The 72,089-nt window shown below is 26.9% G+C and overlaps 3 protein-coding genes and 3 long non-coding RNA genes across 11 annotated transcripts; 3 read left to right on the plus strand and 3 right to left on the minus strand.

Annotated features, from left to right (window-relative positions):
- Positions 1-1,350: 1,350 nt before the first annotated feature.
- On the minus strand, positions 1,351-4,740 carry LOC114926005 (uncharacterized). The gene is made up of 2 exons (XR_003816087.2): positions 3,596-4,740; positions 1,351-1,935 (listed from the first exon to the last, which is right to left on the minus strand). It is a non-coding gene; the product is annotated as an uncharacterized lncRNA (long non-coding RNA).
- A 3,570-nt stretch (positions 4,741-8,310) lies between these two features.
- On the plus strand, positions 8,311-10,369 carry LOC112775551 (uncharacterized). Its single transcript, XR_003189582.3, has 2 exons — positions 8,311-8,477; positions 8,571-10,369. It is a non-coding gene; the product is annotated as an uncharacterized lncRNA (long non-coding RNA).
- A 461-nt stretch (positions 10,370-10,830) lies between these two features.
- Positions 10,831-13,062, minus strand: LOC112775550 (uncharacterized). Its single transcript, XM_029295856.2, has 3 exons — positions 12,344-13,062; positions 12,082-12,195; positions 10,831-11,149 (listed from the first exon to the last, which is right to left on the minus strand). The coding sequence occupies exons 1-3, from the start codon at positions 12,845-12,847 to the stop codon at positions 11,072-11,074; spliced, it is 696 nt and encodes a 231-aa protein (XP_029151689.1). The 5' UTR covers positions 12,848-13,062; the 3' UTR covers positions 10,831-11,071.
- A 16,322-nt stretch (positions 13,063-29,384) lies between these two features.
- Positions 29,385-30,684, minus strand: LOC112777013 (uncharacterized). Of its 2 annotated transcripts, XR_003190262.2 has the most exons (4): positions 30,286-30,684; positions 30,054-30,146; positions 29,893-29,963; positions 29,385-29,537 (listed from the first exon to the last, which is right to left on the minus strand). It is a non-coding gene; the product is annotated as an uncharacterized lncRNA (long non-coding RNA). The 2 variants fall into 2 exon arrangements; XR_011877590.1 differs by lacking the exon at positions 30,286-30,684 and having other exon boundaries at positions 30,054-30,242.
- A 26,780-nt stretch (positions 30,685-57,464) lies between these two features.
- Positions 57,465-68,322, plus strand: LOC112779541 (receptor-like protein EIX2). 5 transcript variants are annotated; one of them, XM_072227656.1, is made up of 5 exons: positions 57,480-57,838; positions 59,734-60,132; positions 60,234-60,689; positions 60,792-67,870; positions 67,984-68,322. In XM_072227656.1, the coding sequence occupies exons 4-5, from the start codon at positions 65,170-65,172 to the stop codon at positions 68,013-68,015; spliced, it is 2,733 nt and encodes a 910-aa protein (XP_072083757.1). In that variant the 5' UTR covers positions 57,480-57,838; positions 59,734-60,132; positions 60,234-60,689; positions 60,792-65,169; the 3' UTR covers positions 68,016-68,322. The 5 variants fall into 5 exon arrangements, with proteins under 5 accessions (XP_025679623.2, XP_072083757.1, XP_072083758.1 ...); XM_072227657.1 differs by having other exon boundaries at positions 60,887-67,870; XM_025823841.3 differs by having other exon boundaries at positions 60,234-60,296; positions 60,887-67,870.
- On the plus strand, positions 57,601-62,543 carry LOC140173158 (uncharacterized). Its single transcript, XM_072227584.1, has 6 exons — positions 57,601-59,460; positions 59,625-59,969; positions 60,234-60,296; positions 60,887-60,988; positions 61,932-62,221; positions 62,336-62,543. The coding sequence occupies exons 1-6, from the start codon at positions 57,601-57,603 to the stop codon at positions 62,541-62,543; spliced, it is 2,868 nt and encodes a 955-aa protein (XP_072083685.1).
- Positions 68,323-72,089: the final 3,767 nt, after the last annotated feature.

Below are 72,089 nucleotides of genomic sequence, written 5' to 3' on the forward strand. Positions count from 1 at the left end.
GTGAATTGATAAGGATGAACAATTTTAATAAGTTTTTGCAATATTAAAACAAGACAAATGAAATAAATCAAATATGACACAATTAAATAAGAGATAAAAATAGAAGGAGTTGAAATAAATTAAATATGACACAAATAAGTTAAAAAAAGTTATCAAACTTATGAGTTTGTGAACAATAAAAAATATTAATTTAGCTTTTAAAGCACATAAATTTCCACTAACGAAATAATCCTCATTTAAAAAATGTTAGATGATAATTACTGATGATTAGTAAACAATTTTAAATCACAATTATCTTTATAATTACTTTCATTCAAACGGCTAAATGGGCTCATAAATTGTCTTTTTGGTAATTATTTATATGATTTAATGATTTTAAAAAGGAGCACAAATTGTCAAAATATTTTTTATTTTAAAAATATTTATATACAATTTATTACTCAATCAAAAATAAAAATATTTTTTTTTTAAAATTAGTGACACAATCATTTTATATATATATATATATATATATATTATAATTAATTAAATAGACTAACTTATTATTTTGATTTTAGTCCATATTTATTATAAATTTATTACATATTTATATGTAATATATTATTATTATTATTATTAGTTCTTTTTTTTGTTTTAGTTGACATCATATATATTATCGTGACCACTCTTATTATTTGCTTATTATTTGAGTTAAATGTTTCTGAAGGTTTGAAGGATCATTGATATCATTTATGAAGGTGGAAGTATTGGTCTAATGGGTATTGATGATGGTCAAGAGTGGGTTTGGAATTTTTCTTAAAATAGAAGTGGTATTGTAAGTATAATTTCAAACCAATAATCAACCAACATCAAAGTTTAAATCAAGAATTGTCACGATTCAAAACAAATTTAACTAGGAAAGGAAATTTAAGTGCTAAAAAACCTCTTGGCAAGGAGTGAGAGTCAAGGTTACCTATCCTAGTCATTGACCACAATCATATGATGATTATGAAGAGTTAATCCTACTTGGTCAATCCTAACATTGAGGATAAGTCAAATAGACATAATTGATCTCAATCCACAAGTCCTAGTCTACTCACTAATTAGCTTAGTGAAAGACTAGAGTTAGTGGAAACCAAATCAATTAACTACCCTAATATATCAATCAAGAATGGATATCAATGACTCAAGGTCACCAAAGTCCTCAATTTCAAGCCAAGAGTGGGAGAAAAACTACATTAAAACTAAGCCAAAAATTTTATCAAACATTTAGTGTGCATGAATATAAAATCATATTAAATTGCAATAAAAATAAATTCTAAAGCTACCAAATACAAAAAATTAATAACCAACAATTAAAGAGAGCAATAATAACATGAAAACATAAAGTGCATTAAATGAAATAGAAATTAACAAGGGTTCATCAACATGAAAAGTAACCAAAATTAAAAATTAACAAAATAAACTAAGAAGATTGAGACAATAGAACAAAGAAATATAAAAAAAAAATAGATGAAAATAAGAATTAAATAGAAAAATTAAACTAATAACACTAATTTCTAGAGAGAAGGGGGAACTTCTCTCTCTAGAAAATGACCTGCAACATGATACCAAACTACCCTAATTACTCTCCCCTTCATCCTTCTTCACTTTGTCTTAAAATAACTTCAGAAATGAGTTGGACTGGGTTTTGGAGGCCCAGAATTCGTCCCTAGCGAATTGCAATTAATGAGCTCACGTGACAAGGGTCACGGGTACGCGTCATCTGGCAAAATTCACCCTCACGCGTACGCTTGGGTCACGCGTACGCGTCGCCATGAGCTCACACTTGTGCGTATGTACGCATTACTGTGCGCACACACGGATGCTGAAACTTCCAAACTCCATTTCTTCATGGTTTTCTTCTCTTTTACATGCTCTTTTCTCACTTCTTCAATCCATACTTGTCTTGGAAACCTGAAATCACTTAGCAAACACATCAAAGCATCAAATGGGATTAAAGTGAATAAAATTTAGCAATTAAAAGACCTAAAAAGTATGTTTTTACTTTCAAGCACAATTTAGAAAGAAATCATGAAACTATGCTATTTCAATAGATAAATACAAGAAAAGTTAATGAAATTCACCCAAATAGAGCAAATAAATATCATGAAATGTGGATTCATCACATCCCCACACTTAAACAATAGCATGTTCTCATGCTATGTTAAAGAAAGATAAGAAGGGGAACTACATTTATTCAAAACAAGGAAACTACCTATATGCAATCTATCTAAATGAATGCAACTACTCAGTCAAAATAAATCAATTTCCAAGAAAGCATATATGAACATATTGGCTAAAAGCAATCTTAACCAAGTCAAATTCATAATTGATTAGAGTTATTGAAAAGAATTTACAAACTTGCTAAATAAGCAGTAATAATAAGTGGAAACATAGAATTTGAGCAATCGAACCCCTCACCGGATGTGTATATGCACTCTAATCGCTCAAGTGTTTAAGGTTGATTCACTCAATTCTCCTCTAATCATGCTTTCCAAGATTTGTTTTTCATCTAACAATCAACAATAATTCAATGTATGTATACAAATATCATGAGGACTTTTCATGGTTGTAATGGGGCTACGGTCAAGGTAAGGATGCATATGGTCAAGTGAGCTTGAAATTTGAATCTTTGACTAACTTAAGCTCTCTCACCTACCCATTATTCACTTTTTCACATACTCATGCATTCTCTTTTTAATCACAACTCACATGCATTGTTATTATTACTTTACTTCGGGATATTTTGTCCCCCTTTTTATTACTTACTTTTTTTTCTCTTTTTTTTTCTTTTTCTTTTCTTCTTTTTTTTGTTACTTTTTTTTTTCAAACTAGAGTATATACAAAAGTATCAATGCATATGGTTTAAACATTTAATGCATGAGTATATATCCAATTCCCAAAATTTTTAACAAAAGTATAAAAATTCGCTTTTACCTCAACCAAAGTTCTCAACTTTTTCACACTTAGATGATAAACACTCTCACTAGCCTAAGCTAATCAAAGATCCAAATAAGGGACATTTATTATTTTTCGCTTTAAGACTAGTAATGTGCTAAAATTAAGAACAAAAGAGGATTAAAATAGGCTCAAAGTTGGTTAACAAAGGAAGATAAAAGGGTAGGCTATTTGGAACAAGTGGGCTAAATGAAATTATGGCCTCAATCATACAAATGCATATATACATCAAACAATGGAAATAAAGAATCAAACAAATCAAAGATTACAATCATAAAAAGAGAATAACACACAAAAGAATAAAAATAGTGGTTAATATGATGTAACCACATAATTAGGCTCAAAACTCACATGCTTATGTGTTCTTAGTTCAAAAATATGTTCCACAATATATTTCAAGCAAATTTCAATGCAACAAATATCAACTCAAATCAATTAAGATATCAATGCCTTATTAAGAATATTTTTCTTGAAAAATTTCATTATTTTAACTAAGCTTATTATATATGTGGAAAGAAATACAATAAATTAAAAAAAATGCAATTACATCTCTAAAATATATACAGACTAAGAAAAAAAATAAAATGTGCAAGTGTTTGGGATTAGAATTTGTCACCCAAGATTGCCGATCGGTGGTGACCTCCCTACACTTAAAGGTTTGCACCATCCTCGGTGCATCCAAAGATGAGCAAGGGAGTATGGCGACTATTTGGATTGCCATCTTCAGCTGGTAGATCAACCGGCTGCTGCGTCTTTCTCCCGCTTCCCTTTTTTCTTATGGTGACTCATCCATGAAAGATGGAAAATAAGATAGTAAGATGAGTAAATGCAAAAACAAGGAAGTATAAATTGTTAGAATGAGGTAAGAATTACTAAAATAAAGTGAGTGAATTAGTTTGTGACATGAAAAAAACAAGTGTGTAAATTCTAAGTTGCGGGCAGTTTAGAACACACAATAGCATAGAAAGCTATGTCACAATTACACAAAGAAACATGCACTTCACTCATTTTAGTGTGCTTGAAATACTTTTAAAAAAGAAACTTGTAGATTAAGATAAATAAATAAGTAATAAAGGAGCATAAAAGTATTCAAACAAAAATCAAGAAATTGTGAAATGGATGATAGAGGAAAGTTTGTTTGCAACACCTAAATGACATGAAGTGAAAAACATGGCAAGATTAGACCACAAAACTTAAAAATCTCAAAAAATGTCACTAAATAGGCTTACGATCCAATTTCACAATTTCTTAATGTCAATGCATCAACTAGATGACTCAAATAAAAATAGATCATAGGAAGCATCACCTAACAAAAAAAAAAAATACATCAACTACATACAATTGCCAAGTAACAAATAGTGAATTCAAATTATATAGTGGCTAGCTACCATGCAATTTAGAAATCCAACAAAATTCATGAAGACAATGTCATAAGTATTTGGTATATACAAATTAAATATCCAACATTCAAAATTCAACCAAGTAGTTAAGTATGATCTCAATGAAGATATCTAACAATATTTAGCAACAACAATATCAATAATCCAACACTTATCACTAAAAAATCTAACCTATGTTAATAACCTAATCTATTAAAATAGAAAATTAAACTAATTAACTTACTAGCTAAACACTAACTAACTAACTAACTAACTAAAAGGAGGTATAGTGAATGGTGAATGATAGTGATAGATGATAATTAAAGAAAAAGAAGAGAAGAAAAAAGAAAAGAAGCGAAGAAATGGAGAAAAAAAAAAAAAAGTAAAGTAGTGTGGTAACAGAGTCGTGCCTACACATTTTATCCATGTGTATGCACAAAAAATATAAAATGAGAGTTGTGCCCACGCACCAACATGTTATTTGAATATCACCAGGGAACCATGCACATGAAGAAATCAAGAGTTTGCCTCATCTTCATTGATTTGTCCATGCCTAGAATGTGGATATTTCATGTTTATTGATTTAATCCATGACTAACCTAATAAGGAACACAGTCACACTATAGCCATCCATTTTACAAGTTCAAAGTTTTAGTAAAACATATGTAAAAGACGTTTATATTATTATTATTATTATTATTATTATTATTATTATTATTATTATTATTATTATTTTTTAGTGAATATTTTATGAATTTAAAATGAGATTTATTTATTTTAATCGATTTATAATTTTATTTTTATTATTATATTATTGTTGATTTTTAAAAATATTATTAAAACTTGTTATGTCATTGTTGGTTATTTAAAATTTGATGTCGAGACTTGTTATGCATATTTTTTAATTTATAAAACCATAAATTTAATCTTGTCTAAACCGCTTAATATTAGATTGAATTGAATCAGATTGTCTATAAAAAAGTATTTAATCCAAATTGCACTGCAAGTAAAATTAGTGTTTAAATCAGATGAATTTTTGACACAAAACTGATCTAAATCGCATCGCAAATAACCCTAAATATAATATAATACTATTAGTTTACTCTAATTATGCTTTATTAGAACTGATATTGAACTTGTAAAATAGATAATAAAAGGGTAAATCACACAAACAAACTAAATGGAGATCAATATTATACCAATGTCTTAAAATGAAATGAGTTACATGTATGTCCTAAAATAACTCTATGTAAATCGAATCAACTAAATTTGATTTATGATTTTTCAATATAAATCGAATCAATTGGATTCGATTTACTATATGTGCTATATGAATAGTAAATCGAATATAGTTTATTCGATTTACTACTTCTGTAGCATATACATATAAATCGAATTAATTTAGCTGATTTGATTTAGTACTAATATAAATTATTGACATTTACTACTTTTAAGTTAATTTATAGAATAAAACACATAGATAAAATAAATGTAGTCCAATATTACACAATTATCCTAAATGAAGAATGGTACATGCATGTCCGAATTCAGATTCAATATATGTAAATTAAATCTATCTAATTCGATTTACACTTATACTATGTAAATCGAATTAACTGGATTCGATTTATTACATGGAACAATAATAAATCAAATTAACTTGATTCAATTTATTACTTTTGTAATATATAATCGAATTTTAAAAATTCTATTTATACAGATTACTTACTGACATTATTACTTTTAAGTTAATTATTTATTAACTATATCCTTGTAAATATTAAAAGAGGAGAGTATTAAGATTATACCTAAGATGGGCCTTTGCCCCTACTATCAGCAAAAAAAAAAAAACTAAGAAGCTCATCCTTTTAAATTTGAATGCTATTAGTATGAGGGGATATGTGTTAAAGGGAGTTGAGCTTTCCTTATACCCATCTCGTGTAATATTGAACTGCATTTATTTTATCTATGTGTTTTACCCAAAAATTATATGTATATTAGTTTATTTGCTTAAAAATTTTTGTTCATTTTTATTTCTTTTCATAAAAAAAAATTTGCAAATAACTCTAATATTGTTGAATAATTCAAAATACATTTGAACATCTCTATTTTACAATTTAAATTGTTAAGAATCAGAATAGATTATTTATGATATAGAATGCTTTTATCAATAAAATGTCTAATGTTTCAATACTAGCTACAATAAGATTGAACAGTTTATAGTGCATCTTGTTATGAACACAGTTCACCATATATATATATATTTTAAGCAGCCACTAAGGGATGGCAAAACGAGTTCAAAATAATGGGTTGGACACTTGGACTCGATTATCTAACTTAGCTTATTAAACGTTATTTCATCTATTTAATTGACTAGTCATTGATCACTTGATTATCTGTTTTGGTATAAAGCCTCATAGTTTTGTTTTTAATAGTAGAGATAATAACAAAATTCTTATATTTTCTCATTAAAATGCGTTTAGAATAGAAAGATATTCACACCCTTATAAAAAATATGTTTCATTTTTTTTTAACTCATATAGAATTTTATATATATTTATAATGAAATAATAAATAGTTAAAAATGACACTTAAAATATTATAAGTACATCAATTTAGTTTAAGAAAAAGGAATATATATGTAAAGGTATAAAGATTCCATAAAAAAGTTAAAAAGTATATTGAATTACAAAATAATATTTTGTTTCTATTTCTTTTTCCTAAAATTATAATTCACAAACAACTCCAAAAAAAAAATTAAAAAAAAAAAAACCTTCAAGATAATATAGATTAGACTAAAGTCTTCTTGGTTGAAATTATGTTTTTTTTTATTGTGAGTTTCTTATATAGCTTGTCCAAAAAGTTCTTTATATTTTTTAGTAATTGTTAAATAATTTTAAAATATATTTTGCATTTCTATTTTATAATTGAATTCTTTAGAAATTAGAATAAATTATTTGTTATGCAATTAATGCTTTTATATATAAACAAAATGTTTAAAGTTTCATTACTAGATGTGATAAGATTGAATAGTTGTATTTTTTTATGAAACAAGTTCACACAATAAATCTGTAATATCAAGAAACAGAACAATTTCATTATAACATAAATCTCACAAAAAAAACGACACAGGGTGCAATTGGCTAAACGCCTTGAACATAAAAAACTTAAACTTATATATATATAAATTCAAGTTTTTCGTATTTGAAGTAATTAGTATATAATATATATATATATATTTCATTTTTTTGGTGACATTTATATCATGATGAAATTGCTCTGTTTATTGATGTTACAGATTTATTGTGTGAACTTGTTTCATAAAAAAATGTAACTATTCAATCTTATCACATCTAGCAATGAAACTTTAAACATTTTGTTTATATATAAAAGCATTAATTCTATAACAAATAATTTATTCTAATTCCTAAAGAATTAAATTATAAAATAGAAATGCAAAATATTTTTTAAAATTATTTAATAATTACTAAAAAATATATTATATTTTATTTAGGGTTATTTGCGATGCGATTTAGATCAGTTTTGTGTCAAAAATTCATCTGATTTAAACATTAATTTTACTTACAGTGCAATTTGGATTAAATACTTTTTTATAGACAATCTGATTCAATTCAATCTAATATCAAGCGGTATAGACAAGATTAAATTTGTGGTTTTATAAATTAAAAAAATATACATAACAAGTGTAAACCCTAGAAAATTAGCGAATAATTAGTCAATAAATTAATTTTTAATAAAAAAATTAAAAATATGAATATTATATTAAATTATAATAGAGTTCATTAAAACGAGAATTTTGACACCAATTTCAAAAAATTTGACTCCAAGATTGGATCGAACAAGCCGAACCAATTGAACCGGGCCCAAAATGGACCCAAGGCCCAACTAGTCAGCCCAAGTAATTAAAGAAGGGCACTCTTCTTCCCTTCACTCAGCAAACACGCTGAAGCAGCACCCATGGTGAAAGGGAAGAAGACATAAACCTAACACCACCTTCTATCCACTATAACTTCTTCATCCGAACTCCAATCGCCGCATCGTTTGCGGCTACACGTTCACCGCGTCGAGCTCTACAATTCTATCAGAACAATTTCTTTTGTAAGTTACTCTAACACTCCAGCCTCTCCTTCCTTTCAATTTTCGAAAATTATGTGTGCACAAGTTGATAATTTGTTAACTTTGATTCTTTAGGTTCAAATTAGCTTGTGGAGCTTGTTGGTTTTGGCTCTCTTGGTCCGGCGTACGGTGAAATTTCTTGCCTTGGCCAAATTCTTGGTTTTGAGTATGTGAATTCTGAATTTTGAATCATATATGCATAATAGGTGTAAACTAGGTGTGTGTATACAAGTTTTGGGATTGAATTGTGGACATTTGAAGGCTTGGTGAAGGATTGGCGTCAAGGTCTTGGTGGTTTTGTGAATTGTGGAGTTGTGTGTATGACTTAAGGGTTGTCTTGGACCAATGCCGGAATCAGCCAAAGTATGATTTAGGTTTCGCGCATTTAATATGTAATGCTCTAGGAAAACTTAGGCTAGAGAACTATAGGATAATAAGTTGAAGTGGTTGAATATGTTGAATGATTAATCTTTATAATGTTGATTGATAACTTGATGTTAAGCATGTGTTGAGGAATATGGTCATGGTGAATTTATGATGTTTTCTTGGTGCTTGGTTGTAGTTGAGCAATTGATAATGTGGGTTAAATATGTACATATGTATGCTAGTATAATGATGATGTTAATGTTGATGGAGGTGAGAACTTAGTATGTGATTTGATGAAAAATAAAGTTTGAAGAGTTTGTGATTTGTTGAATAGGTGGTGGACTTGTATTGAGATGCTATGTATGTGTATTGGTGCTGATTAATTGGGACAAGAAGTAGGTATGGTGAGTTGAATTTTATAGAAAAGGAAGGTTTGAGGTTTTGAACGAAACTTGATTTTTATGAACTTTGACTGTGTGTGGCTAAAATGGTCGATATGGCAAGTTGAGGACGGAAGTTCCCTCTCTTGTCGTGATGTAGATGTGGGGAAGGTGGAAAGGCACTCTCCTTTGTATTGTTTCTCCCACATTCTTCTCTGGTTGTAAGGTGGAAAGGCACACTCCTTCGATGTGGAAAGGCACTCTTCTTCGTGAAACCTCCAGGAGAAGGTGGAAAGGCGCTCTCCTTCGTTTATGATCCTCTTGGAGATGCGCAACCTAGAGACTAATGTCTGGGTTAGCTACCAGATGTGTCGGGTTCTAGTAAAGTAACCGACACGTGAGCTCATGACCAGTAGGATAGACATTCATCATATGCATTTTGTTTATTTTGTCTGCTATGCATCACTTGGAATTGCCTAACTGAATATATATCATGCTAACTGTTATATTTCTACTTGCACTATCTGTTTTCTACTTGTGCGTGAAATTGTTTGATTGTTTGTCTCTGCTAAACCAATGGTGATGGAGGAGCGGAGGAATGGTGGACCGGTTTGGTGTTAATGTTAGGTTTAGAGTAAGTAAGTTTAGAACTCTTTAGGTTACCTACCCCTATTTATGCCTTCTGCTTAGAGTTTAAGTTTTATAACTGTATGATGGCATTATAGGATTGCCCCTGGCATTCTCAAGACCTTATATATTATATGCGTGGCACCTTTACCATGGTGAGAACCTCCGGTTCTCACCCCATACTATGTTGTTGTTTCAAATGCAGGTCGAGAGGCACCTCACTAGGTGTCTGGATCCCTGAAGCGGAGTAGTCCATGGGTTCTTTTGATTATCAGTTTGTGTATATATGTACTTAACTTTCTCTCTAAGAAACTTGATTATTTTGTCCCTCATAGAGGTTAAAGGAGAGTTAAGGTTTTATTTCTGTATTTTGGGTATTTTGGGATACTTGTATATGTATGTAAATATTCTTCGGACAGCCTTGGCTTCGCAGACTGAGTCAGGGGCTAGTTATGCTGTATTCTTGGCTATTTATCCACTCTTTCGCTTATTCATATCTAAGATATTTAGGTTCTTAGCCCGCAAGTAATTCCGTTTTCTGAGTGTTGCGTTTTTTATTTTGCGATTTTGCTTTATCCGTTTTTCAAAGTTCAGTATATTATACTTTTCCACTATTATACGTATGTATTTTCTGATTAGAGGTCCGTAACATCGCACTACCTCTATTCTACGACTTAAGCGTAAAGCTCTATGTAGTATGGTGTTACAACAAGTCTTGATATCAAATTTTAAATAACCAACCATGACATAACAAGTTTTAATAATATTTTAAAAAATCAACAATAATATAATAATAAAAATAAAATTATAGATTGGTTAAAATAAATAAACCTCATTTTAAATTTATAAAATATTTACTAAATAATAATAATAATAATAATAATAATAATAATAATAATAATAATATAAACGTTTTCTACATATGTTTTACTAGAACTTTGAACTTGTAAGATGGATGGCTATAGTGTGACTATATTCTTTATTAGGTTAATCATGAATTAAATCAATAAAGATGAAACATGTACATTCTAAACATGGACAAATCAATAAAGATGAGGCAAACTCTTGATTTCTTCCGGTGCATGGTTCCGTAGTGATATTCAAATAACTTAATAATTAATAATAACTCAAGCCATTAGCCTATATCAATATTTGCACATAAAAGTAAGATGAATCCATCGTACCTTTCAGTTTTGTCTTTACTCACTCCAGTTTAGCTTCATTCCTTGCAGAGATGATTAGCTTGACCCCCCAAACTTGCAAGTTTAGCCCAAACCTCACCTACATACACACCATCAATAAATAAAACCAATAAAAAAAAAAAGAATGAGGCAATTATAAAATGGTACCTTAAACAACTGCACGATATATAAGACCATCCCCAAAACTCTAAAACAAGACAACATAATATCTTATTGTTCAATCAATATGGCCGTTTCCTTTTCTTATCAATACCACATTCAAATCCTTTTACTTTGTTTATTACTATGTACAACCATGTGCAATTCCAAGATTCTTTGCTGTGATGAGAAGGACAAGAGTACTTTGTTCAAATTCAAGCGTGGAGTCACATATTCTTTTGGCATACTTTCTTCATGATCCATTGGAAAAAAAAAATTGTTGCCGATAGAAGGGAGTTCCCTGTGAAATTTATCCCATTTAAAGTAATGATCTTGACAAGTCGTATTACTTAACAGGTGAATTCAACCTCCCTTCTTTATTTGATCTTTAATTTTTAAGTTATTTAAAAATTGGACAACAATAACTTTAACAACATCCAATATTATGGTGAGCGTAAAAACTCTTCCAACAACATTCCACAATGATGTTATTACATTGAACTCTCTTCTATTCTATTGGTAACAATCTTTTTTCCTTAATAAATCATGAAAAAAATATGCTAAAAAGATATGTGACTCTATGATTGATATAAATTTTAATTCTAAATTCTTTAAAAATAAAAATTAAAAAGATTAATATTAATTATTTAATAGTTGATTCTTTATATTTTTTTTAGGTTTGTATTCATTTTTATATTCATAATAATATATAAAATTAATCTATTGTATTACTATTTATGAAAGAAAATATTTTTACACTTTATAATATGAAAAATACATTTATATACACTTCAAATAAACTTTATCAATAAACTAAAAAATTCAGATAAAATTTTAATAATAACAACAGTAATAATAATAATACGTACGCACCTGGTTCTTGACTGGACTAACAGCTTCAACCCAAGGTAATGCCTCTTGAACTCCTCCGGCGTGAAATCGGAGAACTTTCTGACACCGTGCTCCGCCGATGAATCCAGCTTCGCCCTACATCACACCGATCAAACAAAGTCAGTTACAGTTACAACTCTCAACTAACAATATCAAAAACTAGGAAAATAGCTCCTCCTCCTCCTCCTTTTGTTTGATCTCGGAGATGGCGCAAGAGTGGTTATGCTGCCGCCGTTACTCTCACCGTCAAGTCCTCAGCGAAGATGAAGCGTCTTGGGACAACAGACTGGAAGTCTTCGACTTCATTGTAACTCTTGGCAATCGGCGTTGAGCCTTCGAGGAAACTATTGCCGGAGAAGTTGAAGTGTCTGAGGTTCCGAAACGAGCGAATGGAAACCGGGACACGACCAACAAAGTGGTTGTCGGCGACGTTTAGCTTTTCCAGGTTCGGAAAATACTTGAGGAAGTTGAGGTTGCCGGAGAGTTTGTTGGAGGAGACATCGAGGAGTCGGAGCCTTGCAAGCGAAAAAAGGTGAGGCGGGACTTCGCCGGAGAAGCCGTTGCCACGGAGATCGAGGATTTCGAGCTTCTTGAGGTTGACTATGGAGTTTGGGATGCGGTCAACGAGGTGGTTATGAGATAAAGAGAGTTCTTTAAGCTGAGTGAGGTGTAAAATGGCGGAAGAGAGGGTTCGATTGAGATTCTTGGAGGACGTAGGTGGCTGTGGCGGTGTCGCAGAACACAGCATCGATGGAAGCCTTACCGTTGACTAAAAGTGCATTGAGACCAAGGTCTCTTTGGAGAGTTCTAAAGGCGTTGAGGTCTCAAGGGTGGAGATCAAGCTTGGCTTTCATGATTGAAGAGAAGAAGAACAACAAGAAAGAGGGGAAAAAAGAATAAGTGGAAGAGGAGGAGAAAGAAGATTGAAGAGGCATGAGAAGAAAGAAGAGTGTTGGGAGTGTTGAGTGTTGAGTTTCAGAAAGTAATCTATTTATAAACAAGAGGGCCCCATATTTAATTAGTAGTTAGTGCTAGCTTTCAATTTCATGCATAAAATATAATAGGAGAGTGTTAGGAACAATGAAAATTTTGAACAATATAAATAATTACTAATAAAATAAAAATATTCTACATTTTAATTTAATATTATTAATTAAATTTATTCTTTTAACTCTATTAATTCACATTGTTTACACATTATTCAAAAATCTTATTTGTTACCTATATTTTTCTAATATAATATAAGATAATAAATCAAAATAAAATCCTTAGTGGCCCTACCATTGCTGCCCTCATCACGCCCTTAAAGTGTAGCCACCCTCTAATATGATCGGGAATAATTGGCCTAAATGGACAAAATTATGGATTTTCTTTTTTGTGAGTTTTTAGAAAAAAAAAATTCAGTGATTTTTTTTAAAAGGTAAAAAATTTCATGTTTAAATAGTTTGTGCAAAAATATTTTATTATCTAATAATTATGTTTGATACGATAATATAAATTTTTTTATTTATTTATAATATTAAAGTTAAAATATCATTTTTAAGTAATTTTTAAAAATTATAAGTTATAATTAAAAAATATTTTTATTTTTATTGTTAAAATTTTATTAAATATATTTAAAAAATTATTAAACAATATATTTTTTTAACAATTTAATTACATCCAAATAAATGTTATATCACCGACCAAGTCAACAAAAGTAACTTTTATTCTTGGAATAAAATACTCGGCTAGTCTCAATCATAAGGGCCAAACATTTGATAAAAGGTCCATCAACGTCAGACTTGGCTCACCATTTCATTGTAAGCCAAGTTTGCCAACTACAAGACACATGACATAAGCCGGTCTACATTATGGACTTCTTCCATACTTACGAACTTCACAATGGAAAAACAGGTTAGGTGAATGTTATGGTGCCTAAAACATGATGTTTAAGTTACTAAAAAAGGTAAAAAATAATATTTAATAAATTTTAAAGATTTAATTTTTATTTTATATATTTAATTTTTTATTTATAAAAACAAGTTAAGTAATTTAAACACACAATCAAAAGCACTATAAAATTTACCAACAGATTAATGGTCCACATCTTCAAAATATTCCTCTGATCTCTTTCATATTTTCATCCTTTCATATATTTTATTTGAGACATTCTACTATATAGATTGAGGTTATATAGAGAGAATATAAATTTTTTTATAGTTATTTTTTATTATTTTATTAATATTCAAAATATAGGTCCTAATAATATTTTTAATTTCTCTTTTATTATATAAAAAAAAATCTATAAACTTATATCTTTACCATATAATTTACCATTTTATATTATATCTGAAGACATACTGAACTTTTAACATAGTACAATACCTCACCTGAAACTGAAACGCTTCCTAAATTGTATATTGTTAAAACCTGTGTATTATTGTACAAATTTCATGGCAAAACCAAAATAAAAAAAGGGGTAAACAATAACCGAAAAAAAATTATGTAAAAAATGTCAATTGCTAATTAAAATAAAAAAATCACAGAATTGTATTTTTTTTAATTTTATTCCAATCTAATATGGAATCTATGGCAATCCAACACTTAATTAATATAGTTGAAAGCATATATCATTTCTTTCACATATGCAATTTTTGTCTTTTATTGTTGACGATTAAAATCACATGGCGAACATTGTATACAATAACTTTAAACAAATTATACTACGTTTCGTTCGCATTTTAAAAAATAAAAATAATTTTTTTTATTATTTTTAATTTTTTTATAAAATTTAAAAAATAAAAAATACTAAAAATAAAAACAAAATATAAAAATGTAAACTAAATGTATTCTTAGTTGTCGATTTTTATTCTATTAATATGCAATTAAATTTTTATTTTAGATAAAATAGTCTCTAACAACAATAATAATAATAAATTAATTTTTAATCTTTCAGAATACTATATAAATTAAAACTTTTTATTTAAATAAAAATGTTAATTTCTAATTTGTGTTAGAAACAACTAATTCACTTTTAGGTGTATTATTTGTTAACTTTGTTAATAGTATTATTTTCGCAAATAGCCTTAAATATATACTACAAAATAAAAAATATATTTTATAAACACTAACTACAAAATTAAGAAATCAACTTCTTTTTTATTGGCTATGCATGTAACATTAGTATAAAAAAGTTTTTAATCATATTGACATTTGTTAGTTTAAATTATTTATTTATTTTATTTTCATAACCTTTAAAATATAAATATCAATAAAAAGATATTTAAATTTAAATAAAATATAAAAAATAAATTAATAAGAATAAGAATCTAGATTTTGTTCTTTAATTTTGAAATTTAATAAAAATGGTATTTTATCAAATTTATGAATTTAAAACAAAATAATTAGCAATCTTAAAAAATTTATTAAATTTTATTAGTTAATTTATCACTATATTTAAGAACCATTATTGAGTCTTTTGACTTTGGGAAGATGCACTTAAGATATAATCACTCTCCATATGATATAAAAGACAATAAGAATGTTATGGGTTCAATTTAGTTTGATTTTAGACCAAATTAAAAACCAATCAAACCAATCTGTTCGATTTTCTCATAACATCAATCAATCGATTTATTATTTTTGTAATAATCGAATCGAACCGAATCAAACTAAAAACAATTTTGATTCTATCAGTTTTTTCAATTTTTAAATTCTAATTAACAAAATATTAATCATAGTAAAATGGAATTTAAAATAATTAACAAACTGAAATAATAAGAGTAAATCACACCTACATTAAAAAATTTTAAAATTTGAATTAACAGATAATCATATCAAAACATTTGTTTCATAGTTATTTTAAAAATTAATTAATAATAATAATTTAACTAATGTTATTTCCTAATATATATCTCCAAATCACATTTTATAAATCTAATTAGTATTTTTAAATTGTTTTGTTATGATTATTTATTATTTTAAACTCTAAAATCTATAAAGTTTAACCTAATGTACCGTCTTAAAGAGTTATATATTAAGTCTATTTTTTCAAATCAAAATTCATAATTTAAATTTATAAGTTTTTTAAAACGCAATATTCTTGAATTTGAATTAAACACATAATTTGAATTTCAATTTTTAAGTTTTAAGTTTTTTGATATTTTATTTGAATATAAATAAAAATATTTTTATTGATAGTTATTATTAAATATCTTTTATTATAACTTTGTATACAAAGTTTGTGAAAATAAAAGTGATTCTTTTTGTTTTATTATTTCTACATACATAGTTTGTGAATATTCTTTTTTTTTTCTTAATTTTACGGCCTGTGTAGTAACATTAATAAATAATATGCATAAATATAAAGATTTTTTAAAGCAAAATAAAAATAAAATTTTTATTCAGACCCAATTTTATCCCAAAACTTTTTAATGAAATTTATGTTGTATTCCTTACAACTTAGCACTTTAATTAGATGACTCACAATTCCACACTGCCTTTTTAATTTCCTCGACAATGCTTCCAAAGTCACATAATATTTTTCATCTATCCTACCCATCATACCATCTCTGAATTCCACCTTAAGAGAATATCATTTTGATAATATAAATCTTTATAAAATTTAATTTTATAATAGCAATTTTTATTCTAATTTAATTCTTGATCAATCTACCATTAATTATCAGTATATCAATTCTATTATTTTTTTTTCTTGCTGAAATTATATTGCAAAAACATCTTATATTTTTGTCCATATCGATCCTTCGCTTATCAAAATCAAAACATCTGTTTTCAGTGTACTTTTTTTTTTTCATATACTATCTCTGATAGTAAGTAATTAAAGCTTTTCTTCTAACCTCCATCATTCTATCATACATTCTATTGTTTATCATATCATCAATCTTCTATTTCTCTTAATTATTTTCTAAAACTTTATAATTTTTTTATGAGTAAAGTATTGTTTTTGTCTCCAACATTTGGAATAAGTTCTATTTGTGTCCTTAACGTTTAAATCATCCTATTTGTATCCTTAACGTTTATAAAAGTGATTCAATGTTATCCTACTATAAATTATACTAACAAATCAGATTATATTTTTTAATTATTCTCACTTGAATGTATTCATTCTCAATTAGGTCTCACTTGGATGTGTTCGATTTTAATATTATACCAACTATTTGTGTTTAGATTTAATTATGTCCCAGAAAAGTGAATTATGTAAATGTTGTAGGAATTAGTTTCAATATTATTAGATGAGCTATTTTTCGGAGTAGATCATCGATTCTATCACAGACATTTGTATTCTAACTTTAATAAGAGATTTTTAAAACTCAAACTAAAATACTCATGATGTGTAATTGACGGCAGGATAACATTGAATCACTTTTACAAACGTTAGGAATACAAATAGAACGATTTAAACGTTAAAGACACAAATAGAATTTACTCCAAATGTTAGAGACAAAAACAATACTCACATCTCATTAAAATTAATCTTATGCCATTTCTTCATTAGAATCGTCATGTATAATACTTTTTAAAAAGAACCATCCGTCCTTATCCCTTCGTTGGCAAAGCCAGGGCCAGGGATCGACCTGCCTGGCAGACCTTTAGTCGTATAATAATAATAATAATAATAATAATAATAATAATAATAATAATAATAATGTAAAATATATAGTCGTATAATAATAATAATAATAATAATAATAATAATAATAATAATAATAATAATAATAGTGTAAAATATATTGTACTTAGGTGATGGTGGTTATATAACTTTAACAATATTTAAAAATATTCATTAAACAAATTTCTTACGGGTAAATAGTCTTCTATTCATCATGAAAAAAAAAAAAAAAACATTATTACACACACTTATTACAGATCACCTTATACTTACTACACCAAATGCTCGTTAAATGTCTAACAATATGTTGAATCAAATTAATCTTTTTCTGAAATTACTTTCAATTAATTCCAAATTCAAGAATCTTCCGGAAATAATTGCACTTGAACTACTCATAGCTGCAGATTCAAACGAATTTGACACCTTCAAAAGCCATTTTTATTTTTTATTTTTTAAACAGTAACATCAAAGAAACTTAACGTAGAAGAGTTTAAAATTTAGATTTTATTAAGATGTGTAAAAGCAGTAGATTTTAAAATTATCATTTATGAAGTTTGTATAAAATAATATAAAGTTTAAATTATTTATTTATTTATTATTGCTTATTTATTAAAATAAAAAATTTAAAAATTCCTACTAACAATAATTTAATATGCGTTTTTAGAGCACAAATTAACTAAATTATTAAAATTTGTGTTAAAAAAAAAATTTTTGTTGGGCACTAACACACAAATTACACTTGACTCGTTGCATAGATTTTTCATTTTTGGTGTTATTGCATCAGACTTAAGTCGTCGTTGACTCGCCCTAATATCCCAAAAGAAACAAAGACATTCGCTCATAGAATTATTCATGTATTAAAACTACTGTCGAAGAAAGCATAGGAAAAGTAATTTTTAATTATTTAATGTAAATCAATTTTTTTAGAATTTAGAGTTAAAAATTTATAATTTAAAATAAATAAAATAATTTTTTAAAAATTAGTTGACACTGACTAAAAAAATAATTATGTAAAAAATATGTATTAAAAATAAATTAAATAATATATACTAAAAATAAATTAGATAATATATATTTATATTCATATATATAATGATGGTTGATTTGGTCGTTATTTTTAATGTATGCAAAATATTTTTAGAATTCTAATCATTTATTTTAGTTTAAATATTATATAACATTTATTAAATTTTATCTTTTGTCTCTAAGATTTTATTATTTTATTGTGCGTCATTTTTAAAACCGTATATATTAATTATATAGTGAAAACTCATGTGTAATCAACTTCACGTGAAGTTGATAGCTAAAAGCGGTTAAATAATTTAATTAATTTGACTAAATTTTTATTTAATAATTTTTAATTACTAACTTTACGTAAAGTTAACTACACGTAAATTTTTATTTAATTATATATTGAATTGATTCAGTTATTTTTTTTTTTTAATATTGGATAAGAATTATGATCGATTCGAGTCTAGCTAACTCGAGTCTAATAAGACTTCTAATACCGGAAGTTTCTTTCTCCTTGTTGATAATTATGTAAGCTTATTTGTTTATCCACAAAAATAATTAAAAAAGTAGAGCGTAGAACTTTTGTTATTAGGAATATTTTTGTAATATTAAAATATTTAACTAAATTTTTTTAAAAAATATTTGATTTGAGGTATTACTCTTTTTTTATTGATGAATTTAAAATTGTATGTATAAAAGAAATTAATACTAAATATAGTTATTAATTTGTTGATTTACTATCAGTAAAAGAAAAAAATATATATATTTTAGTAACCGTAAAAATTTAGTCAGTTAAATTGTATTTAAAAAAAAAGATTGAGACTAAAAAATAAAAATTAATTAAACTGCGTTTCTATTTACGTTAATAAGTAATTGGCTAAATAAATCAACGAATTAAATTAACACATTTATATGAATTCAAAGTGCATACAAAATACTAATGCCAAATATAGCTAATAAAAAAAAAAAAAGAAAGACCATTGTTATATTTTAACAATTGTGAAAAGTATTGAATGCACTTTACTTCTTTAAAAAAAAAATGCATGCACAGACAAACGAAAGAAATTTATTATTCTTGTGTTGTTATTTTAATTTTTCTTAAATTAATAATTTTCACAGTATGTTGATATCTTTTTCTGTTTTTTTGAGAGGTCCTCTATAGCCACACATACATTACTTTGTAATACTGTTGGAAATTTCTGGCGAAGCAAAGTAATTTAAGATAATATGAATTTTTTTTTTCTTTTATTGATCTGTTTTGTTAAAAACTACAGTAAATTTTAGATTTTTTTTACAGCATAAGTTTGTTGGTCACTAACTAAAATAATTGGCTTGTAATGCAAAGAAAATGTAGTCAATATTAAAAGAAAATTCTAAGAAAAATTAGTGCACCATCTTTTCTATCATTTATTTAATATGAGATCATTCATTTCACAATGCTTGCTTTTAATAATTGTTCTTGTGTTCAGTCAAAAGAAAAAAATGATTATGTTTATTGTGCTTGTCTTATTGGGTTAATTTAATCTGAATGCCTTTGGAAGTTGGACCCACCAAATGAAGAAGCTTCTAGGAAAATTCCAATGTCCCGTGATTCATGAACCTTCACTTTTGTGAAGTAAATAATCAAACCTTATTTTCTTTGGCTATCAATTACTCAATGACCATATTTCCATATTTGTGGAGAAAGAAAAAAAAGAAAAAATACAATCAGTTATACTGTGTTTGACTCTGCAGGGTATAAAAATTATTAAAGCTAAAGCGCAAATGAAAGTGATATTGGTGGTGCGTGTCGTTAGAATACATGTTAGATTATTAGCAAATGTCCTTAAAATTTAAGTAATTATTAGAGTTGTGCATGTAGAACACCAAGAAAACGTAGTCAGTGTTAAAAGAAAACTCCAAGAAAGATTAGTGCACCATCTTTTCTACCATTTATTCAATATGAGATCATTCATTTTACAATGCTTGCTTTCAATAATTGTCCTGGTGCTCAGTCAAAAGAAGGAAATGATTATGTTTATTGTGCTTGTCTTATTGGGTTAATTTAATCTGAATGCCTTTGGAAATTGAGACCCGCCAAATGAAGAAACTGCTAGAAAAATTTCAACGTCCCGTGATTCACTTTTGTGAAGTCAATAATCAAACCTTATTTTCTTTGGCTATCAATTACTCAATGACCATATTTCAATATTTGTGGAGAAAGAAAAAAAGAAAAAATACAATCAATTATATTGTGTTTGACTTTTCAGGGTATAAAAATTATTAAAGCTAAAGCGCAAATGAAAGTGATATTGGTGGTGGGCCTCGTTAGAATACATGTTAGATTATTAGCAAATGTCTTTAAAATTTAAGTAATTATTGAAGCTGCGCGTGTAGAACTCCAAGAAAATGTAGTCAGTGTTAAAAGAAAACTCCAAAAAAAATTAGTGCACCATCTTTTCTACCATTTATTCAATATGAGATCATTCATTTCACAATGCTTGCTTTCAATAAACGTCCTGGTGCTCAGTAAAAAAAAATGATTATGTTTATTGTGCTTGTCTTATTGGGTTAATTTAATATAAATGTCTTTGGGAATTGGGACCCACTAAATGAAGAAACTGTTAGAAAAATTTTAACGTCCCATGATTCATGAACTTTCACTTTTGTGAAGTCAATAATCAAACCTTATTTTCTTTGGCTATCAATTACTTAATGACCATATTTTCATATTTGTGGAGAAAGAAAAAAAGAAAAAAGACAATCAGTTATACTGTGTTTGACTCTGTAGGGTATAAAAATTATTAAAGCTAAAGTGTAAATGAAAGTGATATTGGTGGTGGGTCTCGTTAGAATACATGTTAGATCATTAGCAAATGTCCTTAAAATTTAAGTAATTATTAAAGTTGTGCGTGTAGAACTCCAAGAAAATGTAGTCAGTGTTAAAAGAAAACTCCAAGAAAAATTAGTGCACTATCTTTTCTACCATTTATTCAATATCAGATCATTCATTTCACAATGCTTGCTTTCAATAATTGTCCTGGTGCTCAGTCAAAAGAAATAAATGATTATGTTTATTGTGCTTGTCTTATTGGGTTAATTTAATCTAAATGCCTTTGGGAATTGGGACCCACCAAATGAAGAAATTGCTAAGAAATTTTCAACGTCCCGTGATTCATGAACCTTCACTTTTGTGAAGTCAATAATCAAACCTTATTTTCTTTGGCTATCAATTACTCAATGACCATATTTTCATATTTGTGGAGAAAGAAAAAAAGAAAACTACAATCAGTTATATTGTGTTTGACTCTGCAGGGTATAAAAATTATTAAAGCTAAAGTGCAAATAAAAGTGATATTGGTGGAGGGTCTCGTTAGAATACATGTTAGATTATTAGCAAATGTCCTTAAAATTTAAGTAATTATTAAAGTTGTGCGTGTAGAACTCCAAGAAAATGTAGTCAGTGTTAAAGCCCCTTTTTGGAATGGGATTTTTCGCTTGTTCCGTTCAAACCAACTTGTGGAACAAGAATTCCAGGAATTAGACCACCTTATTGGGAGGAATCATTCTCTCCAAGGAATTGATTCCACTCCTTTAAAGAGATAGAGTCTCCTTTCCTAAGGACTATTCTTAGGGGAAAGGATGCAGCCGCAGCGGTGGACAGCGCCAAAGAGAAAAGACGTAACAAGGTATTCAGACCACACTTCACACAAACCAACTGAACGTTTTCCAAGAGCTAGTGCTCTGATACCATGAAAGAGTTGAAAATACTTTGAGCAGATTGGGTGAACATTGAACAAGGCAAAGTAATGGTTTATTCATCCCCCAGCAGTTCCTTTCTCAGTTCCCATTCAACATTCATAATATTAACCCGCTTCAACCAGCTGCTTTGCGGACTGCTCTTGCTCTTACTGCTGCTTCCTGCTTCTGACTACTTGCCTTTTCCTCACCGTCACTGCCTTCCCGCTTGATATTCCTCCTTATTTATATCGTGCAATTAAAGGGAACGAGACTGGAAAGCCCAAACTGAGCCCGGCGGGCAAATGCTTACCAATACCGAAGCCGTTCCGCTCGTCCCTCTTTCGAGGGCTTCACTCTCCTTGAAGAAAGCAAGTTTGCGGTTACGTAGATGATAACCGGCCTATACGAACGTTTGTTTCTACCATTTATTCAATATCAGATCATTCATTTCACAATGCTTGCTTTCAATAATTGTCCTGGTGCTCAGTCAAAAGAAATAAATGATTATGTTTATTGTGCTTATCTTATTGGGTTAATTTAATCTGAATGCCTTTGAAAATTGGGACCCACCAAATGAAGAAACTGCTAAAAAATTTTCAACGTCTTGTGATTCATGAACCTTCACTTTTGTGAAGTCAATAATCAAACCTCATTTTTTTTTGGCTATCAATTGTTCAATGACCATATTTCCATATTTGTGGAGAAAGAAAAAAAGAAAAAATATAATTGGTTATATGGTGTCTGACTCTTCTGCAGGGTATAAAAATTATTAAAGCTAAAGCGCAAATGAAAGTGATATTGGTGGTGGGCCTCCTTAGAATACATATTAGATTATTAGCAAATGAAAAAACTGCTAGAAAAATTCTAACGTCCCGTGATTCATGAACCTTCACTTTTGTGAAGTCAATAATCAAACCTTATTTTCTTAGGCTATCAATTACTCAATGACCATATTTCCATATTTATGGAAAAAGAAAAAAAGGAAAAATACAATCGGTTATATTGTGTTTGACTTTGCAGGGTATAAAAATTATTAAAGCTAAAGTGCAAATGAAAGTGATATTAGTGGTGGGTCTCGTTAGAATACATATTAGATTATTAGCAAATGTCTTTAAAATTTAAGTAATTATTGAAGTTGTGCGTGTAGAACTCCAAGAAAATATAGTCAGTGTTAAAAGAAAATTCCAAAAAAAATTAGTGCACCATCTTTTCTATCATTTATTTAATATGAGATCATTCATTTCACAATGCTTGCTTTCAATAATGATCCTGGTGCTCAGTCAAAAGAAAGAAATGATTATGTTTATTGTGCTTGTCTTATTGGGTTAATTTAATCTGAATGTCTTTGGAAATTGGAACCCACCAAATGAAGAAACTGCTAAAAAAATTTCAACGTCCCATAATTCATCAACTTTCACTTTTGTGAAGTCAATAATCAAATCTTATTTTCTTTGGCTATCAATTACTCAATGACCATATTTTCATATTTGTGGAGAAAGAAAAAAAGAAAAAATACAATTGATTATATTGTGTCTGACTCTGTAGGGTATAAAAATTATTAAAACTAAAACGCAAATAAAAGTGATATTGATGGTGGCCTCATTAAAATACATGTTAAATTATTGGCATATATCCTTAAAATTGAAGTAATTATTGAAGTTGTGCGTGTAGAACAAAAAAATTTCAGTACCATATAGGATACCCTATCATTATTTGATCTATGATTAGTCTTTAGTCTCATACGGCACATTATTGTAATAGCCTTAATTACAAGCTAAAATTAATTCACACAAAAATTTGCAAGATCATATATTATTTTGAATCAATTACAATATATTTGTTCTTGAGATTGAGAAATTCTTAATAAAAAAATACTTTTTTAATTTATTTGTAAGTTATATGTTATTTTATTAAAATTTAAGTTATATATAATATTATTAGTTTATTTATAAATATGATATTAACATCTTTTTCAGAAATCTGTGCATATACATAATGATTTTTTTGTATTTATTTAAAAAAAAACACTGTGCAAGATATATCATGTGATCAACATGGTGATAGATAATGATTGTAATTTATCCAAAATAATATTTGTTACATAATTATGCATATTTATTTAATTCTATAAATGGCTCCATCTAATAAGAGAGAAGAGCAATAATAATTTTCTTTGGCTATCAATTATTCAATGACCATATTTCAATATTTGTGGAGAAAGAAAAAAAGAAAAAATACAATCGATTATATTGTGTTTGACTTTTCAAGGTATAAAAATTATTAAAGCTAAAGCACAAATGAAAGTGATATTGGTGGTGGGCCTCGTTAGAATACATGTTAGATTATTAGCAAATGTCTTTAAAATTTAAGTAATTATTAAAGTTGCGCGTGTAAAACTCCGAGAAAATGTAGTCAGTGTTAAAAGAAAACTCCAAGAAAAATTAGTGCACCATCTTTTCTACCATTTATTCAATATGAGATCATTCATTTCACAATGCTTGCTTTCAATAATTGTCCTAGTGCTCAGTCAAAAGAAAGAAATGATTATGTTTATTGTGCTTGTCTTATTGGGTTAATTTAATATGAATGCCTTTGAAAATTAGGACCCACCAAATGAAGAAACTGCTAGAAAAATTCCAACGTCCCATGATTCATGAACCTTCACTTTTGTGAAGTCAATAATCAAACCTTATTTTCTTTGGCTATCAATTACTCAATGACCATATTTCCATATTTGTGGAGAAAAAAAAAGAAAAAATACAATCAGTTATATTGTGTTTGCTCTGCAGGGTATAAAAATTATTAAAGCTAAAGTGCAATTGAAAGTGATATTGGTGGTGGACCTCGTTAGAATACATGTTAGATTATTAGCAAATGTCCTTAAAATTTAAGTAATTATTAAAGTTGTGCGTGTAGAACTCCAAGAAAATGTAGTCAGTGTTAAAAGAAAACTCCTAGAAAAATTAGTGCACTATCTTTTCTACCATTTATTCAATATCAGATCATTCTTTTCAAAATGCTTGCTTTCAATAATTGTCCTGGTGCTCAGTCAAAAGAAATAAATAATTATGTTTATTGTGCATTTGTGCTTGTCTTATTGGGTTAATTTAATCTAAATGCCTTTGGGAATTGGGACCCAACAAATGAAGAAACTGCTAAGAAATTTTCAACGTCCCGTGATTCATGAACCTTCACTTTTGTGAAGTCAATAATCAAACCTTATTTTCTTTGGCTATCAATTACTCAATGACCATATTTCCATATTTGTGGAGAAAGAAAAAAGAAAAAATACAATCAGTTATATTATGTTTGACTCTGCAGAATATAAAAATTACTAAAGCTAAAGTGCAAATGAAAGTGATATTGATGGTGGGTCTCGTTAGAATACATGTTAAATTATTAGCAAATGTCTTTAAGATTTAAGTAATTATTAAAGTTGTGCGTGTAGAACTCCAAGAAAATGTAGTCAGTGTTAAAAGAAAACTCTAAGAAAAATTAGTGCACCGTCTTTTCTACCATTTATTCAATATCAGATCATTCATTTCACAATGCTTGCTTTCAATAATTGTCCTAGTGCTCAGTCAAAAGAAATAAATGATTATGTTTATTGGGCTTGTCTTATTAGGTTAATTTAATCTGAATGCCTTTGAAAATTAGGACCCACCAAATAAAGAAACTGCGAAGAAATTTTCAAAGTCTCGTGATTCATGAACCTTCACTTTTGTGAAGTCAGTAATCAAACCTTATTTTCTTTGGCTATCAATTGTTCAATGACCATATTTCCATATTTGTGGAGAAAGGAAAAAAAAATACAATCGGTTATATGATGTCTGACTCTTCTGCAGGGTATAAAAATTATTAAAGCTAAAGCGCAAATGAAAGTGATATTGGTGGTGGGCCTCCTTAGAATACATGTTAGATTATTAGCAAATGAAAAAACTGCTAGAAAAATTCCAACGTCCTGTGATTCATGAACCTTCACTTTTGTGAAGTCAATAATCAAACCTTATTTTCTTAGGCTATCAATTACTCATTGACCATATTTCCATATTTGTGGAGAAAGAAAAAAAAAGAAAAAATACAATCGGTTATATTGTGTTTGACTTTGCAGGGTATAAAAATTATTAAAGCTAAAGTGCAAATGAAAGTGATATTGGTGGTGGGCCTCGTTAGAATACATGTTAGATTATTAGCAAATGTCCTTAAAATTTAAGTAATTAGTGCACCATCTTTTCTATCATTTATTCAATATGAGATCATTCATTTTACAATGCTTGCTTTCAATATTTGTCCTGGTGCTCAGTCAAAAGAAAGAAATGATTATGTTTATTGTGCTTGTCTTATTGGGTTAATTTAATTTGAATGCCTTTGAAAATTGGGACCCACCAATTGAAGAAACTGCTAAGAAAATTTCAACGTCCTATGATTCATGAACCTTCACTTTTGTGAAGTCAATAATCAAATCTTATTTTCTTTGGCTATCAATTACTCAATGACCATATTTTCATATTTGTGGAGAAAGAAAAAAAGAAAAAATATAATCGATTATATTGTGTCTGACTCTGCAGGGTATAAAAATTATTAAAGCTAAAATGCAAATAAAAATGATATTGATGGTGGCCTCGTTAGAATACATATTAAATTATTAGCATATGTCCTTAAAATTGAAGTAATTATTGAAGTTGTGCGTGTAGAACAAAAAAATTTCAGTACCATATAAGATACCCTATCATTATTTGATCTATGATTAGTCTTTAGTCTCATACGGCACATTATTATAATAGCCTTAATTACAAGCTAAAATTAATTCACACAAAAATTTGCAAGATCATATATTATTTTGAATCAATTACAATATATTTGTTCTTGAGATTGAGAAATCCTTAATAAGAATATACTTTTTTAATTTATTTGTAAGTTATATGTTATTTTATTAAAATTTAAGTTATATATAATATTATTAGTTTATTTATAAATATGATATTAACATCCTTTTCAGAAATCTGTGCATATACATAATGATTTTTTTGTATTTATTAAAAAAAAAAACACTGTGCAAGATATATCATGTGATCAACATGGTGATAGATAATGATTGTAATTTGTCCAAAATAATATTTGTTACATAATTATGCATATTTATTTAATTCTATAAATGGCTCCATCTAATAAGAGAGAAGAGCAATAATAATTGTGTATTTTTAGTAAATAATAAGAACTAACGGAGTTATAGTTTACCTATAATCGTGATGAATGGTATGGAACACAGAAAGGACATAGTTTTGGAAGAAAAAATAATATTTATACTAGTTTAACTTTAATCTGATACTGCATATTTTTTAGTTTGTGCAAATTATTTACACCATCTTACTACTACATATTTTATTTTATATATATATATATAACAATTTTGGATGGCCATGGCCTCACTGCTAAAACTATTAATACATAAATAAAATTAAATTTATTAATATCTCTAAAGATATATTTAAAGTTTTAAATTTTTTATATCAATAATGTATTTTTCATATTATAAAGTAATTATATTTTTCTTGATGAACTGTAACACAATAGATTAATCTGAATAAAGAAATGAATATTAACCTAAAAAAAATGTAAGGAATCAATTTTTAAATAATTAATATTAGTTAATGTTTTTTTTTTTTTTTTTTTAAAGAATTTAAAACTAAAATTTATAATTAAAAAAAGTTAGCTATATTTTAAACTTAATCCAAAATGATGAATAAATATTACTCGTTGAAAAATCCACGAGCATTATTATGAGGGTAAAAAACACAAATAAACCAATGGAGGATAGTTATTACATGAATAAGCCAAATTGGAGATTGATTCACGAATGAGCCAAAGCATACTTATATGTAATTCGAACCTATTTGGTTCGAACTCCAATTGCATATAAATTGAACCTATTTGGTTCGAACTAGACACACATAATTCGAACCTAATTGGTTCGAATTACACACGAATTGGGCTATCACGTAAACTAAGGAATAAGTGTGAATATGTTACGTGCATGAGATTGTAATTGAAATGAAACAAATTTAAAATGTTTATAGTATAAATGAGACAAGAGAAAAATATGTAAGAGTGTATATCTCATTTATAGTGTAAACGAAATACATGTATTTTTTGAAAAAAAATTAAAATAATAAAAATATTAATAATATCAATAATTCAAAATTTTAGCAGGCAATTAGTACATAAAAAAATAGGTAGAAAAAATTAAAATAAATATGTTTGATCAATTACTACTTAAAAAGGTTGATGAATAGTGGGAAGAGAATTGAAACGGTTTCAATTTTCTTCCTACTATCCCATTAATCTTTTTGAGTACTTATTTATCAAACTTATCTATTTTAATTTCTTCTACCAACCTTTTTATGTACTAATTACCTACTAAAAATTTGAATTATTGATATTATTAATATTTTTTTATTATTTTAATTTTTTTAAATACATGTATCTCGTTTATCGTGTAAACGAGATACACTACCAAAAACACGGTGATTAGCCACGGAAAAAACCGTGGCTAAAATCAAGAAAAACCGTGGCAATGAAGCGTTAGCAACGAATGGATATCCGTGGCTAACAAGGGCGACGCATTTTCAGTTAGCCACGGTTTTTGGCCTGTTAGCCACGGTTTTGTGATCCGTGGAGACATTTGCATAGCCACGGTTTTCACTACTTTAGCCACACTCTAAACCGTGGCTAAATGATAACCATATAACTAACAAGTATAATTTCGCCACAATTTTTTCTGTGGCTAATATTAGCAGGCTGGGCTTTTTTGCCACAATTTTATCCGTGGCTAATCATAAAAGATAAATTAAAAAATATATATATATATATATATATATATATATATATATATATATATATATTACAAAATTATATCATACAAAATTTAAAAAAGTAGCCATATCCATATAAGTAGTATTCTTAGTAATAAAAATGTGAAATTTAAGTAATAATGTTGAAAAGCAAATATCCTGAAGTAAATGAGTTTAAACTATTACAAAATCAAGTATCAGAATGCATCATTATTAGATCTTTAACGTCTTCATGGGAGTACCTACAAAAACATTCAAATAAGATTGTGTTATCTCTTAATTCAAGAAAAAAAATGTCCCAAGACATTATTTAAAATAATAATTTAACGTAGTTAAAAAAAAGTAAGAATGCATATCCAATAAGGCTGAGTTTTCATTTTCACAACATAAAACATACATCTCATTAAACTCGTCATCAATCAATATATATATTGCTAGACTTATATCCTGTTAAACAACTTTCAATTCAATTGCTTCATGTAAGTAAGATATCATATTGCAATCAAAACCATTTAGAGACAAAGAATTTAAAAGTAAAAATAGAAATGTGTTAGCAATTATCAAAGTCAATATTTTAAAGTAGAAAGTTGAACTTGCCAGGTAACTATCGAGCATGCGAACCTCCCAGGTAAGTGTTCCTTGTTCCATGGCAACATGCATCCATTACTCTAAGTTACCATTATTCACATACTAATCCATTAGTAGCTTGAACATTGAAACAAACGCTAAAAATAATTTGCTTTGCTAAAAATAAGTACCTGTTTAACTCCCTCCAAACAGGCACACAAGATATTTATCTCTAACATGACCTATAGCCTCCACTTCAATTATGAATTCTCTCTTCTTGTTCTCTGTTAAATAATTTCAAATTTCAATCACACAACAACAACTACGCTTTAATAATTGAAAGAATCATCGTCAACAAATAGTCTCAACTACTGTCTAGTGCTATAAGGAAAGAAAGAAGTAAATCAAATAAAGTATCCTTACATTTTTTAAGAAGTTTTTTTACTGCCACCTCATTTTTATTGATCAATCTGCCCTGTAAACACATAAAATGCTTCTTACCATTCTTGGAGCTTCCTTCTTCCTCATACATCCAACTAAAATCTCTCTCATGAAAATAGTTTGAACTACACTGACTAACATTATTATGATCACAAAATAACACTCATATAAAAAGAAATATTCACAAAGATTAGGCTCTTAAAAAAGTTGAGTATATAAAAAATTACATGTTTGAAGAATGGATGCTACCATAGTGATCTAAATGGTGGAACTTCTTCTTCTGAAGTGATTTAGAATATACAGAACTAAATGCATAAAATCAGATTCAAAAGTAAGAAACACAAGAAATGCTAAGGAATGTAAACAATAACTCTTGTTTGCTACTTTTCTATAGCCATGAGCATTACCAAAATAATGTTGATTTTAGGAATTTCAGCATATAAAAGAGAACTAAGGTTAATTAGGAATGTAATTAATCACATTAGTACATACTACTAAGTAGCTACTTATATTTATACATTTAAATTATACTTTGTACCAGTAGTTCATTCTCTATACCATCAAAAGGATAAATGAATAAAACATGCAAATCCAAGCCAACGCACTCATCTCCACCAACAATAGGACAACAAGAGAAAACTTAAATCCATCGGATAGTGTTTTAGAGAAGTAAGATTCAGAGCACTACCAGAGAGAGTGACGGTGAGCGGAAGTCTTCTTTGCGATTTGGGTTTGGATTGATTTTGCTTGCTTCTTTGGCGACTCGAACTGATGGCACTCGAACTGCAAATCGTGATCCCTTACTCTTCCACAAAATGTCCAGTGCGATCGTACTAAGAACCTAAACAGAAACGGATTGAGTGAAAGGTTAGTTGGCTTGATCTGAGTATAGGAACTAAGAAATTACGGATTTACAGAAACTGAAGAAAATGTTATTAGCAAAGGGGTTGGCGGCATGTTATCAAACTTGAATCACCTGTAGGAGCTAACAAACAGGGGATTTGGAAAAAAGAAAAGTGTGAGGGAGTTACCATGAAAATTGGGTAAGTGGACTACCAAAAAGAAGTTACATTTAACATTGCCGCTAAAAATTTCATTTATCTTATTATAGATGTTAATTTAAATTTTGTTTAGTGAAGTAACTCTCAATTTTAATTTAGAATAAAATTTAACTTTAATAAAAAATATTAAATTATAAATTTTATAACTTTAAATTATATTTCAAAAATTTTACATACTAATTAAAATTTAGAATTTTAACTTGTTGGATTTAAAAAAATGGTATCAATAAAAATTAAAATAAATAAACTTAAAATTTAAGAATTTGATACCCTTGGATTGAAAAAGAATACAAATTTTGTACATAGTTAGAAAATGAAAATTAATTTTATTTTATTTTTCTATTAAACTAATCAAATGATAATAAATAGATAGAATAATAAAATGTATGTATAAAACTAATATTCTGAATTTTAAGAGTTAGGACTTTGTTCATTAATATTGTCGTAAATTAATAGTGAGTAATTAAATTAGTTATTATTCCAATCAATTATAGTTAGTATTTTTTATTTTCTAGAATTAACTAGAGTTATTTTGTTAAAGATAAATATGTACTTTTTTTTGTACTCCTTTGGTACTTTTTTTATAATTTTAACATTTATTTTTAATTAAATCATTTTATTCCATCACTAAAGTCTTTAAATTAATGCATATTGTGGAATTGGGCACTGAAACTGCATTTGGTCAGAAAGAGTACGAATAAAAAATTTGACAACTAAAAAATATAAATAGTAAAATTGTATGTATATGAATTAATCTGTTTAATTACATTACAATATGATTTTTACAAAGTAATGAACAACATAACCACACTAAAAAATTAGTATTAAATTAAGAAGGGTAAATTAACCAAATCAGCGAACTAGTAGTCAGTAAGAAAAAAAACAAGATTCGAAGATACGGCAGAGTATAAGAATCATAGTAAATGAAAAAATTGCACATGATTAACCACATCTAAAATCAAACTATTAGCAAACTTTATTACTTTGTCAGTGGCAGCACTCAAAAGAAAGGAGGAAAAAAAAAACTAACAATTGAGGAATTGGAAAAGCCTGCACCCTGATAAGTTGAATTTACCTTAGATTAGAGTTTAAAATTGGAAAAAAATATAAACTGCATAAAAATATTTTGAGAGGGATGGAGGAAAACACAAAATTAAGCGCAAAATTTTGAAGTGAAAATCGTATGAATTTGTCACGGTGATCATTAGATATGTGGTAATTGAGAGAACTCATCTCAAGTTGGCCACGAACAAATAAAACCGTCGAAAAATTCCAAAAATTTAGCCACGGAAGTACAAGACGTTGCAAGTGATTAACACGATCATATAAATTTACCACTGTTTTTTATTCGTGGGTATCTTCCCGTTGGTAACGCCTGTATTTCTGGTAGTGATAAGAGAGAGATATTTATTTCAGTAAATATTTTTAAAATTATTTATTTCAATAATTATTATATTTATTTAACTTATAAAAATAAATAATCCGATTTTCTGTAAGATAAGAAATTAAGTAAAAGTTAAATGAGTTTGCTTTCTTTTTATTTGCTTAATTAGAACCGTTGTAAAGAAGCTTTTTGAACCACATTTGGTGTTAAGTATAGAAAAATCTTATTGAAAAATTTAAAATTTTTAATAATAAGATAAAACCTTAAAAAATCTGTACTCTACGAAATTAATGTTGCTATCATTGAATCCTTTGTTTTATTTTTTAATATGAACTATTGAACTTTGCCAAAGTGCCAAGTGCCAAGTGCCAAGTGCCAGCTTGAACCAAGTTTCATGAGCATTAAAATAATTGAATGCTTTTGAAAAATCAACTTTTAGACACCTTTTACGTAACCTAATATTATTACTATAATAAAGTAGTATTTATTTTTATTATATAAATTAATAAATTTTATCATTATTTACTATTTAATTACCACCAATATATATAATTTTTGGATAAAAAATTATAAATATTAAAATTAAAAAGTCAAAATTATTTATCTATTATTTTATGTTGATCTAGGTTATATAAATTAAGTCATTACTAACTAAGATAAAAAAAAATTAATAAAAAAATAGAAAATAAATACTCGACGGATTGATAATTGTAAATTTTACCGTTTTATATATATATATATATATTAAAAATCAGTTTTTTAAATTAATTTTTTTAAATTCATCCAAAAAATTTATGTTTTAGACTGAAGACCTTGAAATTAAAACATGGACGTTCAATTTGTATTGTTTTTATACTTTGCTTATTGAATTTAAGGTGTAAAAATAAAAGTGATTACTTAAAAATTTGTATGCTACGCTGTGCAAGAAGAAAACATAGTGGATCCGTATATATATAATCATTCTTTTAAGTTTTTATGTGAACGAATTCTCAAGAACAAAAGCACATATATCATTTTACATTAAATTAATATCAATATAATTAAGCTTTTTTCTTCCTTTCTTAGAAATTTATGTGCAATCCTAAGAAAAATGCACATACATCATTTTCCGTCAAATTAATATTAATATAATATCATAATTCTCCTAATTTTCTTTTTTTTATTTCGTATGTAATCATATCTTCTTGACAGTAATAATAGTTAAGAAAATAATAATTACAAAAAGTAGCCTTTTTTTTTAATTTTAAGGCTAATACGGTGCTAAATATAATGTTTGTGATTTTCATTTTTTATTTTTTTATTTTTTTATGGATAAAGTAAAAGATCCTAAACCTTTTGACTTTTAAATTAATAATAAATTAATACTAACATTCAAGTCATGCTTCATCTTCATTATTATTTTTAAAAATTCCATCTCTATATAACATTATATAAATTTTTTAACATTGCAATAATTATTATATGATACTTTTGATTTTTAAATTATTAGCATATACATGTGTAATGATGATGATAACAAATTTTATTTATTTTTAATTTTTTTTAAAACTACACCAAAATATTTATTCAAACCAAAACCATAAGCTTCAAATATCACTTTATCTTGTCTCTTCTTTCCTTCTTTATGCACTATATATATGTGTGTTGGATCCGTGTTGTGAAAAAATGTATTGGAATGGCAAGCTATATTTAAATTTGGTTTATTGTTTAACTACATATAATTTTGGGATATGATCTATCTCTAATTTGTGATTTTTTTTGGTGGAAGAAAGAAAGAATACCATTTTGAAGACGCAAATTATTATTATTGGCTTTGGGTCATGACTTGGGGTCTCAGCAAAATTGAGCAAAAGACCAAAAAATTAAAGTAGACTACAAAAGAACCCTAATATTGCTACAAAAGTGATGGGTCCCATGCATAATGCACCTGCTTATAAGCTCTATCCCTAATATATATTCCTATACTCTTCCTCTTCTCCAATTCGACAATTCCACACCGCATGTGAAGAATATTAACTCTTACTTTAATTTGTCTACCTCATCACTTAATCAAACCATAGTTAAAAATTGGTAACTAAATTATAGTTAATTTTCACATATTTAATTAGTTGTAATTTAATATAATAATATAAATAATATTTATTATAATTATTTATATTAATTATGATCGAGTTAAATAGAATAAAGGACAAATTTAATGATCAATCAAGTTGATAAAATAAGATACGATATTTTAATTTTCTGTCACTAATATATGCATATTAATAATGACTACATTAATTTTCACAAATTTAATTAGTTATAATTTAATATAAAATATTAATTAAAGATATGTTACTTGTGATTCTATACAATTTAATCCTAACTATTAAAATAAAGAAAGGTCACTTCCAAGTAAATTTTTTATTTGTGAGCTTTTTTAGAAGGCAAAAAATAAAAGTACATTGCCATCTTGTCTTGCATATTAATAACAAGGTGCCTTCAATAATGCGATGTGACATTTCTTGCCTTATTGAGATCCTTGTTTCAAACCCTTCCTTATTTTAACAAGATGTCTTTAATAATGGTGGTTATAATTGATTACACTATAGGAATGCAAAATTTCATTTACATTTTGAGTTACTCTCCTTTAATAATTTTTTTTAACAAAATATATACAAAGATAATTAACATATAAATTTTTATTATTATACATATATCATATTAAAATATTATAATTATTAATTTATTATTATGCATATATATATATATATATACCAACAAGAAGCCCACAGCAATTGTATATTCCAGTATCCTAAGAAATTAGAGGATAAAATTGTACTTTTATATATATAGATAAAATAATTTTTATTTCACGCCTTTTAAAAAATAAAGCTAAGCACATTATTGATTATTAGATGACACCATTCATAAAAAAAGCTAAGCACATTATGAGATGAAGACAAGGACATTTCTCATAAATCTGTCTCATGAACATACATGAATTCACCATAATTTCATAAAATATGCACATGTACTCTCAGTATCTCATTATTACGTCTTCTTTTATTTTTATTTTTTTATTTTTTTATGATGATATAGAATAAAATTCATATTATAAAACTATAATTTATTTCTGTGTGATCTTCACCTACTTTCCACTATTATTATTATTATTATTATTATTATTATTATTATTATTATTATTATTATTATTATTATAGCTAGAACAATTCTATATGACTAGTAAATATTATTATTTTTAACTAATATTTAATTATTAATAATTTATATCTATATTTACAGATAAAAATATATAATTATTAATATAAAATACATATTAAAATATTAAATATATAAGATACATATTAAAATATAAAATATCACAAAAAAATATTAAAATATAAAATATATATTAAATAAATTAAATTAAATTTATATTTATATATAAATATATAATAATTAGCTTTAATAATTAATTTTAGTATACATATAATATTTTTATAGTTTTTAAGGTTATAACTCACATGCAAATAATAATTTTGGTAAATTCAACTGTAATAGAATAAATATTACTAATGAACCTCACATGTATTGAAAGTGTCAAAGTCTATTTAGAAAGTAGATAAGATTAATGAAAAGTTTCTAACATGTATTGTTAATGGAATCCCGAGTCTGTACTAAATTTTATTCTTTAGTTGACAATAATATGAGAAATTTTTAGGAATTAATAATTTTTAGTATTTTTAGTTATTATTTAATTAATATAAATATTAAATTATTTTTAATAAATAAATTTTATTAATTTATATATGTACATTCTGAAAAAATATGAATACAAACTGTATTAATTTATATGTACAAAATTTTGGTAAATATATGTGTAAAATATCTATAAATATGAGTATAAATTATTATTATTAGTTAAGTACTGATAAAAAAAATACAAAAATATTAAAAAAAATCAGAATTTATTATATTTAATATTCATACAATAATTAATAAATATTAAATATGATAAATTTTGGTTATTTTTAACTAATTTATTTTAGTTATTAAATATTTTTAAAATAATAATATTTGTTGATTTTGTAGATTGCTTATAATATGTATTAATGTTAAAATTAACGTTCAAAGAATTATAACTTACCCTTCGGTCTATGTATGTACAAAATTTGAGGTTTCTGGGATGCATTTTTACTTGATGGGACTTTTTATTTCACCAAAATTAAATGTGTGTTATTACTTAGACAATAATAAATTTAATTATAATAACTTGACATGTATTTTCATTTTAAAGTTATTTTAATTTGTTTATAACAACTTTTTATTTTTATCTTTTTCATCTGGTGGCGGACAAGTGTTATTATGTTAAAATTGTATTGTTGGAATCATAACCTATATTTTGAAGTTCCTTGCATGGTTTAACAATATATACTGTAATACATATATGTTGCTATATATCGCCAGATTCTTCTGCCTTCAATAATATTATATAAGGCGACAATATTACATGACTCAATATTATTATTAATTTCGAAGGATGTATCATTTGTACGCAATATTTTTTAAGTGAACACTAAAAATTAACAATTAAATCTATTCTATATATATATATTATTTAAGTTATTTTCAATAAGTATTACATTTAATATAATTGGTAAATAATATATCAAAAATATTATGTACATATCAAAAGTCAGTCACTAAATTAGCCACAACGGATATATATAAATATATGCATAGTTATTAAAATCGAATTGGTAATTAATTCGGTCATACGATTGAATCATTGGATTATTAATTTAACTGATAATCACTGATCTAGCTATCCGGTTAATCCGATTATAATTAAATAAAAATAAAATAAGAAATTAAATGCATGTTTTCAAAAAATATATTAATAATAATTAAATATTAATTTTTAGATATAATTTATGATATAAAAATAGATAATAAATTAGTTATTATTATAAAATATTTTTTTAATTTATCAATATCAATATATCAATATGTTTGTATATTATGTGTTATTACTTGTTTGATATCCATGTTAATCTATACTTAAAAAAATTAAAAAAAATAAAAATTCATTCATGATTTATTATATACTTAATTTTTGTTATATATATTATTAAGAAGTAAGATGGCATAGCGGAAAGGGAGAGAGGCTGCATGCTTGCCAACCTGTGTTTGAACTAGCTTGGCTGCAATTTTTTGGAATTGTTGTGGACGGAGCTCCTACAATAGTTCGGCGACTGGCCGATTTTAATTAGTTTGATTACATGTTCAGTTTAATTAATTAATTAAATCGGCTAAACTATCAGTTTATTTATTTTTTGGTTGAATCGCCTGATTCGATTCTGTTGACAATAAATATATGTATTATTTAATATATTTTTAATATGTATTTTATATTTTAATATATATTCTATACAAATATGCAATCCTTGGAGCTTCTTGGTGATGATCAAATAGCTTAGCCCAAGCAATATTCACTCTAATAAGGACCTACATGTCAATTATTTACATAAAAACTTAATTGTTTTCATTTTCATATTAGAAGCATATATATGAAGCTGAAATAATAAGAGCAAAGCAAAATTTGTTCCTCTACTCATTGCTATGGAAGCTTATGATATTTGAGACAATGAATTTGAGCTTGTAGATCACAATGTCATAAAATTGAACTGTGAAATAGTTGAAAATAAAAAATTAAATTAAATAAACGAGTTAATATGTTTAACTTGTTGGCTAGACTCTTTTTTTTTCACGTTAATCAAATTAAATTTGTTCAACATTCCATTTTAATTAGCCTATTTTTGAGGTAAAAAAATTTATAGATTAGTTTGACAGACTAAAACCAGTTTAAATTTTTAATGACCTTATATTTTGTTCACAATAACAATTAAATTCACATTTTTTAACACATTTATAAATTTTCTACATTTAGTTTCAGAGAAAAATTAATTATTAATAGTAAATTACTATGGATTTCAAATTCTTATTGAAATAAATTTTAAATTTTTTATAATATTGATGGTATAAAATTATAAAAATTTTCTATCATAAGTAATAATAAAATAATCAAATATTAAAATTATATAAATTTATTCTAATTCCTAAAAAGTTAAATTATAAAATAGAAATGCACAAATAATATTTTTTAAATTATTCAATAATTACTAGAAAGTATAAAGAAGTTTTTAATTTAGACACAGCTATATAAAAAATCACAATAAAAAGAAAATAAACATAATTTCAATACAAAAGGCTTTACTCTAATCCATATAAGTTTGAAGCGGTTTTTTTTTTTTTTTTGGAGTTGTTTGCGGATTAGAATTTTAAAGAAAAAAGAAGTAGAAATAAAATATTATTTTATAATCTAATATACTTTTTAACATTTTTATAAAATCTTTACAATTTTATATATATACTCCTCTTTTTTTTTTCATAAACCAAATTGATATACGCATAATATTTTAGGTATTTTTTAATTATGTATAATTAAAATAGTCTATAAAAATTTAGATGTAATTCATTTTTATCCTTAAAATTTTAAAAATTAATTAAATTAATCTTAGAGTCAATGAGCCATTATTGGGTTAAGGGATATACATTTTTTTACAACACAAAATTGTTACTCCACCAATAATTACAAACTCACAGAGACTACTTGCTCAAAGACTTAGAGACCGAGACCGTACCAAACATGTAAGAGAGTTGATTCTTGGTGTTATAATACCATCACAAAATTTATGTCGTTATCTGCCGAAATTATTGTAGTATGCGCGATACATTTGATCACCGTTTTATTTGTATATATTATATAGCAAAATAGCGGTAGAAATGCACATCAATTATGATAACATTAGAAAACAAATTAGTAGAATTTGTGATTACGTGAAATTATAAAAAAACTTATATGATTTTATAGTATATTTATTATTTTTTATTATAATATTTAAAAATAAACAAAAAATATAGGATGAATGATTATAAATATTTTTAAAATATTGTTTTTACACATTTTCTATTTGGTGGGTTGTGCACTTGTGTGGAAATTTCAAACTTAGGATAGCAAATAAATGAAAAAATTTTGAAGTGAAGTTGACACAATGTTTTTACATTTTAAGCAAAAATTTATTACATTCATCTCCCGTAAGTTTATGTCAATTTTCTGGTATGTACATAAGTTCAGTCTTTCCTATCCCTAATGTAAATGAATATATATTCATATAAATTTTCTTAACATATTTACAGATTAATAAGAAGACTTCTAAATTTATCTTAAAAAAATAACACATCAGTATAGACTTAAAAATAAAATGATTTAGATTTATTTTTATTTTTATTTTTTTAAATTCTTTGTGATCGAATATTGTGTCTTCTTTCGATTTATAGTTCAACATAAAAAATATTTGTTTTCATTTTTAGTTCTAAAACTAATATTTTTTTATTATTTATAAGTGACGTTTAATTATTTCTATAAATAAAACTATAAAAGTTTGTTCTTGTGTAAAAAAAAAAGTTCTCTCAACAAATTGGAAAAAATAATATACTTGGAATTCAAACAATTTAGTGCTAACATTATTGTTACCAACTAACCAAGTGTTCTAAAATTACTAACTAAAGATTTTTAAAATATTTTTATGAAATTAATCGTACTATGTATACCTTAAAAAGCAGATACTAATAAATCATTGCTATACCATCTCATAAATCTTTTTTATTATACTATTATAAATAAATTTAACTATTTTTCTATTGTAAATTTAATTACTTTTATTAGTCATTTAACAAAAAATATGTGAATTAATAAATATAAATAATATACATAAATATATAATAATTAATTTAATGACTACTTTTTAATATATATAAAAAATATTTTATTATAAAAATTTGACACAAATATAAACTTTAAATTTTTTTTTATACATTTAATGATAAAATATTTTTTCATTTATGCTCTTTAAATAATGTCCAGGCTCATAAGAGACACTTTAAAATTTTATTTTTCTAATAAATTTACCTTTAATTGTGGCTTTATCATGATAATTGATAAACATTAAAGTGATTAAATAATAGAATTGCTCAACACTATTATGATAGTTTATTGGTCTATCTTTTCTTATTTGGTATTTAAGTGCGTGACAGCGAAGTTAAATCTCCAAACTTTAAAATTATGTCACATAGCGCTATCTTCTAAAAGATAATAATAAATAAATAAATAATTAAATTACTTTATAACACTTTTAAATTTATTTTATCTAATATAATAAATTTAGCTATTTGTATATGGCACAAATCTTGTTTTCTTTTTTTCTCTCTATGCACTAGTTGTGTCAGAGTATGTTTTCTCACTTTATTCCTCTTTGACAAGTGATTGAGAGCTCCTCATGGTGACCCAAGTAGTATCAAAGTATGTTCTTTCACTTGGTTCCTCTTCGAAGTGTCTCTGGTGGTTGAAAACTCTTCACAATAGCCCAATAAGTGGTATCAGAGTCTGTTCTCTCACTTGGTTCTTCTCCAAAGTCTTCTCGGTGATAGAAAACTCTCCCTGGTAGCCCAACAAGTGGTATCAGAGTCTGTTCTCTCACTTGATTCTTCTCCAAAGTCTTTTCGGTGGTAAAAAATTTTCCTTGATGGCCCAACAAGTGGTATCAGAGTAAGTTTGTGACTTTCATTTTTTGTTTATAAAAACGTTAATTTCATAACATAAATAATTTATTTTAATTTCTAAAAAGTTAAATTATAAAATAAAAATATACAAATAATATTTTTAAATTATTCAACAATTACTAAAAAAGATAAATAAATTTTTGGACAAAGCTATATAAAAAACTCATAATAAAAAGAAAATAAATATAATTTCAAAAAAAAAGGCTTTAGTCTAATCCATATCAGCTTGAAGGTTTTTTTTTTTTCTGTGGAGTTGTTTACGAATTAGAGTTTTAAAAAAAGAAGAAATAGAAATAAAATATTGTTTTGTAACCTAATATAGTTTTCAACATTTTTATGAAATCTTTACAACTTTACGTATATATATTTTTTCCATAACCTAAATTGATGTACGCATAATATTTTAGGTATTATTTCGAAACTATTATATATATATATATGGTTAAAAAAGAAAATGAAAGATACTTTAAAGTGTGGATATCTCATATCTCTCTATTTTAAACGCGTTTTGACGAGTAAATATAGCGAGTTTTGTCATTATCAATCGTTACTATTAGAAAAAAAATTATGAGATTTTTTCAAAGCATGCACCTTCTTTTTCAAAGAAGCAAAGCATATTCAATATTTTTCACAATTGTTAAAACATAGCAATTGTCCTACTTTTCTTTCAGTAACTATATTTGGTATTAAGGTCTCTTATACGCTTTAAATTCATCAATAAGAGTGGAACAATACCCCAATCAATCTTTAAGAAAAAGTTTTACAAATTGTAAGTAAGTGTATGTTAATTTGATTAGTTGATTTGTTTAGTTAATTTTATATAAACACAATACATAAATTTAATTTAGTCTCTATCTCTCAATCTTAATCTCTCTTCCAAATACAGTTTAATTGACTAAATCTTCACAATTACTAAAACATAGTTGTTATTCTTCTTTTCTTTGAGATAATGAACCAATAAGTTAATGACCATATTTACCATTAATTTCTCTTATACATACAACTTTGACTTCATCAATAAGAGAGGAGTAATACTTTAAATCAAATTTTTTTCAAGAAATTTTTAGTTAAACATTTTAATCTTCATCAATAAATTTTAGTCACTAAACCTGTGTTTAAATTTTTAATAATTAAAATTTATTAAAAATTAAATTAAATTATTTGGTATTGACTACTTGAGATATTATTAATAAGAGAGACATATCACAAGATTAATATCACGTTCAAGTCATTCTTCTTCTGCAATTTTACCTTTTTAAATTTCATCTATATATTATATCACATGACTCTACAATATGATTATTGTTATATTTATTATAATTAGTTATATTAATTATGATTTAAACAATTAATATAAATTATTAATTAAATAGAGATATCAATTAAGAATATGTCACTCGTAATTTTATACAATTCAATCATAACCATTAATAACTATTAGAATAAAGAATGGTCACTTTCAAGTAAATTTTTTATTTGTGAGCTTCTTTCGGGAGGAAAGAAATAAAGGTACTTTGCCATCTGTTTTGCACATTTTCGTAAAACTCCAAAACCTGCATATATATGTCAAATTAAAAAAAAATTATTTGTCACAAAACTGATTTATTTACATACTCGGACTTAATGATTCTTGTTTGGTAGTAGGAAGGGAACATAATATTATGTCACATATTTGCATTTTGCAGCGAAATATGAAAGACTAGACCATCAATCACATTATATTATGTCACATTTTTTTTATGAATAAAGTAAAGGATCCTAAGCCTTGTGACTTTTAAGTAAATAACAAATTAATACATACTTCAAGTTATTCTTTATCTTCATTTTTATTTTTTTTCAATTTTATCTCTATATAGCACTATATGATTTTTTAACATTGTAATAATTGTTATATGTTACTTTTGATTTTCAAATTATTAGTATATATATGTGTAATGATGATGATAACAAATTTTATTTATTTTCAATTTTTTTCTAAAGTTACACCAAAATATTTATTCAAATCAAAACCATAAGCTGCAAATTTCACTTTAATCTTATTCCCTTTGTCTCTCTCTATGCACTAGTGGTGTCAGAGTATGTTTTCTCACTTTATTCCTCTTCGAAGTCTTTCCAGTGGTCGAGAGCTCTCCACGGTGGCCCAAGTGGTATCAAAGTATGTTCCTTCACTTGGTTCCTTCTCGAAGTGTCTCTAGTGGTTGAAAACTCTTCACAATGGCTCAATAAGTGGTATCAGAGTCTGTTCTCTCACTTGGTTCTTCTCTAAAGTCTTCTCGGTGGTAAAAAACCCTTTTTGGTGGCCCAACAAATGGTATCAGAATCTGTTCTCTCACTTGGTTCTTCTCCAAAGTCTCTTCGGTGGTAAAAAATTCTCCCTAGTGACCCAACAAGTGGTATCAGAGTAAGTTTGTGACTTTCATTTTTTGTTTTTGTTTATAAAAGCGTTAATTCCATAACATAAATAATTTATTTTAATTCCTAAAAAGTTAAATTATAAAATAAAAATATACAAATAATATTTTTAAATTATTCAACAATTATTAAAAAAGATAAATAAATTTTTGGACAAAACTATATAAAAAACTCATAATAAAAAGAAAATAAATATAATTTTAAACAAAAAGGCTTTAGTCTAATCCATATCAGCTCGAAGGTTTTTTTTTCTGTGGAGTTGTTTACGAATTAGAGTTTTAAGAAAAGAAGAAGTAGAAATAAAATATTGTTTTGTAACCAATATAATTTTCAAAATTTTTATGGAATCTTTACAACTTTACATATATACTCATTTTTTTTATAACTTAAATTGATGTACACATAATATTTTAGGTATTATTTTGAATTATTTATTATGCTATTTTATATATATATAAAATTTTACATTGGTTGAAAAGAAAAATGAAAGATACTTTAAAGTATGGATATCTCATATCTCTCTATTTTAAACGCGTTTTGACGAGTAAATATAGCGAGTTTTGTCATTATCAATCGTTATTATTAGAAATAAAATTATGAGGTTTTTTCAAATCATGCACCTTCTTTTTCAAAGAAACAAAACACATTCAATATTTTTCACAATTGCTAAAACATAGTAATTGTCCTACTTTTCTTTCAGTAACCATATTTAGTATTAATGTCTCTTATACGCTTTGAATTCATCAATTATCAATAAGAGTGGAGCAATACCCCAATCAATCTTTAAGAAAAAGTTTCTACAAATTATAAGTAAGTGTGTGTTAATTTAATTAGTTGATTTGTTTAGTTAATTTTATATAAACACAATACATAAATTTAATTTAGTCTCTATTTCTCAATCTTAATCTCTCTTCCAAATACAGTTTAACTGACTAAATCTTCACAATTACTAAAGCATAGTTGTTATTCTTCTTTTCTTTGAGATAGTGAACCAATAAGTTAATGACCATATTTATCATTAACTTCTCTTATACATACAATTTTGACTTCATCAATAAAAGAGGAATAATACTTTAAATCAATTTTTTTCAAGAAATTTTTAGTTAAACATTTTAATCTTCATCAATAAATTTTAGTCACTAAACCAGTCTATAAATTTTTAATAATTAAAATTTATTAAAAATTAAATTAAATTATTTGGTACTGACTACTTAAGATATTATTAATAAGAGGGACATATCACGAGATCAATATCACGTTCAAGTCATTCTTCCTCTGTAGTTTTACGTTTTTAAATTTCATCTATATATTGCATCACATGACTCTACAATATAATTATTATTATATTTATTATAATTAGTTATATTAATTATGATTTAAACAATTAATATAAATTATTAATTAAATAGAGATATCAATTAAGAATATGTCACTCGTAATTTTATACAATTCAATCCTAACCATTAATAACTATTAGAATAAAGAACGGTCATTTTCAAGTAAATTTTTTATTTGTGAGCTTCTTTCGGGAGACAAGAAATAAAGGTACTTTACCATCTGTTTTGCACATTTGCGTGAAACTCCAAAACCTGCACATATATGTCAAATTAAAAAAAAAATTATTTGTCACAAAATTGATTTATTTACATACTCGAACTTAATGATTCTTGTTTGGTAGTAGGAAGGGAACATAATATTATGTCACATATTTACATTTTGTAGCGAAATATGAAAGACTAGACCATCAATCACATTGTATTATGTCACATTTTTTTTTATGAATAAAGTAAAGGATCCTAAACCTTGTGACTTTTAAGTAAATAACAAATCAATACAAACTTCAAGTTATACTTCATCTTCATTTCTATTTTTTTTCCAATTTCATCTCTATATAGCACTATATAATTTTTTAACATTGTAATAATTGTTATATGTTACTTTTGATTTTCAAATTATTAGTATATATATGTGTAATGATGATGATAACAAATTTTATTTATTTTTAATTTTCTTTTCTAAAGCTACACCAAAATATTTATTCAAACCAAAACCATAAGCTACAAATTTCACTTTAATCTTGTTTTCTTTTCTCTCTCTATGCACTAGTGATGTCAGAGTATGTTTTCTCACTTTATTCCTCCCCCAGTGGTCGAGAGCTCTCCACGGTGGTCTAAATGGTATTAAAGTATGTTCTTTCACTTGGTTCCTCCCCGAAGTGTTTCTGGTGGTTGAAAACTCTTCACAATGGCCCAACAAGTGGTATCAGAGTCTGTTCTCTCACTTGGTTCTTTTCCAAAGTCTTTTCGGTGGTAGAAAACTCTCCCTGGTGGCCAAACAAGTGGTATCAGAGTCTGTTCTCTCACTTGGTTATTCTCTAAAGTCTCTTCGGTGGTAAAAAATTCTCCCTGGTGGCCCAACAAGTGGTATCAGAATAAGTTTGTGACTTTCATTTTTTGTTTTTGTTTATAAAAGCGTTAATTTCATAACATAAATAATTTATTCTAATTTCTAGAAAGTTAAATTATAAAATAAAAATATACAAATAATATTTTTAAATTATTCAACAATTATTAAAAAATATAAATAAATTTTTGGACAAAGCGATATAAAAAACTCATAATAAAAAGAAAATAAATATAGTTTCAAACAAAAACACTTTAGTCTAATCCATATCAGCTTGAAGGTTTTTTTTTCTGTGAAGTTGTTTACGAATTAGAGTTTTAAGGAAAGAAGAAGTAGAAATAAAATATTGTTTTGTAACCCAATATAGTTTTCAACATTTTTATGGGATCTTTACAATTTTACATATATACTCATTTTTTTCATAACCTAAATTGATGTACGCATAATATTTTAGGTATTATTTTGAATTATTTATTATCCTATTATATATAATTTTACATTTTGGTTGAAAAGGAAAATGAAAGATACTTTAAAGTGTGGATATCTCATATCTCCCTATTTTAAACGCATTTTGACGAGTAAAGATAGCAAGTTTTGTTATTATCAATCGTTACTATTAGAAATAAAATTATGAGACTTTTTCAAAGTATACACCTTCTTTTTCAAAGAAGCAAAACATTTTCTTTTTCAAAGAAGCAAAGCACATTCAATATTTTCTACAATTACTAAAACATAGCAATTGTCTTACTTTTCTTTCAGTAACCATGTTTGGTATTAATGTCTCTTATACGTTTTGAATTCATCAATTATCAATAAGAGTGGAGAAATATCCCAATCAATCTTTAAGAAAAAGTTTTTACAAATTGTAAGTAAGTGTGTGTTAATTTGATTAGTTGATTTGTTTAGTCAATTGTATATAAACACAATACATAAATTTAATTTAGTCTCTATCTCTCAACCTTAATCTCTCTTCCAAATACAGATTAATTGACTAAATCTTCACAATTGCTAAAACATCGTTGTTATTCTTCTTTTCTTTCAGATAATGAACCAATAAGTTAATGACCATATTTACCATTAACTTCTCTTATACATACAACTTTGAATTTATCAATAAGAGATGAATAATACTTTAAATCAAATTTTTCGATCTTAACTTGTTTATTTTATTTTATTTTTTAAATTTTCAACTATTTCACAGTTTAATTTTATGACATTGTGACCTACAAGCTCAAACCGATTGCCTCAAGTATCATAAGCTTCCATAGCAATAAGTAGAGGAACAAATTTTGCTATGCTTTTATGAAAATATATGAAAATGAAAACAATTAAGTTTTTATGCAAATAATTGACATACAGGTCCTTATTGCTCTTAGTGATGAATTCAAAGTCGTGTATGTGCTGTGTATAAGAGAAATGAATGTTAAATGATCATTTTAATTGTGGAAATTTAGTAGAAAGAAAACAAAGTGATTATTGTCTTTAAAATAGTCATGTCTTAGCACTTAATTAACTTGTGAAAATTTAATCATAGTTTATTAGATATACTTATTAACTTTTTGATAATGCTCTAGCTTTTCATGTATGGCAATTGGGCAATTATAAATGAGTAATGCTAGGGAGACAAAAAAAATAGGTAGAACTTGCTTTATTTAGCATTCATTAATTGTCGCAACAATTAATAAATGCTAAATAAGGTAAGTTATGCCTGTTTTTGGCTAATTTTCTTTAGTTACCAAACATTTCTGTTACAAATTTGGGTTGACCAATTTGTTGAATCAGCAAAAATAAAAAATGAGTGCGTACCATTTATATCATCATCACTTTATGAAAACGCACATGGTTGAACCACGCCGAGTGATGAATTCAAAGCCTATAAAAAAACATTAATACCAAATATGGTTACTGGAAAAAAAAAAAGAGGATAATTACTATGTTTTAGTAATGGTAGAAAGTATTAAGTATGCTTTGCTTCTTTAAAAAAGAAAGTGCAAGCGTTACTTTTTAGTTTCTATATAAATTATAGGTAAGTTTTCACATTATTTTTTAATTTCTATATAAATTATAGGAAAGTTTTCACATATTTCATTGCACTTTATTGAAACATTGCATTATTGGGTTCATTTAAATGTGTTTGGCAGCTATGAATTTCTTACGATAAAATTTTTTAAAATAATTACCACGATACGTTAAAAAATAAATACTAATTACTATGATATGTTAACAAATAAATACGTATTGATTTAATACATATATTGTTTAATGATAAATTAACATGTGGACTATATCATCCGTAGAAATAATTTATTGTGGTAAAAATATATTATATATTCTTTAATATTAATATATCTTTTAAATTAATTATAAAAATACTCAAATATTCTCTTAATTAAATTTATTAAAAACATTAAATTTTTTATAATATTCTAAAAAAATAGTATTTTATTATTAATATTAAAAAGACTAAAAATTCTTTTGTCTTAATATTGTTTAATTGTATTTCGAAAGACTTGTATTCTACTTTAAGAATATTAAAATATTCGCAAAGTTCATTTTAAATAATTAAAATAATTTTTAGCATTTATTTTAAAAAGATTAAAATATTCTTTAAGCAACATTTTTAAAATTACTAAAATACTACGTAAAAAAGAGTAACTACCTTTTTAGAGTAAAACGTTGTATAATTATATTACACATGGTAATTTTGATATTTTTTTTATAAAAAAAAACTAAGGTTGAGCAAAATAAACCTATTAAAAGACTTCAAATAAAAAAAACAATATTTTAAGGTTAATTTTTAAAATACTATCGTTTTAAAATTAATTTATATTATTTTATTGTATAAAAAATTAGGAATTTCATGTTAATTTTAAAAACGAAAATTTTTTTTAGTTTATTTTAACACTATAAGAAAGTCGCCGGAACTGTCAAATTTAGCAATGAATAAATCTGATAGTATAAATCTCGTCGGTAATTATTTAGTGGCAGATTTTTCATCTGCCGTTAATTACCGACAAATTTAGCAGTAGATATAAAATATAAACTTGTAATCGGTAAAATTTAACAATTTATACTTTAATATTAATAAAATATTAGTTTATACTTTAATATTAATATTAATAAATGAACATGTTAAACAAAATTAGTTTATACTTTAATATTAATAAAATATTATTACAATTTATCCAAATAATACTTCTTTTTTATTCTATGACTTACAATTTTTTTTAAAAAGACTTTGACACTTTTAATTTTGGCGGCTGCTGGCGGGACGATAAAAAAGATATATTAATATTTATTCTACTACTGTTGAGTTTACCAAAATTATTATTTATATGTGAATTGTGATCTTAAAAAATATAAAATATTATATATATATATATTAAAATTAATTATTATATTTATCTATAAATATATATATTTAATTAATATAGTAATAAAGTATTAAAAGAGATAAAGATATTATTGTTGTATGTTATAGATAAAAGAGTGCCATGAATAATAATGAATGAATCTAGCTAACAAATAATATTTTCTTTTTCTTCACCAATAATAATTTTGGTGAAAGCTTAGAACAGATTTAAAATGAACTAGTGTATAGAGAGAGAAAAAGAGAATAAAATTAAAGTGAAAATTTTGTACTATAACACTAATTTTATAGAGTGTCAAATTTTTTTTCTTTTGGTGCTAAATCTTGCTGGTTTTACAAAGCCATTAAATTTGACCAATGTGACAAATAAGAAGCCACTAACCATCCAATTCAAGAAAAAAAGGTAACAAGAATTGGATGATTAGTAACAAATTTTATTGTATTTTTCAAAAGTACGGATATGATTAAAGGTTTTATACAATGAAAAATTCTACCTTGCTAGTAACAAAAGTCATCATGTGATGATTATCATACGTGGCATAGTGAAATGAATATCGTTTATGCTATTAGCGTAGAAGTGTGGTTAGTGTTCCGTTTTTCATTTAAAGCATTGAGATTAATTAATAATTATATATAATTAAGTTATTATATAAAATAGGTATGTGAGCCCAACTTTTTATTATGTAATATTTATTTGGTAGTTCATAGAGACATGACTTTATTAAAAAAAATGAATAAGTCATTCTAAAGAAATATTACAAAAAAAATCATTCTAAAAAAATATTTTTGTACGATTTTTTTTACAAAGAGTTTTGTATTCCAAGACCAATAACAATAAAATAAGAAAGGTATGATGATGGTGATTCAACAAAAAAACTTATTTAAATGTTATGAGTAATAGACTATAATTATTGATACAATTATGTAATATATCTAAGATTTGTAATTTCTTCGATAAAATTGAACAAATTCTTATATTATTTACAAGTTATTTTTAAATGTTCACAAAATACAATTATGATTTGGCAGAAATTTGTATTTTGTCTAATTCATAAAAAAAAATCTAAATTTTATAAAAATATGTGAATTAAAAAATATTTAAAAATATATTATAAATATTTAAAATATACGTATTTTATGATTATTTATTATATAAATTATTAAGAGAAAGAACCTTTTTTGGAGGAAATTGTAATTATTATTAATATTATTATTATTTTTTACTAGGAAATGTAATTATATATATATATATATATATATATTATTTTTTTTTTGAGTGATTTAAACCGCAACAAATAAAAAAAAAAGCACAAATAAAAAAAATTACATTCGTCAATAAAGTTAAAGTGAAACTTAATTTGGCTGCATTTATATAGCATAATTTTATTAATTTGGCTGCATTTATATAAAAATGAAAACTATACGATAATTAGTAATACAACAGAGATTAACAACAAAATGTTTATTTACAAGTAATTCATATAATAAGCTAAATCAACGCTTGAAGTAAAGCATGCATCTTCTTTTTCAAAGAAGCAATTAAGCAAAGCACATTCAATACTTTCCATAATTGCTAAAACATAATAATTATCTTTTTTTTTTCATTTTTAATTTTTTTCTCCTAATTCATAAGTAATGATGTCCAATTCATCCAACAATTCATGATGAGTGAATGCACTAACTACTTTAATTTATACATGTTGACTCCTCCACCCACCATATACATTCATTGATTCATTCATTCAAAGTCTTCCACTCTGCAGCATGTGTTCTCTCATTTAATTTCCTTCCTCCCTTCCTCCCCCACTCCATTATGTTACGTCCTTTTTTACTTCCCATCACATTATGCTACTCTTCTACTTACTTTGCCCTATATATAGAAATTTTCGCCAAACTATATTAATATCTATCTTATACAAATTTAAGTCACAAGAAAAATGAACTTAACGCAAATTTAAGTCATAAAAATTAATTATTTTTTAGTTATATTTGGGTGTATTATTTTTTGTTTGGACTAAGAATACTATAATACAACAAACTACTACTACCATATCAAGTATTATTATTAGAAAAATTTTACATGATGAAATTTTTTCTATTTTACAAGTATGGTCAAACATATTAAAAATATTAATTAGTCAAAGAAAAATATTTTTTAAATATTAATTTGCAAAAAATTATAGTATTTTTTTAATTAATTTTGTTTAAAAATAATGAAGCCTTGGTATTATATATATAAATGCATTATGATTTTTTTTTCATTAGAACGATTTTTATTTTTTTTTCATTTTTTTTCATAAAACTCTTAAAAAATCATTAAAAAAAAAAAACAAATTAAACAAAAAGACGAAGAAAAAACACAAAGTTACTATAAGAATGCCAAATTTCAACAAAGTGTCTTCAATAATGGTGGTTATAATTGATTAAACTATAGGAATGCAAATTTTCATTTACATTCAGAGTTACTCTTCTTTAATAATTTTTTTAACAAAATATAAAGATAATTAATATATAAATTTTTATTATTATGCATATATCATATTAAAAGATATATAATAATTATTGTTATGCATATATATACCAACAAAAAGTCGACGTCAATTATCTTAAATTTTTTTCCTAATTATGATAATGATTTTAATAAATCGTATTATTGTCTAATAGATAAACTCAATATGTCTTCTTCGTTTGATCTTTAATTTCTAAGTTACTTCTTAATTTAAATAATAATTTTAACATTATCTAAATCATGATTAATGTGAAAATTCTTCTAACAATGTCTATCATATTAATTTATCAAATAATGACAATTTTAAAACTGATAATATACTACATTTAATTTTTTTATTTCGATTAAAAATGTATTGTTACCTAAATTATATGTTTAGTGTAATTTTCGTAGTCATAGAAACTTGAACGAATAAAATTTGAATGATTTTTGTGGTTATACCAATAAAATCTAATGTGTTTTTTTTTTTTCGTTTTTGTAGGTAAAAAAAGGTGAACATTAATTTTTTTTATTTTTTATTAAAATACAATTATATACATATCAGATGAATATAATAAATATCGTATTTAAAATATATTTTACAACAATTTAATAAAATGTTCGTATTTTATAGAATAGATGTGTATGTTCACCAATCATTTTAATCATCTTTATTCTCCCCACTTAGTCCCCAATTACGATTACAATAAAGATAATAATTTTTTTTGGACCCACGCCAAAATTGAAAGGATGGGTTCCTCTTAGGGGTGTGCATGGGCCGGGTGAAACCGGGTTTGATATGACCCAGACCTGGCCCGAAATATATACCGGGCCTATTTGTTAGACCCGAACCCGACTTTAGACCCGATGAAACCTATACACTTTTGGGCCACGATTATACCGGGTAAAAACCGGGTGAAAACCGGGCCGTTAACATTATATTACCTTGATATTCTTGTAAGTTAGCATGTAAAAATATTCAAATTTCCAAGACTCCAACCATTATTTGACATGGTAAAATTCACTTAGAAAAATATAATAAGAAGTAACTCTTCTCTAAAATTAAAGTATAACCATAATCAATACTAATATTGCCTAATAACACCAAATATTTAAATCAATACAAATAACATAAAATTATGCATTATTCTAAAGTCTTATGCATTTTAAGCATAAAACATTAACTTATAGTCTTATATATAATGACTAATAACACAAATATTAAAGTTTACAATACTTAAATTTCACATAATAATAGCCATCATCCATCACTAATAACACAAAATATTAATTGTGTATGATGACCGGGTCACCGGGCCGATTTCGGGTGACCCGAGCTATGGCCCGGACCCGACCCGAAATAATGACCGGATCTACTTTTGAGACCCATACCCGGCCCTAGACCCGATGAAATCACATCAAATTAGCCCCTAAAGTGTTCGGGACCGGACCAAATTTTCGGGCCGGGCCGGGCCATGCACACCCCTAGTTCCTCTTACAATAAAGATGAAAAAGAATTGTTTTCTTATTAATTAAGTGCTGAATTATTCCCTTCTTATGTCCATTGTACTCATTACTTCATCACCATCATAGACACATGTCATTTTCACTTTATCACCAAAGATATATATATATATATATATATATATATATATATATATATATTTGGTGACTGAATTTAGTTTTATATACGATTACAACGATTAAATTGAATATTAAATTTATTATTATTTATTAACTATTATAATATCTTTTTTAACGTTATTATAAGTTGTTGTAGGTAAGACAGTAAAGATAGTCGAAAAAAATTAGGGAAAAGAATTAAGAGATTTATAAACATCTATAAATTCAGTCCCTACATACCTCTTAATTCGTGAAAAAAAATCCAAAATTTAAACATTATTTGTCGCTTTTTTGCAGGCTCAATTAATTATATTAACTATGTTAAATTATTAATATTTTTTGGAGTGCGTGAAAGATTAATATAAAAAAATTTATTAAATTTTTTAAAAATAAATTATTAAAATAATATTTAAAAATTTAATTATCACCATGAGAACATAGTGAAATGGCAATGCTCCTATAGAAGCATGTAACAAGAGAACACCGTTTATGCTATTAGTCTAGAGATGTGGTTAGTGTCCCTTTTTTATTTATGACATAAAGATTAATTATACATAATTAAGTTGTTATATAAAATAGGTATGTGGACCTAACTTTTTTCAGTGTAATATTTATTTGGTAATTTGTAGACATTGATAATTTGATTTTATTGAAAAAAAATTGAATAAGTCATTCTAAAGAAATATTACAAAAAAAAAGTCATACTAAAAAAATATTTTTACATAGTTCTTTTTTTATAAAAATTTTGTATTGCAAGACCAACCTAAAATTTTAAATTAGCATGAAATAAGAAGGACATGATGACTGTGATTCAACCAAAAAAAATTTATTTAAATATTATGAGTAATAGGCTATGATTATTGATACAATTGTATAATATATTTAGAATTTGTTGCAATTTCTTCAATAAAATTAGACAAATTCTTATATTATTTGAAAGTTATTTATAAATATTCACAAAATTTAATTATGATTTGGCAGAAACTTATAACTAGTATTGAAACTTTAGATATTTTGTTCATAAAAGCATTACTTCCATATAATAAATAATCTATTCTGATTCTTAACAATTTAAATTATAAAATAAAAATGTACAAATGTGTTTTGAATTATTCAACAATTATTAGAGAATATAATTTTTTTTTAGACATAACTACATAAGGAATTCATAATAAAAAATATAATTTGGACCCAAAAGACTCTAGTCCAATCTAGATAAGCTTGAATGCTTTATCTTTGAGAGTTGTTTGCCAATTATCCTTTTTTTTACAAAAAGAAATAAAAATAAAATATTATATTATATTGATATTAATATACTTTGCATCTCTTTTATGAGATCTTTATACTTTATTATATACTTTGTTTTATAAACCAAACTGATATACACATAATTTTTTAAGCAACCATTTTAACTATTAACCAAACAATATATATATATTGCTCAATTTTTTTCTTGACTATTATATTGCTTTCTTTTTTGACAAATTGGTCAGTCAAGTTAATAAGATAACGTTTATTTCACGCAATTATATAATAAGTTGTCATCGATTAAGCACATACAATAATTTCCTATGAAGACAAAATTTCCACAATTTCTAAGACACGAGAGGTATTGTGAAGTCAACAATCACTTTATTAACTTTCACTAACAATTAGTCATTGACCGAATTTCTACGTTTGAATTGATCATTTAGCATCAGTTTAATTTCCTTATACACGCGACTTTGAAATAATTAACATATGCAACATCAAAAATTGTTCTATTCACAAGATCAGTGCCAAATTGAGTTACGATATTTCATATTGGTGCTGCCTTTTCTTTTACATTGTACCTTTTATTTTTTAATATAAAAATAATTTTGATAACAATATAATAAACATGTAATATTTTAAAAAAAGGAAGGTGAATGTAGCCTTTAGAGCTATACACTTTTGTTAATGTTGCAAGTGTGAGAAATGTTGAAGTTAGTCCCACATCAAAGAAAGCATGGAAGAGTGAGGAGTTTATAAGATGAGAGACCTATTAACTTACTACTATCTTAAGGTTTTGAGTTGGATGTGGTGTCTTTCTCATCTTATGTTCTCTTACTTGATTCCTTACTTGATTCCTCCCCGAATTCTCTCCGTATAAGATGAGAGACCTATTAACTTAGCCTGACTAATTCAACCAAATCCTAACGATTTTAAGGTGTACAAAATAGCTTTTTTTTTTTTTTTCCTTTGTTTTCTAATCTAGTATGAAAGATATAAATATTTTTTGACTCCTAAATTATTGTAGCTATCAATTTTATATGAATAGAAATATTTTTTGGTTTTATGCCGAAACTATAATATAATATGAGAAAATGAGGTTGCTTAAGATCATTGTTTTATGTATAAGAAATTGGATAAAAAAACAGTTTTCGGTTTCATTTAATTTCGACATCAGCTCTTATCTTTCACCTTTTGAAAATTAATTCATTTTCTTTAATTTGTTCTAAATATATTTTATTTAAGTAAATGCTAATGATAGTTTATTCCAATGTTAATCTCCCTAAAGGTATATATATATCAATAAAAATAAATTTCAAAAGCTTCATCTACACTCATATTTTTCTTTCAATAAAATTCATACATTTATTTTTATTTTTATATAAAATTAATAATAATTAAAAATTATTAAATAATACCTTAATTAAATTTATTAAATTATCTAATAATTATCTATTAATTTTATATAAAATAAAATTATGAGACTTTCTACCAAAACAGACAATCAATTAAATGAATTAACGTTTATTTCACGTAATTCATATAATAGGCTAAGCTAACTCAATAAGTCATCCATTAAGCACAAACAATAATACCGTGTGATGAAAAAATTTCCACAATTTCTAAGACATGGCCAGAGTATTGTCAAATGTCAAGTCAATAATCACCTTATTTTCTTTCACTAACAATTAGTCAGTGAGCATATTTTCACGTTTGAAACTTTGAATTGATCATTAGGGACTTTGAAATAATTAACATATGCAACGTCAAAAATTGTTCTATAGTCATAAGATCAGTGCCAAGTTGAGTTACGATATTTATTTATTTATTACATTGTACCTTTTATCTTTTAATATGAAAATAATTTTTGATAAAAATATAATAAATATGTAATATTTTTAAAGAAAGAAGGTGTATGTAGTCTTTAAAATTATACACTTTAAGATGTACAAAAAAATTTTACAAAATATTTTTTTTCTTTTTCTTTAATCTAATATGAAAGATATAAATATTTCTTGACTCCTAAATTATTGTAGCTATCAATTTTTTGTGAATGGAAATATTTTTTGGTTTTATGATGAAACTATAATATGAAAAAATGAGATTGCTTAAGATCATTGTTTAAATTTTATATATAAAAAAATGGATAAAAAAAATAAAGTAATTTTCGGTTCCATTCAATTTCGACATCAGCTCTTATCTTTCACCTTTTGAATTTTTTTTTTAATTTGGTCTAAATATATTTGATTTAAGTAAATGCTAATGATAATAAAATTTATATGTAATAAAAAATTAATTGAGAATAAAAAATAATATATATATAACCAATTATCAAATCAATTATTATATAATCAACATGCCTAGTAGCACATACTCTTTTGAATAACATATAGACATTAATATTACGATGGCTATGGAAATACTACAAGAAAATAAGTGAATTTCCCATATTGCCCTCTGTTCCACTAATACTTATAAATTCCCAGTTTCCCACCATCCATTACCAAAACTCCAAAACATATCTTGTTGTGCAACCAATAATATGGCTACTTTCTCTACCAACCAAATTACAATCATTCTTTTTTGTTTACTATCTACAATCATCTTTAACTCATCATCACTAGTTATGTGTAATTCCATGATGGTTCATTGTGATGAGAAGGATGAGAGCACATTGCTCAAGTTTAAACATGAAGTCACAGATCCTTCTGGAGTACTCTCATCTTGGTCTTCTGATGAAGAAAAAGATTGTTGTCAATGGAGAGGAGTTCATTGTGATAACATCACACACAGAGTTACAGAGCTTCATCTCCCTTGTGATACAATCCAATCTGATGAAATTCTTGATCAAGATAATGAGAAATGGCACTGTCTAACAGGTGAATTCGACATGTCTTCTTTGTTTGATCTTGAATTTCTGAGTTACTTGGATTTGAGTAACAATGATTTCAAGACCATCAAATATGATTTCAATTCTATTCATAACAACAAGACATGTAATGACTCCTCCAACATTCATTATCTTGATTTAGCATATAACTATCATCTTTTCAGTGATTATAATAATATGCTACATCAGATTTCTCATCTTTCCTCTTTGAAATTTCTGGACCTTAGTGGTATTGATCTTTACAAAGAAACCGATTGGCTTCAATCACTGACCTCACTTTCTTCACTTTCAGAGTTACACTTAGATGATTGCAGTCTTAAAGATATAAATCCATCTCTTCAGTATGCTAATTTGACTTCACTTAAGGTTCTTAGTCTTGTTTCCAATGACTTCTCATCAATCTTGCCTTCTTGGTTATTCAATCTTAGTCACATCTCATATATCGACATTTCTAAAACCTCCATGCATGGCCAACTGCCTCAAACACTACCAAAGTTTCATCAAAGCATTGAATCATTGTATTTGAATGACAATGATCTCGATGGTCCCATTCCGGATTGGTTGGGCCAACTTGATCAACTGCAAGTACTTGCACTTTCTCATAATTCTTTCTGTGGTCCAATCTCAACAATTTTGGAAAACTTACCACCCTTATTGATTGAATTGCGTCTCCACTCAAATTTCTTTACAGGAACTGTCTCAGATAAAAATTTCCATTTGCTTTCCAAGTTAAAGATTTTGGGTTTAGGCTCAGAATCCTTAATCTTTGACTTTGATCCTAAATGGAACCCTCCTTTTCAACTTCATGTTTTAGCACTGGAATACCCTGGTCTCAAATTTCCATCATGGATATATACACAAACTTCTCTAAAAGTTCTGTACATTGGGAACTCCAGAACTTCATTCCAACCTCTTGGCAAGTTCTGGAAGTTCACTGCTCAACTTGAAGTTTTGAACTTAATAAACAATTCCATCAGTGCTGATATGTCAAACGTGTTACTTGATTCCAAACATGTAATGATGCTATCGAATAACTTGAGTGGCAGTGTGCCTCGAGTGTCACCAAAAGTGACTCATTTGGATTTGTCTTATAACAATTTATCTGATATCTCTCCTTTCTTATGTCAAAAGATGAAGGAAAAAGGGAATTTAGAGACTTTGTTCATATCTGATAATGCATTATCCGGAGAAATTCCAAATTGTTGGATGAATTGGAGGTCATTATTTCAAGTTAACTTGAGGAGCAATAATTTGAGAGGTGAAATTCCTCACTCAATAGGGTCATTGTCTAGACTAATCTTTCTGGATTTGGAAGAAAATAATTTGTCTGGAGAGATACCTTTGTCCTTAAAAGGTTGTAAAAATCTTCGATATCTTAGTCTAGGCAAAAATGCATTTTCTGGAGTTATACCAATTTGGATCAGTAAGAGAATAAAAATATTTCAATTGGGATCTAATCAATTCAGTGGAAATATCTCAAATGAAATATGTCGATTTTATTCTCTCAAGATATTGGATCTTTCAGATAACAGATTATCAGGGCGAATACCCATATGTATGCACAATATGACAAGCATGATTTCTCCATATGCTTCAATGGATGTGTTCATGGTTCCTAGCTACTCAAAATATAGCAGAAGAAGTGTCACTTATTTATATTTGAACCTAGTTACAAAACACATGGTATTGTCTTATCTACATTCAATATACCTCATTGATCTTTCAAGCAATGATCTCTCTGGAACAATACCATCAGAGTTATTTATGCTCACTAGATTGCAATCTTTAAATCTGTCCCACAATCAATTAATGGGATCAATTCACATGATATTGGCACCTTGACACTGCTGGAATCTCTTGATCTTTCAAACAACTTATTTTCAGGACAAATTCCTCAGTCCATGTCTGGTATGTCTTTTCTTGAAGTCTTGAATCTCTCATGCAACAATTTTGAAGGCAAAATCCCATTGGGAACACAACTTGAGGGTTTCACAAACCTTAGTTATGCTGGAAATCCAAAACTTTGTGGACCTCCACTCACAAAACTTTGCCCACAAGATGAGAAACTACCGAACGAAAAACAGAAGAGAGAAGAAGATGATGATGATGATAGCTCTGAAGTACGTTCATGGTTTTTTATGGGCTTGGGAATTGGATTTGCCACAAGCTTTTGGGGAGTATTGGGTGCTATTCTTTTCAACAGAAAATTCAGACATGGTTATTTCAGATTTCTAAATATATCCTATGACATTCTGATCCGCTGAATTATCATAAGCTTCCATAGTAAGTAGAGGAACAAATTTTGCTTTGCTTTTATTATTTCAGCTTCATATATGCTTCTAATATGAAAATGAAAACAATTAAGCTTTTATACTGGTATGCAGGTCCTTATTGGAGTGAATATTGCTTTGGCTAAGCTATTTGATCATCACCAAGAAGCTCCACAGGTGAATTACTTTGATTAGATGTAATTGCACTTTTTTATTTTTTTTTTTTACAAGTTCTGTAAAATATGTTTGAAGATGTGTGCTTTGTTACATGACTGGGAACATGCCATGTTATTTATTACCCCTTGCCTTCAAGTTTTTTTGTGGAAGATATGGTCATATGGCTCTCATACTTTCATCGTTTTGATCCGAATTATCAAGAATCTTCATCAACTCCTTTAGCTCTTCCTCCTCCACCATCATTCCACACTCCTACTGCATATTTTACAACACCTTCAACTTTTTCTGACTCGATATGGCTCCCTGACACTGGTGCTAGTCACCATGTCATAGCCGATCCAAATCATTTAATTGCCTCATCAGAATATAATGGAAATGAACAAATCATCTAAGGTAATGGGACAGGTAGTTCTATTGCAAATTATGGACATTCAATTCTTGTTAATCTTGATACTAACTAGAATTTTATTTTATCTTCTATCTTGCATTCACCAGATATAAATCAGAATCTTATCAGTCTTCATAAATTTGCTGTGGATAATAAGTGTTTCTTCGAATTTCATGCTAACAAATGTTTGGTTAAATCTCAGGACACCAAGGAGATTCTTCTTCAAGGAACTCCTAGGCATGGTGTTTATCAATTTTATAGAGTTGCTGTGCTGCGTTCTATTTGTGATAGTGCTGCTAAGAATGTTTCTTTTTCTGTGAATAATGCCCCTAAAGCCTTCACAGCACAAATTAATTCTTATGCTTTATAACATGATAGGCTTGGCCATTGTGCCACTAATACTGTAATCAATGTAATGAGACAATGTAACTTGACAATGCCATCTAAAATTTCAAATTCAAGTTTGTGTGAATTTTGCTGTTCTGCTAAAATACATTTGCTTCCTTTTTCTCTTGATTCTTACAATTTTAATGCTCCTTTAGATATGATGTATTCTGATTTATGGGGTCAGCACCCATTACATCTTATAATGGTTTCAACTTTCAATTATTATGTTTCCTTTATTGATGGTTTCACAAGATATACATGTGTGTACCTTTTACAAACTAAATCTCAAACTTTTCAAGCTTTTTACAGTTTAAACTTTAAAGCAAATATTGAGAACCACACTGGATTGAGAATCAAAGCCTTTCAAACTGACCATGGAAGGGAATATTTGTCCAAACAATTCACTGAGTATCTTGCTGTCCAAGGTATTTCTTATAGATTCTCTTGCGCATACACGCATCAGCAAAATGGGCGTGCTGAGCGCAAGCATAGGCACATCACTGAAACAGGCCTTGCTATGCTACAACAGATAACTCAACTCCTCTTTCTGTTACTAACACGTCTAATTCCCTTAGTTCTACATCAGAGGATTCTTTTTCCACTCTTTCTAATTACACACTGCACCTATTCCTGTGACATCTTTAGCTACTAATCATCCTCACACAACCTTACACACCAATAGCATCCCCATCACTGGTATGGAAATTCAATTTGGTAGTGCTCCTAAAATAAGACTTTCTACTAATCATCACCCTATGCAAACTTGGTCCAAGAGTGGCATATCTAAACCAAAAATCTTTGCTGCCCAAATTAATCAAAACCTGGATTTAATAAATAATGTACTCTCTTCTATTAATCAGGCTCTTCAATCACCTCATTGGCATACAGTCATGCTGGAAGAATTGAATGCTTTACATCACACAAAAACATGGACTCTAGAACCTCCTTCTCCTATAGCTAAAGTCATCGGCTGTAGGTGGATTTTTGCTATAAAACGACAACCAAATGGTCAGATTGTTAAATATAAAGCACCTTTGGTAGCTAAAGGGAATCATCAGGTTGAAGGAATTGATTATGATCAAGTCTTTGCACCAGTAATCAAGCTTTCAACCATAAGAATTGTACTGATGATTGCTCTCAAGTTTCATTGGTAGATTTGACAATTTGACTTCAACAATGCTTTTTTAAATGGAGACCTGAATGAAGTTGTTTTTATGAAACAACCCCCTGGATTTCAACAAGGTGAATCTGATTATGTATGCAGGTTGCACAAATCTCTTTATGGCTTGAAACAAGCACCGCGTGCATGGTTTGTCAAATTGTCTTCTACTTTAGCTTCTTTTGGTTTCATCAAAGCGAGGTCAGACCGTTCTTTGTTTATTAAGAAAGACAAGACTCTTACTATCTATATTCTTGTGTATGTTGATGATATCTTGATCACTGGGAACAATCTGTTAATGTTGCAAGTGTGAGGAGTGTTGAAATTAGTCCCACATCAAAGAAAACAAAGAAGGGTGAGAAGTTTATAAAATGGGAGACCCATTAATTTAATATTCTAAGGTTTTGAGTTAGATGTGGTGTTATTTTATCTTATGTTTTCTGGTGGCCCAACACAATCCTCATGCTTTTCAGTCCACAACAAATCAACTACATGAATTATTAAAAAGAGTTGGTATGGCAGAGGCTAAAGGTGTACCAACACCTATATTACAAGTCTTAAACTATCTAAACATGGGGATGATACCTTTGATAACCCCACTCTTTATCGTTCTGTTTTAGGCTCCTTGCAGTATGATAGCAAAATATCTTCATTCTGTTAAGTAGTTGTAACAGAATCTGAGTCAGTAAACTAACTTTCCTATATAGCAGCAGTTATAGGAATATAAATACAGATGTACCTCTATGCTAAGTACACAATCTTCGTTATCAATCACACTAAATTTCATTTCGTTTTTCTCTGCTTCTTCTGTAACACTGCTGCATAGTTAGAATTCTATTACCGAGAAAGAACTAGGAAAGAGATGCATAGACATCTATAAATTCAGTCCTTACGCACCTCTTAATTCGTAGAAAAAAAAAAAACACTACGCTTCAAAGTCTAAACATTACTTGTCCCTCTTTTATATAAGCTCAATTAATTATATTGAACATGTTTGAATTATTAGCATTTTTTTGGATATGTAAAAGATTAGTGTAAAAAAGCTTACTAAATTTTTTGAAGTCAAATTATTAAAATAGTACTTAAAAGTTTAATTATTACATCTTTTTTAATATTATTATAAATCATTGTAAAGACTATAAAAAAGTTGAAAGGAAAGAGATGTAATAATAATTCTCAATATGCATGACTAATTCAACTTTATCCTTCAATTATATCATATTACAACAACAACAACAAAGCATTGTCCCACTAAGTGGGGTCAGTTACATGAATCAAACGATGCCATTGTGCTCTGTCATGTATCATGTCTATAGAGAGACCGTTTACATGCAGATCTCGTTTGACCACCTCATGTCATCTTCTTAAGTCTTCCTCTGCCTTTCGCCATTTGTCCATCTTCCATCTCATCCACCCTCCTGACTGAATGTTCTATCGGTCTTCTTCCCACATGTTCAAACCACCTGAGACGCGATTCAACCATCTTTTCCACAATGGGTGCTACTCCAACTCTCTCCTTTGTATCTTCATTCCTTATTTTATCCAATCGCGTATGACCACTCATCCATCTCAACATCTTCATCTCTGCCACACTCAACTTATGTTCGTGCTCCCGTTTAGCCGCCCAACACTCCGTACATAAAGCATAGCCAGTCTTATAGCGGTGCGATAGAATTTACCTTTAAGTTTTAAAGGCACTTTTTTGTCGCATATAAAACCAGATGCACTCCGCCATTTTGACCAACCTGCTTGGATCCTATGATTTACATCTTGTTCAATCTCTCCATTATCCTGTATGATGCACCCAAGATACTTAAAACTTTTAACTTTTCGTAGGATGTTTTCTCCAATCTTCACCTCTATATTGGGGTTTTCCCTTCTCAAACTGAACTTACATTCCATATATTCTGTCTTGCTACGGCTTATGCGCAGACCATACACTTCTAGAGCTTCTCTCCATAACTCCAACTTCTTATTTAGGTCTTCTCTTGACTCTCCCATAAGGACGATATCATCAGCAAAAAACATGCAGATATAAAAATTATGAAACTTTTAACAAAATATAAAGCTAACTAACATAATTCATATAAAAAAATAATCATTATATATTATGCATATATCAATAAGAAGCCGCGGCAATTGTTCCGGTATCCTAAAAACTTAGAGGGTAAAATGAAATCTCAGTTCAATTAGCTAAATTGAGTGGAATAAGTGGCAAACTGGTCAATCAAATTAATTAGATAATCTTTATTACTTCACGCAATTCATATAATAAGCTAAGCTAAGTCATCGATTAAATACACATCACAATAATATTCTCTGATGACAAAATTTCCACAATTTCTAAGACTGAAGTCAACAATCACCTTATTTTCTTTCACTAACAATTAGTCATCAGTGACCATTATTTCCACGTTTGAAACTTTGAATTGATCATTAGGGACTTTGAAATAATTAACATATGCAACGTCAAAAATTGTTCTATTCACAAGATCAGTGCCAAGTTGAGTTACAATATTTGTGCTGCTTTTTTTTTCACTGTGCCTTTTATTTTTGAATATAAAAATAATTCTGATAACAATATAATAAACATGTAATATTTTCAAAGAAAGAAGGTAAATGTAGTCTTTAGAGCTATACACTTTAAGGTGTACAAAAAAATTGTACAAAAATACCTTTTGTTCTTTGTTTTTTAATCTAATATGAAAGATATAAATATTTCTTGACTCCTAAATTATTGTAGCTGTCAATTTTTTATGAATAAAAATGGTTTTTGGTTTTATGATAAAACTATAATGAGATTGCCTAAGATCAATGTATTTTATATTGATGGCTGCCTTTAGTAGCTGATTTTGGTATACATATAAACTAGTCGCGTAAATATTAGATAGCCATGGAAATACTACAAGAAAATAAGTGAATTTCCTGTATTGCCCTCAATGCCACATGCACTTATAAATTCCCACCATCCATTACCAAAACTCCAAAACATATCTTGTTGTGCAACCAATAATATGGCTACTTCCTCTTCCAACCAAGTTACAATCATTCTTTTTTGTTTACTATCTACAATCATCTTTAACTCATCATCACTAGTTATGTGTAATTCCATGATGGTTCATTGTGATGAGAAGGATGAGAGCACATTGCTCAAGTTTAAACATGAAGTCACAGATCCTTCTGGAGTACTCTCATCTTGGTCTTCTGATGAAGTAAAAGATTGTTGTCAGTGGAAAGGAGTTCATTGTGATAACATCACACATAGAGTTACAGAGCTTCATCTCCCTTGTGATACAATCCAATCTGATGAAATAATTGATAAAGATAATGAGAAACCGCACTGTCTAACAGGTGAATTCGACATGTCTTCTTTGTTTGATCTTGAATTTCTGAGTTACTTGGATTTGAGTAACAACGATTTCAAGACCATCAAATATGATTTCAATTCTATTCATAACAACAAGACAAGTAATGACTCCTCCAACATTCATTATCTTGATTTAGCATATAACTATCATCTTTTCAGTGATTATAATAATATGCTACATCAGATTTCTCATCTTTTTTCCTCTTTGCAATTTCTGGACCTCAGTGGTATTGATCTTTACAAGGAAATCGATTGGCTTCAATCACTGACCTCACTTTCTTCACTTTCAGAGTTACACTTAGATGATTGCAGTCTTAAAGATATAAATCCATCTCTTCAGTATGCTAATTTGACTTCACTTAAGGTTCTTAGTCTTGCTTCCAATGACTTCTCATCAATCTTGCCTTCTTGGTTATTCAATCTTAGTCACATCTCATACATTGACCTTTCAGAGAATTACCTGCATGGCCAATTACCTCAAACACTACCAAAATTTCATCAAAGCATTGAATCCTTGTGTTTGTATATCAATGATCTTGAAGGACCCATTCCAGATTGGTTAGGCCAACTTGATAAACTGAAAGCACTTGATCTTTGTTATAATAATTTTGATGGTCAAATCTCAACAATTTTGGAAAACTTACCATCCTTATTGATTGAATTGCGTCTGTACTCAAATTTCTTGACAGGAACTGTCTCTGAAAAGAACTTTCATTTGCTTTCCAAGTTAAAGATTTTAGGTTTAGGCTCAGAATACTTAGTCTTTGACTTTGATACCAAATGGATCCCTTCTTTTCAACTTCAAATCTTGGTTTTGAAAAATCCTGGTCCCAAATTTCCATCATGGATATATACACAAAGTTCTCTAGAATATCTGTACATTGGGAACTCAAGGGCTTCATTTGAACCTCTTGATAAGTTCTGGAAGTTTGCTGCTCAACTTGAAGTTTTGGTGTTGGTAAATAACTCCATCAATTCTGACATCTCAAATGTGTTGCTTGATTCCAAAGTTGTAATCATGCAATTGAATAACTTTAGAGGCAGTGTGCCTCAAGTGTCATCAAAAGTGACTCATTTGGAATTGTCTTATAACAATTTGTCTGACATTTCTCCTTTCTTATGTCAAAAGATGAAGGGGAAAAGGAATTTAGAGACTTTGTTCATATCTGATAATGCATTATCCGGAGAGATTCCAAATTGTTTGATGAATTGGACATCATTACTTCAAGTTAATTTGGGGAACAATAATTTGAGTGGCAAAATTCCTCACTCAATTGGCTCATTGTCTAGACTAATTTTTTTGAGTTTGGAAGGAAATATGTTATTTGGAGAGATACCTCTGTCATTAAAAGATTGCAAAAATCTTCGATACCTTATTCTAGGCGAAAATGCATTTTCTGGAACTATACCAAGCTGGATCAATCAAAGAATAAAAATACTCCAATTAGGATTTAATCAATTCAGTGGTAATATCCCAATTGAAGTATGTCATTTTTATTCTCTCAAGATATTGGATCTTTCAAATAATAAATTATCAGGGTCAATACCTAACTGTTTGCACAATATGAGAAGTATGATTTCTCCATATGCTTCAATGGATGTGTTCAAGATTCTTAGCCCCACAAAATATACCAAAAGAGGTTTCAGTTATGTATACTTTAGGGTAGTTACAAAGTATATGGTATTACATTTTGTACATTCAATATGCCTTGTTGATCTTTCAAGCAACAATTTCTCTGGAACAATACCATCAGGGTTATTTATGCTCACTGGATTGCGATCTTTAAATCTGTCCCACAATCAATTAATGGGATCGATTTCACAACATGTTAGCAACTTGACACTGCTGGAATCTCTTGATCTCTCAAACAATTTATTTTCCGGACAAATTCCTCAGTCCATGTCTGGTATGTCTTTTCTTGGAGCCTTGAATCTTTCATGCAACAATTTTGAAGGCAAAATCCCATTGGGAACACAACTTGAGAGTTTCACAAACCTTAGCTATGCTGGAAATCCAAAACTTTGTGGACCTCCACTCACAAAACTTTGCCAACAAGATGAGAAACTACCGAACGAAAAACAGAAGAGAGAAGAAGATGATGATGATGATGATAGCTCTGAAGTATGGTCATGGTTTTTTATGGGGTTGGGAATTGGATTTGCCACAAGCTTTTGGGGAGTATTGGGTGCTATTCTTTTCAACAGAAAATTCAGACATGGTTATTTCAGATTTCTAAATATATTCTATGACATTCTGATCCGCTGCTTCCATAGTAAGTAGAGGAACAAATTTTGCTTTGCTTTTATTATTTCAGCTTCATATATGTTTCTAAAATGAAAATGAAAACAATATAATTAAGCTTTTATGTGAATAACTGGAATGCAGGTCCTTATTGGAGTGAATATTGCTTTGGCTAAGCTGTTTGATCATCACCAAGAAGCTCCACAGGTTGCATACATGATACATGTGAATTATTTTTTTTTTTTTTTTTACCAAAGATAGGAGACTCGAACCCGCAACCTCTTAATTGAGTATGGGGAGACTATGTCATTTGAGCTATTACTCATTGGCTACATGTGAATTACTTTGATTAGATGTAATTGCACTTTTTAATTTTATTTTTTTACGTTTTCTGTACAAGTTCTGTAAGATATGTTTGAAGATGTGTGCTTTGTTACATAATACCAGAAACACATAACTGGGAACATGCTATGTTTTTTATTATCCCTTGCCTTATGCTTTTTTACTTGCAATAAATAACCCTGTAAACAATAGATTCAACTTCAACATATTTTTTATTTTTTTATTTTTTAGCTTCATAATAAGATATGTTTTACTACACGTTTAAAGTTTTATAATAAATAAAATAACACAATTTATTTTAGTGAAAATATACCACTTGTCATTCTTTGATGATTTTTATATAGGTTAACGATACGGCCCAAAAAATTAAGGGAGTCACTTAGATAAAGAGGTTAAAAATATTTTTTTTTAAAGATATTTTTTAAAAATTAAAATTTAACACATATAATTAATTAAATTGTATTTTTTTAATTAAAATCAGACCAGATAAATTGGTTTAGCCAAAAAATTAATAAATTTAATTTTAAATCGGTATAAATTAATATTTTTTATAAAAAATAACTACAATATTCTTATTATAAAAAATAACTAAAATACTCCTATTATATATATATATATATATATATATATATATATATATATATATATATATAATTTTGAAAACTTTAAATCCTAACCGTGTGATGACAGAGAAGAAAAATACTAGAATTTAGGATTCTCAAAATTAATATATATAATAAGAGTATTTGAGTCTTTTTCTATAATAGGAATATTGTAGTTATTTTTTATAAAAAATAATATTAATTTAGACTGATTCAAAATTTATTTCACCATTTTTTGGTTAAATTAATTTATCTTGTCTAATTTTGACAAAAATAACACGATTTAATTGATTATATATGTTAAATTTTAATTATTAAAAAATATATTTAAAAAAAGACATTTTAGACATCTTTATCAGAGTGACTCCCACAAATTAATACAAGGAAAATTGTGTGTAGTGTTCGGTTTAACAAAATTTTTAAAAATCATAAAATCCTAATCTACTACTTTGAATCATTCAGTCTTGTATATACATGTTTTATTTTTTTATTTATCGATGCAAGTTTCTTGCAACAAGACCTTAATCCTTTTTTTTTTTTTTTTGTATTTATAAGAACAACAACAAAAAAATTCTTGGAAAATAATACAAAATTTTATAAAAATCACATAGATACTTAGTAAAAAATAACACAAATTTTGAAAAACAATACAAAAAATATTGTCATTTTAATGCTGTGAAAGTAAGAGTCTCTCTTTCTATAAATTATTTTTTAGTACTTTTTTTTTTCAATGTTACAACTCTATTCGAGACGAGTTATCAATCTCTAAAAAATTTTAAAGAATTTACTAATTTATTAATTTTTTTATACTCAATGCTAGGGACTAATTTGGTGTGATTTTATTGAGTCTAGGATCAAGTAAAGGTCTCAAAAAAAGATCTAGTCATTATTTAGGATCGGATCCGAATCAAGGCGAACCTGACTTCACTCGACCTATGTGCACTCTAAAGTAGTGTTTGGTGGAGAGACAGAGACAGAAAGACTGAGACTGAGAGACAGAGACTAAGAGACAGAGATTGAAATAAATATCAGTATTCTGTTTGGTGCAAAATAAGAGACAGAAATTGAAACAAGAATGAAACTCTAATTTAATTTGCACAAAGGGTAAAATTGAAATTAATTAATTAAAATGACTCAAATGAGGGTATTTTAGGTATAAAATGTTATTAAAGTTTCAATCTCCATCTTTAAAAATTTTAGTCCCCTGTGTCTCCACTTTTTGAAGGTACTGAAATATTGAAATTTTGGAGACAGTGACAGAAATTTTAGTACTAATCTTTGAACCAACAAACATGATACTAAGTTTCAGTCTCTCGGTCTCCATCTCAGTACCTCAAAACAAACACTATCTAAGAGAACTAAAATATATATATATATATATATATATATATATACTTAATTCTAATATTATATTATATTAATTATAAGTTTATTATTTTATTTTTAATAACACTTGTTGAATTAGAAAAAATATATCAAAAAAGCATAAAATTAAAATTTATGGATAAATCCAAGTTCAAATATGGATATTAACTTCTCAATAACAAGTTTTTTCTTTATAAATAAGTGTATCATAAATAAGTTTTTTTTATAAATTATTGTTAAAAGTTTAAAGGTCCGATTTTTATCTAATTTGTATCCAGTATAATTGTAGCTCAAAAATATTTAAATTTCATCAAATTTAGAACTGAGTTAAGATCTAAAAAATAAACACAGTATATATTTAAAACTGAATCTAAATTAGAACAATCTCAATTTTACCCTATTTATATACACTCCTACTCAATACTCTTATTTATATTCCTAACGATCTCTAATAAATTAATCAATACCAACTAATTAAGGGGTCCAATCGTTAATTGGATCGTAACACTCAACCTCATCATCTCTATATCTGTGTCTTTGCAGCAACTCCTTTGTTGTTATTGTGTTCACGAAGGAAAGTGAAGCAAAAAAAAAAAAAAAAAATCACAGCTGCGAAAGAGGGGAAATTAATGGCTGCTGATTGTGGAATTTAATTGAAAATTTAGTTAAAAATTATTGATACATTTATTATACAAAGAAAATGACACTTATTTTTGTGTTATGAAAACTAATTTAAGTTAGTCTAATAATTAATTTATTAAAATAAATATTAAAAATTTAAATTTTATTTTGTACGTATATCAATTTACTAATTAATAATAAATTTTTAAATAAATTATAAATTAATTCTTATCCTATTAGATTAACATCTAATGGATGAAGGTGTCATAGCCGTAAAGGGTAACTAAGTAAGTCTAGAAGTGTATATACATGACATCTAGTATTTGTTAGTGCAGTAATCAAATCATAATAATGTCAGCTCTCATCATTTCTTTCACTGCTAGGTTTACTATCTTCTCTGTTCTTTTTTTTTTTTTGTATCGAAGACATAGAAATTCGAATCCGTAATCTCTTAATCGAGTATGGAGAGACTATGCCATTTGAGCTACTGCTTCTTGACCTATCTTCTCTGTTCTTTACATGCTCATTAAGAAATTTTATTATGATATTATATTTTTATAACTTAAAAATTTAGAATTTGTTGTTTATTATTATCTAAAAAAATATTGATAAAAAATAAAATAATAAAAAATAATTTATACAAAAATTTAAATAAATTTTTAAAAAACTTTTATTTAAAAAAAATATTAAAAATATAATTATTTATGTGATTTATTTTATCAATTTAAATTTTTAAAAAATAATTTTATAAAATAATATTAAATTTTTTATAACATAAATGTTTAGAGTTCAATTCTTATTAAATTAAAAAAAAAAAAATTTAGCATAAGTCCAATAAAATAAAAAGCCTACATAAAAATCACGTAAATCTAAACGAAAGTTTTTAGTAAAGTGACATGTTAAAAATATATTCATTGATGTAGCTTCTACTATTAGCAACTCATCCTTAGTCCTTAGTGATTTAATTTTGCAAAAAATGAGACATGAGAATATATATTTTATAAGTAAAATAGAAGAAAATATTATTTAATTATCTCATAAAAAAATGTGTCATTTTTTCTATTATATATACTATTATTATTGGCTGGTTTTACCATAATATTGTTGCTACAATAAAATAGTATTTTTATTATATAAATTAGTGAGTTTTATTATTCTTAAACTACTATTTGATTACCACTAGTATAACTTTTGTCTAAAAATTTATAGATACCAGAATTTAAAAGTCAAAATTTATTTATCTGATGCTGATCTGTGTCGTGTTTATTAAGTTGGAAAATATCAATAAAATAAAATAGAAGATAAATACTCCATTAGCAA

This window comes from Arachis hypogaea, chromosome 19 (assembly GCF_003086295.3).
Source record: "Arachis hypogaea cultivar Tifrunner chromosome 19, arahy.Tifrunner.gnm2.J5K5, whole genome shotgun sequence".
Taxonomy (NCBI): domain Eukaryota; kingdom Viridiplantae; phylum Streptophyta; class Magnoliopsida; order Fabales; family Fabaceae; genus Arachis; species Arachis hypogaea.

Bases quoted from the DNA above. Each gene is read 5' to 3' on its own strand.
- LOC112775550 (XM_029295856.2), bottom strand. From the start codon at position 12,847: ATGCTGTGTTCTGCGACACCGCCACAGCCACCTACGTCCTCCAAGAAT. The intron at 12,196-12,343 runs GTGAGAGTAACG...GGTGTGATGTAG, and splicing joins TCTTCGCTGAGGACTTGACG to GGCGAAGCTGGATTCATCGG. The intron at 11,150-12,081 runs GTGCGTACGTAT...GTGTGTATGTAG, and splicing joins TTAGTCCAGTCAAGAACCAG to GTGAGGTTTGGGCTAAACTT.
- LOC140173158 (XM_072227584.1), top strand. From the start codon at position 57,601: ATGGTTCATTGTGATGAGAAGGATGAGAGCACATTGCTCAAGTTTAAA. The intron at 59,461-59,624 runs GTTCCTAGCTAC...TATGCTCACTAG, and splicing joins CTTCAATGGATGTGTTCATG to ATTGCAATCTTTAAATCTGT. The intron at 60,297-60,886 runs GTGAATTACTTT...GTTAAATCTCAG, and splicing joins ATCACCAAGAAGCTCCACAG to GACACCAAGGAGATTCTTCT.
- LOC112779541 (XM_025823838.3), top strand. From the start codon at position 65,170: ATGCCACATGCACTTATAAATTCCCACCATCCATTACCAAAACTCCAA. The intron at 67,871-67,983 runs GTAAGTAGAGGA...ACTGGAATGCAG, and splicing joins TCTGATCCGCTGCTTCCATA to GTCCTTATTGGAGTGAATAT.